General features: G+C 43.7%; 1 protein-coding gene and 2 long non-coding RNA genes across 3 annotated transcripts; 1 reads left to right on the forward strand and 2 right to left on the reverse strand.

The window, feature by feature from the left end:
* Positions 1-16,127: 16,127 nt before the first annotated feature.
* ZNF648 (zinc finger protein 648) lies at positions 16,128-22,293 on the reverse strand. Its single transcript, XM_038541767.1, has 2 exons — positions 22,037-22,293; positions 16,128-18,524 (listed from the first exon to the last, which is right to left on the reverse strand). The coding sequence occupies exon 2, from the start codon at positions 18,461-18,463 to the stop codon at positions 16,754-16,756; it is 1,710 nt and encodes a 569-aa protein (XP_038397695.1). The 5' UTR covers positions 18,464-18,524; positions 22,037-22,293; the 3' UTR covers positions 16,128-16,753.
* Positions 22,294-32,049: 9,756 nt separating this feature from the next.
* On the forward strand, positions 32,050-40,300 carry LOC111096873. The gene is made up of 3 exons (XR_005361981.1): positions 32,050-32,144; positions 38,003-38,255; positions 39,246-40,300. It is a non-coding gene; the product is annotated as an uncharacterized LOC111096873 (long non-coding RNA).
* A 415-nt stretch (positions 40,301-40,715) lies between these two features.
* Positions 40,716-51,355, reverse strand: LOC119872507. The gene is made up of 4 exons (XR_005361980.1): positions 50,942-51,355; positions 49,755-49,904; positions 44,949-45,039; positions 40,716-41,351 (listed from the first exon to the last, which is right to left on the reverse strand). It is a non-coding gene; the product is annotated as an uncharacterized LOC119872507 (long non-coding RNA).
* Between the last annotated feature and the right edge of the window lie 20,734 nt (positions 51,356-72,089).

Raw genomic sequence — 72,089 nt, forward strand, 5'->3', positions numbered from 1 at the left:
TCTTCCCCCAAATTATTTTGATTATCTGTGGGCCTTTATGATCCATAAACATTCATATTGGGGTTTGGAAGACCATTGACTTGGTGGATTAAATTACAAATAATGTAATTTTTATGATATTGGGTTCTTCCCACTATGAACATGAATCTGATCTGTCTTGTCTACGTCAAGTTCTACACTATGTTCTTTAAAACATTTTATAATTTTCTCCATGAACCCTGCTCATCTTTTACAGGGTTTTATTCTCAAATATCACAATGGTTTTATTGCTAATGTGCATATTACCTGTTTTTTGTTTTAAATTGATTATTAATGATATATAAAAATCTCCTGATTCCTATAGGTTAATCTTGTGTCTAGTTCCAAAGGTTTGTCAATTTCTAAGACTCTTTTTGTGGACAGATGTATCATCTACAAATTTTTAAAAAATGTATCTCTTTCTTTCAATTTTTTGTACTTATTTTTTGTTATTGATTTATAGGGTCAGATAGGTCTCACACACAGTATTAAATAGTAATACTCATAAGAAGAGGCTCCCGGGATGCCCAGGTGGTTTAGCAGTGAAGTGTCTGCCTTTGGGTCAGAGTGTGATCCTGGAGTTCCAGGATCAGGTCTCACATTGGGCTCCCTACATGAAGCCTACCTCTCCCTCTGCCTGTGTCTCTGCCTCTGTTTCACTATGTCTCTCATGAATAAATAAATAAAATCTTAAAAAAAAAATAAGAAGAGGCTTCCTTGTCTTGTTCCTGTCTTTAAAGAGTTTCACCATTGTGCTGTTGGTTGTAGACTTTTGTTAGGTAACTGTAGCAGACATTTTTGGTACTTAACATCACATCTCTAATTTCATCTGTATCTATTGTGAACATTGTTGACTCATGCTAACAGCATCTCACTTCAAGTGTATGCAGGTGTCTCTGGTGATTTTTTTTCCCCAAAGGCCTCCTTTGCACTGGCAAGCTTTTTCAGAAACCACAGGAGCCCACTCAGTCCTTGTGGGAGGGTACATTCTAGAAGTGGTGGGTTAGGGATGTTAATTCTCCTGGAGCCACCTCTCAATCAATGGTGATTGGGAGCTCATGGATGAATGCCCCAGTTCCTAGTCTTTACTTTCTCTGATGGACAATTCCTCCCATGCTTCTAGGGGTCTCGGTGATGTAAATATTAAGACCTTGTTGCTTATAGAAGTAATCTTGATAGCAAACCCTTTTATTGGCTTACTTTCCTTGCTTGTTTCATTCTTCCTGAAATCTCACTGCTGCTTCTTGGGATCATCTCCCAAATAAAGTATTTAGTACTTTGGTCCTTGTCTTAAGCTATTCTCAAAGAATTCCAAAGAAGTATCTTTTTATTTCATAGTTTCTAAGAGTTTTTATCATGAATTTCTAGTGAATTTTATTTTTTATTTATTTCTGGTGAATATATTTTCTATCATATTTGTTGAGGTGATCCTACATTTCTTTTAGTTTAATCAGTTAATGTGGTAAATTATTTCAATAAAATTTCTTGATGTTGAAATATCTTTATGTTTATTTGGGGGATAGCTCTTCTTAGTCATAATGTAAGTTTTTTATTTGTTTTTTGTTTTTTTTCTACTTTGTTTTACTTATTCTTTAAGTATTTATTTTAATTTGTTAGTTAACATATGGTGCTATGTTAGTTTGGTGGACAAAATAGTGGTTCAACAATTCTATACAATTCTATACATCACTCTGTGCTCATTACAAGTATACGCATCATCAGGGAAATGCACACTGAAATTACAATAAGATATCATCTCACACCTGTCAGAATGGCTAAAATCAACAGTATAAGAAACAACAGGTAATGGTAAGGATGTGGGAAAAAAGGAACTGTCATGCACTGTTGCTGGGAATGCAAACTGGTGAAGCCACTGTGGAAACCGTATGGAAGTTCCTCAAAAAGTTAAAAATAGAACTTCCTTAGAATCCAACAATTGCTCTAGTGGGTATTTACTCAAATAATACAAAAACAATAGTTCAAAGGGACACATGCACCCCTATGTTTATAGCAGCATTATTTACAATAGCTAAGATATGGAAGCAACCTATGTCCATCAACTGATGAATGGATAAAGAGGATATGATGTATATATATCACAATATATATATTGGTCAGCCATAAAAAAGAATGAAATATTGCCGTTTGCAAGTCATGATGTGCTTTGTTTTGATTGTTCATTTGTTGGCTTTGTATTTACATTTTTCATGCTGGATTTGATATGCTAATATTTACTTAGGATTTTTTTTTTTGAGTTTTATTTTATTTTTTTTTTCCTTTTTTTTTTTATTGGTGTTCAATTTACTAACATACAGAATAACCCCCAGTGCCCGTCACCCATTCACTCCCACCCCCCCGCCCTCCTCCCCTTCCAACACCCCTAGTTCGTTTCCCAGAGTTAGCAGTCTTTACGTTCTGTCTCCCTTTCTGATATTTCCCACACATTTCTTCCCCCTTCCCTTATATTCCCTTTCACTATTATTTATATTCCCCAAATGAATGAGAACATATAATGTTTGTCCTTCTCCGACTGGCTTACTTCACTCAGCATGATACCCTCCAGTTCCATCCACGTTGAAGCAAATGGTGGGTATTTGTCATTTCTAATAGCTGAGTAATATTCCATTGTATACATAAACCACATCTTCTTTATCCATTCATCTTTCGTTGGACACCGAGGCTCCTTCCACAGTTTGGCTATCGTGGCCATTGCTGCTATAAACATCGGGGTGCAGGTGTCCCGGCATTTCACTGCATCTGTATCTTTGGGGTAAATCCCCAGCAGTGCAATTGCTGGGTCGTAGGGCAGGTCTATTTTTAACTCTTTGAGGAACCTCCACACAGTTTTCCAGAGTGGCTGCACCAGTTCACATTCCCACCAACAGTGTATGAGGGTTCCCTTTTCTCCACATCCTCTCCAACATTTGTTGTTTCCTGCCTTGTTAATTTTCCCCATTCTCACTGGTGTGAGGTGGTATCTCATTGTGGTTTTGATTTGTATTTCCCTGATGGCAAGTGATGCAGAGCATTTTCTCATGTGCATGTTGGCCATGTCTATGTCTTCCTCTGTGAGATTTCTGTTCATGTCTTTTGCCCATTTCATGATTGGATTGTTTGTTTCTTTGGTGTTGAGTTTAATAAGTTCTTTATAGATCTTGGAAACTAGCCCTTTATCTGATATGTCATTTGCAAATATCTTCTCCCATTCTGTAGGTTGTCTTTGAGTTTTGTTGACTGTATCCTCTGCTGTGCAAAAGCTTCTTATCTTGATTAAGTCCCAATAGTTCATTTTTGCTTTTGTTTCTTTTGCCTTCGTGGATGTATCTTGCAAGAAGTTACTATGGCCGAGTTCAAAAAGGGTGTTGCCTGTGTTCTTCTCTAGGATTTTGATGGAATCTTGTCTCACATTTAGATCTTTTATCCATTTTGAGTTTATCTTTGTGTATGGTGAAAGAGAGTGGTCTAGTTTCATTCTTCTGCATGTGGATGTCCAATTTTCCCAGCACCATTTATTGAAGAGACTGTCTTTCTTCCAATGGATAGTCTTTCCTCCTTTATCGAATATTAGTTGCCCATAAAGTTCAGGGTCCACTTCTGGATTCTCTATTCTGTTCCACTGATCTATGTGTCTGTTTTTGTGCCATTACCACACTGTCTTGATGACCACAGCTTTGTAGTACAACCTGAAATTCGGTAGCGTGGCAGGATACAAAATCAATGCCCAGAAGTCAGTGGCATTTCTATACACTAACAATGAGACTGAAGAAAGAGAAATTAAGGAGTCAATCCCATTTACAATTGCACCCAAAAGCATAAGATACCTAGGAATAAACCTAACCAAAGATGTAAAGGATCTATACCCTCAAAACTATAGAACACTTCTGAAAGAAATTGAAGAAGACACAAAGAGATGGAAAAATATTCCATGCTCATGGATTGGCAGAATTAATATTGTGAAAATGTCAATGTTACCCAGGGCAATATACACGTTTAATGCAATCCCTATCAAAATACCATGGACTTTCTTCAGAGAGTTAGAACAAATTATTTTAAGATTTGTGTGGAATCAGAAAAGACCCCGAATAGCCAGGGGAATTTTAAAAAAGAAAACCATATCTGGGGGCATCACAATACTTAGGATTTTTGTATTTTTATTTATAAATGAGATTTGGCCATGATTTTCTTTTTTCTTTTTCTTTTTTTGTCCTAATCCAGTCTTGATATAAAAGTTGCCTTCTCTTTTTTCTATTCTTCTCTAGGGTGGCTTACATTAGAAAAGAATAGTGTTCTTTGAAGATTTGGTGGAGTTAGTTTAAAAGCACATAAGCCCAAGTGTTTTTGTTTTTGTTTGGTGTTTGTTTAGGTTTAGGGAAATGAAGATTTTAAACAATGGATTATTTTTTAAGTTTATTGTTTATTTTTAAAATTTTATTTAAGTTTTTATCCTTTTGATGCCACTCGGATGATTTATAGTCTTGTGGAAAGTTTTCCATTTCATTTAAGTTTTTGTATTTGTGGGCATCAGGTTGTTTAATTTATTGAATTATTTATTCTGTCCCAGTTCTCAAGCTTTCTACTGTAAATATAATTTTGCCTTTTTAAAGATCTTATTTTTTTTAATTTTTATTTATTTATGATAGTCACAGAGAGAGAGAGAGAGGCAGAGACACAGGCAGAGGGAGAAGCAGGCTCCATGCACCGGGAGCCTGACGTGGGATTCGATCCAGGGTCTCCAGGATCGCGCCCTGGGCCAAAGGCAGGCGCCAAACCGCTGCGCCACCCAGGGATCCCTAATTTTGCCTTTTTAATTTCTAATATTTTTGTGGTCTCCTTTTCCCTTTTACAGTTTTACTGCTGTTTCTCTTTTTGATTAGTGCATTCAAAGGATCAGCTTTGATTGTGATCCTTTATTCCGCTGTTTTCTATAGTATCTTTTTCCACCAATTTTTAAAAATATTTTATTTATTTATTCATGAGAGAGACAGAGAGAGGCAGAGGAAGAAATAGGCTCCCTGCAGGAAGCCTGATGCAGGGCTCAATCCCAGGACCCCAGGATCATGACCTGAGCCAAAGGCAGATGCTCAACCACTGAGCCACCCAGGTACCCCTATTTCCAACAATCTTGATTGTATCCTGGTTAAGACACTGTATCTACTTCTACCTGCTATTCCAGGTGTGAAGCTTTACATAAGCCATCTCACAGACTGGGATCACATTTTCTTCCAGCCCAGCTCCACTATTTATTTCACTTACACATAATTTAAGAATTATATTCCCAGTCACATCCACCAATTCTCTGATCCAAAAACCAACAGATGTACATCTTTAGCCCCAATTACTATATTGTTTCCAATCAATTATGGTCCTTGAGGATTTTAATCTTGCTTCTGAGCACAGCTGTATTTTAAATTTTATCTCTTGTTCTATGTTATTTACCATTGCATTGCCATGAATTTTAGGAGTGAGGGTTAAATTGTAAACTCATAACACCATCCTGCTGAAATTCAGGCAATTCTTTGTAGAATTAGAAACTATTTAACTGTTTAGAAAAACAAATAATTTTGTAGTTCTAGAGTAAATTTTAACTAACTCTGTGAATAAAATTTATCTTTTCCCCCCTTAGACTTTTTAAAAGATAAAATGGAGCTATCTCAAATCTGTTTAGAAATTATGTAGGACCAAAGGACTGAACCTCAACAAAAAGCCAAGAACAATGACTAGTCCAGGGCCCAAGGAGGGCATGGAGGTAGCATGACAGTTAGGATATCCCCAGGATACAGAAAAGTCATCTTCAGGTGAATGCAGTCCAGCCTGGAGAAGATGCATCAGAAATCAAACCTCCATCTGGAACTTCAAGAAGAGTCTTTGCCACTGTCCAGGGCTGGCTGTCTCTCTGTGGATTCCTTAGGTCGGCAAGAGCTTCCGGTGGAACTCAATGTGAAATGAGGAAAATAATGAAACTACCACTTACAGAGTGAAATCTCTGCAGGAGTCCCTGTCACTTCTAGTTCCTTTGATTTATAGCATGAGGACTTAGAACTATAATCCTCTGGGAACCCAGAAGAACCTCAAAGATCCTGCAGAGGATGATGCAAATATTATTCTTTTTTAAAAGATTTTATTTATCTATTCATGAGAGACACACAGAGAGAGGCTGAAACATAGGCAGAGGGAGAAGCAGGCTCCCTGCAGGGTGCCTGATTCAGGGCTCAATCCCCGGGACCCCAACCTGAGCCAAAGGCAGACACTCAACCACTGAGCCACTCGGGCATCCTAAAAATATTATCCTTATTGACCCATTTGATGAAGACCTCAAGCCAATCTCTGGAAAAGATTGCTTTTATCAACATAAGAACCTCTTTTCAGAACTTGGGGAGCACGTGCAGAATCTTGTAGGAGAATGTTCTTACTACTGTTCCATCTTTAGCAAGGAATTCTTGTGGGCTGCCAACCTACACATGCACAAATCGATTCATTCTAGGGACCAGCCCATAAGTGCCCTGAATGTGATAAAGGTTTCATCTTCACAGCAGATGTGTGGAGGCACTGGTGTAACATACACAACATAGAGTATTCTAATATGGCTGCAGGAAACGGTGCTGTGAGAAATTCCTGCTACCCTATGCATCAGAACTATCACAGTTCAGATGACTGACACAGGAAAAGAGGACACCAAACTGTACGTTTGTCCTATTTGTTGCAAGATCTTGGAAAACAAACCTTCCATCTAAACATAAGGTGATTCATCAGCAGGTCAAGCCATACAAGTGCCAAGAATCTAGGCCTTTGTCCAGCTGGTAAAAAAATACCAAAAAAAAAACCACTCTGGAGAACACCCCCTGTGCTGTGATGACTGTGGAGGAACCTTCACCAAGTGGGCATCTCTACAGCCCCATCAGCGGATTCATACTGGAGAGAAACAATATTCCTGGGCTAACTGTGGTCATTCTTTTACTGAGTCAGTGCTCTGAGGAGGCAGGAACAGCTTCATAAAGGGGAGGAATCCTGGTGGCTGGAACTGTTAAATTTATCATCACCTTTTTTTTTTTTTAATCTCCATTAAGATCTATTAACTAAATCAAGCTTTCTATTGTGGTCACTAACTTAGTCCAGGTTTTTCCCTACTCTGCCCTGTCATGGATGGTTTAAAATAAATCTAAGAATGTGGTTTCTTTTCCCCTGAGAAATGCTATGGTCATTTCCAGCAAGAGTAAAGTAAGTATTTTCAGGTACAGATAATGATGTTATTAACAATTAAGTGAGTTTTTATAGTTGGCAGATTCCTTATCAAGAAGCCTGGCCTTTTTCATAGTTTAGTGTTCTGCTTGATCCTTTCAGGACTAGTCTTTATTGGATTTTTCTACTATAGTAATCCCTGTGCTGTTTTGCATGCAGTTCAGGATGCAAACGTAGCCTCTTCCCTCGAGTAATTTGGTAATTTTATTTATTTTTGTCATTAATTGTCGCATATTTCAAAAATAAAATATGTTTTAAAGCTGTTACAGTACTTATTTGGATGAACGTGTAACTTTTTCAAACTACATATACAAATTTTATATATTCCAGGAGTAGTCGTTACCTTTGTAAGAGAGAATAGGGCTAACTTCCCATATTATAGTGAATTCATTTTCATATTTTAAGAAATCTACTCACCCTTTTGGAGTATGAGTTGTCTTCATTATCTCCTGTTTGTTTTTTCCTTCTTAAAAATCATCCAAAAGAGCATCTTTGGTCGGCTTACTTTGTAAATCTGCTATAGTCCTTTCCAATTTTAACTGACTTAAGTTCTTGGGTTAGGGTGCTGGACACATATTTGAAGGGGAATCAATCTAACAGAGATTCTTAAGTTCAAGCCAGTTGATGGGCTTTAAAAAATCTGTGGATCCCTGAAATCCCAAAGGAAAACAGTGATATGGATTATTTTGATAGGAATCATAGCTTTTATTGGATTCTCAAAGAGGCTGTGATTCAAGAAAGGGTACAGGACAACTTTACAAAATTTGTGGAGTGACTTTGAGTCTTCCCTCTAATTTCATCATTGTCTGTAGCTCTTTATGGATTCTTTCAGAACTGACATATCATTACAAAAGCACCATCTTTAATTAATACCCCTAATAAATGCCTTCTTTTACATTTGTAATTACATTGGCATTAACCTCTTTTGCATGGTGTGTTTTAAGATTTTTTGAAATTTGAAGGAAGAAGAATTTGGAAAATTGCATGCTAAAATTGCAAACTTTTTTTTGCTTTCCATCTTTACCCAGGTAATAAGTGGTGATGGTAGAAAACAATCTGAAATAAGCAATATGCTGATGGAATAACTTGAAACCTTAAGTAGATCGTTTCATTGAGATGGAAATGCGAATGATGGATAGCTCTCAGAAGACAGAAATGGCTATAGACAGAGAATTGAAAATGTAATCCTAAAGCCATTTAATTAGTACAAAAATAAAATGTAAACACTTCCATCTAAATATCTGTTCTAAGTATCATTTAAATCTACCATAATTTTTGAAATTAACAGATCCCATTAAAGTTATGATCATTAGTAAATTTAAAGGATAGAAATCAAACCACATTAAAAGAAAAAAGAGGATCTAGTAGAATAGAAAGAGCTCTGTACTACCACTGGGAGCTGTGCAATTTGCAGCTTCTTCACTAATAAAATAGTGATCTCTAAAATCCACTGCAGTTCCAAAATTTATTTGCTTAAGTGACAGGACAAGTTATATTTCTACTGTCCTTTTAGCTACCTGAAGTGAAATAAGTGATGATCACTTAATGTTCATGGTTACAAGAAGGACCGGATACTATTTGTTTTACAGTAGCACAGCAAGCTGAACAGGAGCCACCTAAAGATAGTACTTAAAGATGCTAATCCTTGGAACCTGAAAATGTTACCTCTTTAAAAGGGGGCAGGAGGTTGACAGATGTGATAAAGGATTTTGAGATGGGGAGGTGTCCTGGGTTATGTGGGTGAACTCTAAATGCTATCATAGTGTCCTTATAAGAGAAAGGCAGACATATTTGACACAGACAGAAATGAAGATGGTATGACTATGGAGACAGAAACTGGAATAATGCAGTCACAAGACAAGGATGCTGGAATCTACCAGAAGCTGGAATAGAGAAGGAACAGATTCTCCCCTAGATCCTCTGGAGGTTGGGGGTGGGGAGCTTGGCACTGCCGACACCTTGATTTTAGGCCAGTGATACTGATTTCAGACTTCTGTCTTCCAGAATACCAAGGAGATAAATTTTGTTGGGAGCTACTTAGGTTGCAATACTTTGTTACATAGCCAGAGGAAACTATGCATATGCAAACATCCAGGCATTATGATTGTGGACCTAATTACACAGGGAAACACAAGATGTGCATTAACTACATCTCTGTGTTGTCTGTTAAGAGTTACACAAGTCCCAGGTTGACAAAGAATTATTAAATATATGTTTCCAGATATATGTCTTGTAGATTTCAGAAGTAGCAGGGAGGTGGCTCTCCCAAATATCTCCCTCCTTTGATGCCTAAAATCCCTCTTTTGCAGTCTCAAAATGGAAAAACTAGGTATCTATGTATTTTTTCCCACCACTTTCAGGAACGTGAATTGAGGGGTGAATTGAGAAGTATCAAAGAGGGGCTTCTGTTGCCTCACATCTGTGTCTGCATTACCCTCTTATTCAACAACTCTCCCTCATTAACCCTCTTAGTCCTTGAAGATGGGAATTCCAAGGTGAGGGTGAGAAGGAGGAATGAAAAAGGCTAACTGTGGTACTTACAGTTGAAGCTGAAGGCAGAGCAGTGGGAACAAATCAGGTTAGGAGAAGAGATAGTGTGTATAGCAGAAGGAACACTGACTGACTGCCCAGTGAGCCAAGGGAGAAGCCTGGGGCTTGGCCTCAGAGCCACACTCCTGCCCTCACTTTGTGATAGAAGCAGTACAGCTGCACAGATCTGAGCTGGTGGTCTGGTTCCATGCTTCCTAGCTAAGTGATCTTGGATGTGTTTCTTATGCTTTCCACAACTTTGTTTTCTTATCTGAAAAGCGGAGATAACACTACTTTCATAGGACTGTATTCTAGATTCTAGAGAATTAGAGATTTTTCCATTTTCTAGAGAAGACCATGCTTAGTTCACCTATCTCCATGGATAAGTGGAATTGCAGTTGGAATTTGGAATTGCAGTATTAAGAAAAAAAAAAGATAATCAAAAGGGTTTCATTCTTATCATCCCTTATCAAATGTAGTGCTGGTGTCCAGATGTTACCCACAGTGCTTCTGACCCCTTTCCAGAGGGTCTTTTTTACTGGATCCTACAGTTAGGATGGCTCACTTGGCAATGGTGCAGATGACACAAGGGTTTCCTGAACACCAGATGAGCCTCTGCCAGCCTTCACAGTAACCCTTGACTGGTGGTAGAGGGAAATGTGGTGACAGGAAGTGGAGATGTGTCCAACCTCTCTGTTAGCTTTCTTAGGGCTCATGGTGACATCTAATGATTCTTACTCATTAGGAGCAAATTATTCTCTATATTATGGCTTGTTAGCTATTGCTGCATTAACAAATTACCAACCAAAACTTTGCAGCTTAAAATAACAAGCATTTATTATTATACACAGTTTCCAAGGATCATGAATTCGGGAGCCACTTAGATAAATAGTTTTGGCTTTGGGTCTCTCATGAGGTTTCAATCAAGTAGTCAGCCAGGTCAGTAGTCATTTGAACTCTTGGCTGGAGCTAAAGGGTCCCCTACAAGCTCACTGATGTGGCTGTTAGCAGATTTCCTCACCACAAGGGCCTCTTTATAAGGCTGCTCATGACATGGTGACTGGCTTCCCTCAGAACAAGTAATGGGGGGGAGGCAGGAAAGAAAGAGAGGGAGAGAGAGAAAAAGAGCAAAAGAGAAAGCTATGGAAGCCACAATGCACTTTATGATCTAGACTGAAAAGTTGTATACCAACACTTCTATTTTATTTCATTCATTAGAACTGAGTCACTGAGTCCAGCCTACATAAAAAAGGAGAGAGATTAGGATCACTTCTTAAAGGAGGAATATCAAAGACTTTGTGAATATATTTTTTATTTTTATTTAATTTTTAAATTCTTTGTTTTTTTAAGAAATTTCAGCTTTATTGAGGTATTATTGACATATAAAACTGTAGATATTTAAAGTATACATTGTGGTGATTTGATACACATATATATTGTGAAAGGGCTCTCCCCATTTAGTTAACACATCCATCACCTCACATATTTATCTTTTTCTGTGTGTGTGTATGTATGAAAACACTTAACTTCTACTCTCTTAACATATTTCAGTTACACAATACAGTGTTATCAACTACAGTCAACTACAGTCACCATGTTTTACATTAGATCCTCAGGTCTCATTCATCTTATAGCTGAAAGTTTGTACCCTTTGACCAATATTCCCCAATTCCCCCCACCTCCAGCCTCTGGCAACCACTACTCTATCTGCTTCTGGAAGTTTGACTTTTTTAGATTGCACATATAATTGATATCATACAGCATTTGTCTTTCTCAGTCTTACTTACATCATTTAGCATCCATAATACCCTCAACATGTCTATCTGTGTTGTCACAAATGAGAGATTTCCTTCTTTCTCTGGCTAACTAATATTCCATTGTGTGTGTGTGCGTGTGTGTGTGTGTGTGTGTGCGCGCGTGCGTGTACCATAACTTCTTTATCCATTTATCCCTTGATGGACACTTATGTTGGTATATTTTTTAAACCACCACAACTGCAGAAAAAATAAAAATGCAAGCAAGCATGATTTCTAACCCAAAAGGTGGAGGATTTGCTGCATGTTCTCCTTGTGACAGATATGCAACCTATTTCTTAGAAAGAGCACACAGACCTTAGTGACCCTTGCTTAAGAATACTGATAGACAATAGCCAAGACCTATTACTCTTATATGCTCTCCTAGAAAAGAAAACAATTGCATATCCCATGTGGGAATATTTTTCAAGGGTCTCTCATAACAGATCATTGTAAGGGTTAGTTGGGATAATGGAGGTAGTGCCAAACCCCTAAAGCGCGTTCACTGAATGCTAGCCGTTATTATCCTGTCACCACACTTTATTGACTCCACCTCTGAAATCTTGGGCATCTCTTCATCTTATTTACTAACCTCATTTGTCCTTGACTTCATCTGAACTACCACAGAAGATCCTTGCTTTCCCTCCTTGTCCTCAGCCTCCTCTAGATCCTCTTTGCTTTACAGAAGGGGTCTATTTTACTTTAAATCTTAAGCATAGCTTAGGTTTTTATAGAAGTTCCATTTATTCATTGAACCAATCTACTGAGTGCCTGACACTCCTGAGACAGTGAAACTCTGAAGCCAATTTGACCGAGGGTATGGGAAATGGTTAAGGAGAAAACATGGAAAAATATTACCCAGTCATTGTGGAAAATTCTTAATTGTTCCGGCATGGTTTTATGCAGAATGGAGAGAGGGCAACTGATGTTAAAAATGAGCTTCCTTCTCAACTTTAAAAAGACACCATTTTCTAGCTTGCTGAAACATTGTCATTCTATCATTGGCAATATTTTCACAGGTCATTGAGTTTGTAATCCAAATCTAGTTCTGAGTCTAGCAATGACATCTGCTTGAGTATTCTATCAATTAAATTGATGATTTCCTTCCCTGTAAGAGTTGTTAAGGCCTAGTTGGAACTCCTGGGTGATCTTTTGGGTTCATATCAGAGGTAATATAGTTGTTTAATGGGCATGCATTTGGATGACAAAATTTTGTGTCAATGTTGAGTGTCAAGACTCATTGCTGGTGTATTTTTCTGTGTATGGCATAGACACAGAACGTTTCGTTAGTCAGTGAATAAGACATTGGTGGGCCTTTCAAGGAACAATGGCTCCTTTAACTCAAATCCCTTTCTCCTGGCTGGGTTGTTGACAGCTTCTCTAAGGATTAATGATTACTAGCTGCCAACCCAGGCTCTCCCAAATCCATTTTTAAGTAATCCATAGGTCTTTCTTCCTGGGTTATGCCATGAACACTGCTGTGCTGTGTTTCAACCTTTTTCTTCTCTTGAATTTATGGTCACCTACTTTAAAATGCATGTCACCAATAACTGCAGAGTGTTCTATGCCAAACAGAGGCAGTTGGCCCTGTGGTTAACAGCACAGTCTCTGGAGCCCTTAAATGGCTCCACTTGATGCCTAACTATCAAATCGTCATTATGCTACACCCTAGCTATGATATCTTGGGCAATATAACTTCTTCGTCTCTTGATCTCCTCATCTTAAAAATAAGGACAATAATCACCATAGGTTTTACCTTAATGTTTAAGTTGTTAATATATACGAAACACTTAAAACAGTCCCTGGGACACTAAATATTGTGTAAGTGCTAACTATTATCACTATCATCCAAAGGATGTGAATCATGATGATTGTGGACTCTGGTGAATATATCAAGGGAATGTTTATTAAGTGGAATCTTATAAATGATCATTTTTATTTGGTATATCCAAATTAATTTTGTCAAACTAAACAGAGGAAATAGCACTAGTCCAGAGAGAAGCTTTAAATGCTATCACAAAGGAGGTCCTGCTCTGATTTTTAATTACAGAACAGGGAAATAAGATTACCTGCTGTGATGTGAAGGTTTGTAGAAAACTAGAAAAGTACCTCACTATTATCTGTGGTAACCATTTGAGCCAGAATAACATTACTCAAACACTGATTCTTCTGAAAACAAAGGACTTACTGCTTCCACTTTGGATGGGAAGACATTACCGGGCAGAATTTGTGCCATGCGACTTTGTAGCTGTTTGGCTTCTCTTTTGAATCTGTTCCTCCACTCCATGTACTGTGGCCTTCCACTTGAGCACCACTGTCCAGAAGCCCAGTAACCTGTGGCTATAATAAGGGGACTGCATTCCCCTGCAATACCTATTCAACATGACTCTTGCAGTTGGTGTGAGAAAAGACTGGTTGTGAGAATTTTCCTTAAAATGTGACTTGGTTATGTGATGCCACTGAAGGATTAATGAACTTCTTTTCAGTCTATTCAGTCTATTATATTCCCTTATATTCCAGAAACACAGTATGTTGCGCCAAAGATACCCAGCAGGAGCTAATCTAATTTTTTCTGCCTATTAAGAAAAAGGACACCCATTCTCTCCCCAAAGGTGTGCCCATCTGGAAGCTGTACCTAAGTACTATGTCTCAACTACAGAAATGAGACTATGAGACGACATCAAAATCTGCTTGCTAGTTTGAGTCCACCATATCCAAGTCAGGAGGTATTCCAGCAGTTTGAGCCTATTTTTACTCTCATTCTATTATGACCTCATCCTGATTGCCCACCTATTTTCATTTTATCTGCTTATTAGATGATAAAATTTAATTATCACTAATAATTAATTATACCAGTGGGTCCCATCTTGGCTGTGCATCAGAACACACGGGAAGCTTAAAAAATTAGAATCCAAGATGCACTGAAGACCTGTTTCAATATTCAAAGCTAGGATTCAGCAAGTTATATGGTTAACAAACAGCTCAGGCAACATCTACGCAGCCCTTCTATGAACTGGTTTTGGGGGGAAAACTGCCTTAAAAATGTATAGAAGCAAATTAAATGTTTTAATTATTAAAACTGTATTAACAACCATCTTTTAAAAAAATATAAAGAAAAGAAATAATGACTCTAGTCTTCAAAGATTTCATTGGCTACCCAGGAAACATATACTAGTCTTTACTCTGTTCATAATCACTAGGCTATGGTTGATTTTTATGACTTCTCTACCAATGTAATACCTATGCTGTCAGTTAAATTTCCTTTCCTGGCAGGATAACTCCAACTTTTATTGCCCCATTATTATCATGCCTAATTAGCCTATACAGGTACAGAATCTGAAGCCAAGGTCACATCACTGGTAAATGATGGGGATGGACTCATAACGCAACCACTGGCCCTCATGCCAGACCCTGAACCAGATAATTCTGTTGGTCTGATGTGCCAACCACTTAAGTCTTAACTTGAGGGAGTTAAGACCCAAAACCTCCAGGCATGCAGTCAGAACTGTTTAACTAAGGTTACCTTTGTCAAAGTACAACATATATCACTTCTCTTTGGCCCCCATGTGTCAAGATGGAATTCAAGAGAAATTCAGATTTGGCACCCTTTGGTGGCAATTTTAGGAATCCACGAAAGATATCCATAAAAGGAGAGTACTATACTATATATGTTCTTATAGACTATCTTATTTAACTTTGGTAAGATTAGAAGTGCTGTTTGCCCCTGTGCATCAAGGGAACTCTGTGAAATCATGGAACGGATTCTTCACAGTTGGCATCCAGAGCTAAGAACTACTGACTTTAAACTATAGAAAATCAATACATTTTGAAGAATAGCTGTTGGTAATACACAGATTTCAAATAACCTCATTAAAGAGCATTTTTGAGTCATATGGGTTTCCAAATCTGTTTTTAAGACTTTGAAACAAAGACAAGCCAATTGGCACTTAGGCAAGAGGTATTTTATTTTGTTTACTTCAAATTGGAGCTAATGATCTGGAAAATTTAAATAAATCTAAGAGGTTTCTTGAATTATGGTCAAGCCCATTTGGAGAAATGTTATATATCTCTCCGTAAATGGGCATATTACTCTCTGTAAATTACATATGGTTTAAGTCCCCATATGTCGGAACAGGAAAAGGGGTGGCCAGACAGGAGGCACATGTAAATTTTGTGGGTGAGATTCAGATTAAATCCAGCTTACTAAATTTGGTTCTAAAGAGGAATGGACTTCTTTTTCAGAGGTTGTTCTGGACTTAAAGAATAACTGGTTTCAAAACTTAGGACATAAACTCCCCTCTCTTTTTGATAAAGGCCTTCTCTACTTCAAAGCCAAGACTCATTTCCCAAGGGTAAAGTGATTTTGGTAGGAAAGTGAAATGATGGGAAATATCAGAAAGGGAGACAGAACATGAAAGACTCCTAACTCTGGGAAAGGAAGTAGGGGTGGTGGAAGGGGAGGTGGGCGGGGGGTGTGGGTGACTGGGTGACGGTCACTGAGGTGGGCTCTTGACAGGATGAGCACTGGGTGCTATTCTGTATGTTGGCAAATTGAACACCAATAAGAAATAATTTTATAATAATAATAATAAAGAAATGATGTACTGTCTGGTTGGGTCTGGCTAACTTCAGGGAGGCTTTGCTGCTTTGGAAAAGTTGCTCACAGAGACCACTTCTGGGGATTCCTTTATTCATGTAAAAACTGAAAAGTACCCTTCTTCCCAAGAGGACTGGTCCTTGATGCCTTCTTAGTATTTGCATATGGCTTTGAGGGCAGGACAGGACAATCTTTTTCTTCATAGTATCCTTGTCGGCTTGCACAGTGCCCAAGATATAATCCCCAATCCACGGGGATCCCCCAACCAAGGAACTCAACTCTTGACCAGTCCTCACTACTTTTTCTTACCCTTTTCCAACTGAATATGACCTCTGAGATTCAGAAGAAAGACTGATAATGAAACCACACACGTGGGTGCCAGCCCTCCTGTTACTTTTTACACAAGAGATCAATAAATCAAACGGATCACCCCACGGCCGGTGACGCCCTGGGAGGAAAGGCTGGCTGACCGGTGGGGCGAGGACGATACCATGCGCATCGGCTTGTCCATGCAGGAGGGTTCCAGGCAATGAGGTCGCCAAGTGTCTTCACCTTCCCTGAGAGTTAGCTGCTGGAGCCCTCACTCATCAGAGGAGGAGGGGATGGGCTCCTTCTTGCAGGTACTGTGCTTGGCGCGGTGGCGCTGGAGGTGATTGGACCTGGTGAAGGCCTGGCCGCAGTCCTCACACTGGTAAGGCCTCTCCCCGTTGTGCACCCGAATGTGCTGGGCCAGCTCTGAGGCAATGCGGAAGGCCCTGCCACACTCGGCACAGAGGAAGCCCTTCTCCCCAGAGTGGATCTGCTGGTGCCGCTTCAGCGTGGACGAGCGGGCAAAGGCCTGGCCACACTGGGCGCAAGGAAAGGGCCTCTCGCCAGTGTGGATGCGCTGGTGGCGCACGAGGCGCGAGGGCTGCGCGAAGGCCACGCCGCAGTCGGCGCACTTGAAGGGCCTCTGGCCGGTGTGCAGCGTCTGGTGCTCGATCAGGTTGGAGGATTTGGTGAAGCACTTGCCGCAGGTGGGGCACGGGAAGGGCCGCTCGCCCGAGTGCACACGCTGGTGCTCCATCATCCGGCTGGCCACGGCGAACTCCCTGTCGCAAGCCGGGCAGCGGAAGGGCTTCTCGCCCAGGTGCGTGCGCTGGTGGCGCAACAGCGACAGCGGCTTGTTGAAGGTCAGACCGCACTCGGCACACGGGAAGGGCTTGTCGTTGCTGTGCATGTTGCGCTGGTGTTTGCGCAGGTCGGAGGAGCGCACGAAGGCCTTCCCGCAGTCAGGGCAGGGGTAGGGTTTCTCGCCCGTGTGGGTGCGGATGTGCTTGCGGTGGTCCGAGGACCAGGTGTAGGCCTTGTCGCAGAAGGGGCACTGGTAGGGCCGCTCGCCCGTGTGCAGGCGCCGGTGCTGCTGGAGCGTGCCCCGGTGGGAGTAGGCCTTCCCGCACAGCTCGCAGGTGTGAGGCTTGGTGCCCCGCGGCTGCGAGGGACTCAGCGGGCTGCTGGGCTTCCGGAAGGCTCTTCCTCCCCGCAGGCACTTATAGGGGTGCGCCTCCCCCTGCGCGCCCTGGCGCGCACCCTCCGGGTTCTGGCCCTTTCTGCCGATGCGCGCTTTGGCCCGCACCGCTGCTGCCAGGCCCGCTGGGGGCGCCGACCCCTGGGCCGGTGCACGAGTCTCCTGCGTGGGGAGGTCCCAGCTGCCCCCCGGCTTGGGGAAACACATCAGAGAGGAGTCCTCTGGGGACGTGTCTATGCCTCTCTGTGCGCAGAAATATCTTCCCGTCTCAGGGAAATTGGACGCGACCCCCAAGGCAGCGTCCAGGTTTGCCCTGGAGTCTCCATCATCTCCTCCAGGTAGCGAGTCCCTAAGCGGTTGCGTCCGGCCTAACAACTTACGTGAGAGGTCGCTGGGGAGGGTCCCGGGAGCTGCGCCTGGTCCAGGGGGGTCCTGGGTCTGCGTGATGTTGGACTTTTCTCTTCCCCAGCTGGCCTTCTTCTCAGGCATCACCATCGGTTCCTTCTCCATGGCCCCCGCACTGAAGGAGCTAGAGAATTTCTCTGACTCGCTGGGTGGATGATGCCATGGCAAGTCAGGATTGTCTTGAGTCACTTGGGAGCTGCTGCTTGGACAGGCCTGGTGATCAGGGTCCCCAGTGCTCCCTTTGTCTCCTGCCTCCCCACCATCTTCATCCTCTCTCTCTAAGCTCACACTCAGCATCCGGGGGTCATGAGCTTCCTCCGTCAAGTTGGACAGAGCAGATACCTTGCCCCACCTTTCCTGGGGGTCCACCTGTGTCATGATGTTCAGGCACTTCTATTCCTGCTCCTCCTAGGCACAACCTTTGCTGGGCTCAGGGTACCTGCAAAAAGGAAGGTATGGAGAGGAAATCACAAAGAATGTACTTAATCTCCTTCATGGCCATGGGGCCTGAGGTTCTCACCACAGATCTCTTTCCAGCTGGTAGCTGTGCCAGCCCCACTGTTGCGTCCCACTGGCGAAGGAGGAGCTGGGGCTTTCTGAAAAAACCCACACAGTTATCCTTAATCCCTTTAAAGGTCCACTTACTAGAAGCTCCAGGAGACAATGCTGTCAGGGATGGCAAGGGTGGGACATTTGCCCAGTGCCAGTTGGGCCCTGCCCTGTCCAGGGGGCTCAAACCCCAACTGCTGGCCAGGTGGTTTTTCTATGAGCATGGGGGAAGACTAGAGGAGAGGAGAGGAAGCAAGGTCTGGTCCTCGGGCTTCGGAAAGTGTCGGCCCACCTGGGACACTGGAAACCAGGCCGGGTCTTGACGTCCCTGTCAGGTGTGCAAGTCTGCCATCCCTGGGTGGTGTCAGCTGGGGCCACCTCCCAGGCTCTGCGTTGTGTGGCCGTGTCTGCCAAAGACAAGGAGCAGCCCCTGGGAGAATGGGGGCAGGTCAGGGAACACACCAGGATGTTCCCAAGAAGATACTGCTGAAGCAGGGCTTCTTGGGATTTTGCAATGAAGGGGAGAAGGTGAACATATGCATCCTGATGAGGGTGGGTGGGTCCTTATAGGAAGCTTGAACTATCTTTGAAAGGTCGTTTCATCTTAAGTATTCATGAGAATTTACATTCTATGTCATAGGTGGGGTTTTTTGTTTGTCTAATATATATCTTTTGTTCTTATGTATTCTCACAGAAACATTTCTTATTATTGAAGTATAGTGGGCCTACAATATTGTATTTACATATTTTTAATTTAGCTAAATCATACACACATGTATGTATATATGTATATACACATTTATCATGTATTTTTTTCTTTTCCACTAAGTACCCCCCCCCTTTTTTTTCACAAAGATAGTGTTTGGACTTACCTTCAGTTGAAACATTTAACTTTTCCTTATGTGTGCCATATTTATCCCACAGCCTCATGTATTTCTGGCAAACCCTACCTACCCCCAGGGGTGCAAGTATCCTGATTTGAGAGGCATAGACTTAGGGTTTTGACAGCAAGCCGTGAGACAAGGAAGCCATTGAGTTTTATTTTGTAAGTGATTTTATTTTAGCTTGAAGACACGGAGAAAGCCTGCGAGGGTTGGCTAATAGGGATTGTGTGTGTGAGCAATCCATCTTACAGGAGTGGCTGGAGTGAGAGACAGGCTCCTGCAGGCTGGGGGTGAGGGGCAGTTTCTGACCAGAGGGCTGCCGTTTGCTTTTGTCTGGAGGGAACCTTCTGGGAATATCAGAGTGGGTAATGCTAGTAGTTTTACTTTCTGAGCAGAGATCACAAGACAGGAAAATGCTGAGCACCTCACAAGCGCGACTTCATTTATTCTTCCCAGCAACCTTTACGAGATGTTGTTACTCTTTTATTATTCTCTCCATCTTACAGACCCTGATAGTGGGGTCTAGAGGTTTCCTACCAGCCCAAGGCCACTCTGCTCAGTGACAGCAGCCCCGAGGCATCTCTTTAACTCTGAGGCCACTGTGTTAGACCTAGAGCTGTACGTACTACCTCCCAGATGTGGCCTCCAGACTGAGGCCTGCCCTGGGGCTGGGCCTTGCCCAAGAGCAGCCACAGCATCCTGGGGGAGAGCCACTGCCTGCTGCAAGGCATCAAAGCCCCTTGTGTTTTCTGGGCCAAGGAGTCTTGGCTGCAGGGCCTCACCACGGGGCTCCTCCCTGCTCTCGTTGACCCAAACTGCCCTCCACAGAGAAAGAGGCCAGGACACAGGCTGTGGAGACTGTTGCCTGGGGTGGTCAAGAGTATTAGTCACTGAGTGTTTACTTTTGGAAAATCCTTCTTTCCTCCTCTGCCCACCTTCCACTTTCTCAGGCGGGATGAGGGGAGCAATGTCTGCACTTGGCGGCTCTGATGCACTCCCCATAAGGCAGGAGGTGTTCTATCACCCGTCCTCACAAGAGGTAGTCATTCATTCAAGGTCTGAGGCGTATCAGACACTCAAAATCCTATGCTTGTGCATCAACAAGTGTCTCAGAGCCTTGTTTTCTTCATTGGGAAGATGGAAGATAATACACCTACTGTGTAGTCTGGGGGAAGCTCTGGCACACGGCTGGCACTCAGTGACTAGTGCCTTGTCCCATATACTGGGAGTTCCTCTGCCCCTCAGCAGGACCTTGGGGAGGGAGCTAGATGGACACTCGCAGCAGTTTGGTGGCCAAGGTTCACATAATAAAGTCATATCCTAGCCCCGCCTCCTCAAACTGTCCTTCTCCCTGCTCTGGCCTGATCATAAATCCACTTAATGTGAATGTGTGTGTGTGTGTGTGTGTGTGTGTGTAGGAGGGGAGCAGTAGGGAGGAATCCTCACTCTGTACTTGGAAGCAGAAGCCACAGATGGAGGGAGGACACAATGCCATGGTGTCTGGGGTTCAGCATCTTTTGTCCCTTTGCGGCCTAAAAGCCCAGGGGCCACTCCCTCCCTCTGACCTCTTTCTCTCTATCCCCTTAACATGTCAGAGTGTGGCTGGCATATCCTTTGACAGGAAACCAGGCTTGATGTATTTTCAGCACACTGGTTCTTAGAAGAGTGGCTGTGTGCATGTGTGTATGTCTGGTTAACAAAGGGGACACAGCGCTGGCCAGCTTAGCGTGACTTACTCAGGCCAGCATGCCCGATCAGGGACTGTGGTCCACCAGCGGGTACAGCAAAGGGACGCTGGATGTGATTGAAACAGACTTCTTAGGCTTCTTTCTTTCTCTGGAACAGCCCTTCTGGTGTATTCAGATGGAACTGCTTGCAGACCACCTACATCATGCACCCCACCCCACCTCCGGCACACGGACCCTATTTTACAAATGTGTCTCATTCCCCGTCCTCTGGGCCACAGGTGGGCCTCCTCAGGGCAGCATGTGGTGCTCTGCTAGCTTACAGCAGATTGTCTTTTCCCATGGGAAATCCCTCCCCTGTCCAAATCCACAGTCCTAGGGAACAAATCCTGCTTTCCTCCTTCTGTAGCTGCCAGAGGTCCTCTCTTGACCACCGAGACCAAGAGGAAGTCAGGGGCTCAGGGTGGGATTTTCTGGCCAAGTCTACACAAATGTTCCTGGTCTGGAAGGAACACTGGTGCCACGGTGTGGCTGGCCCTTCTGCTCTCCAGATATGCTGACCCCAGAGGCTGTCAGAGCACAGCCCTTTCCTGGAACTTCCACCACCTTTGCCAGCCAGGACTGGCCCAAATGCAGCCTCCAGCTTACTTACCTCATACAGTGACACCTTGCAGAAGCCTGGCCTGAGGGTTTGTTCCAGTTCTGGCCCCAGCCCCTCTTCCTGCATTCCCTCCACAGATTGTTCTGGGGCCATCCCAGGGCAGTCACCTCCCGCCTTCTCTGCCTTTAGGCCTTGCTCTCTACCTTTGGCTCTGACACAAATAGTTGCTTACCTGGGAAATGCAGACAGCTGTGCGAGTCCCCCACGCTGGCTTCTGTCACATGTGGCCTCTCAGCACCTGGAACCAGACTTTGGTACAGATCAGCAGAGATGGTGTCTCTGTCCCTCACGCTTTTGTGTCCAGTCCAGCAGCTGCAGAGAGAGCTTCAGGAGGTGGGGCCAGTGTAATACACTCAACCTTCCTGCCTGCATCCCAGAGAGCAGCCTGGGAAATAGAGCGGGGCTGCCCTCTCTCACTGCCTGAACGATCCTGCCTTCCCTCTGCTCCCGCCTCCCCTCCTGCCAGAGCCTCCCTCTAGCCTCCCTCCTCCCTCAGAAAGGTTGCTCAGCCCTCCTGCAGGTGGCCCTTCCCTCCTGCTCACTCTCATTGCTTCTTCCCAGCAGAGGAAGCTGTCCCTCCTTCAGTCCTGCCCTGATCTGTCCACAGGCCAGTGTCACACACCAGCTTCCTGGGGAAGCATGCTTTTTCCCTCTCTGGGAGGCAGGATAGGGTGAACTATCTTCCTACCTCCCCTTTACTGGTGCCCACATTTTGTCGAGCTACAGTTTGGGCGGGGGTGTTCCCAGAATTTTCTGAAATAGTCATTGGGTTAGAGATGCCCATCATCATTTTGCTGGGTTAGGATGTGGGGAAATTGTTTTATCTCCTTAGTCAGATGAATGGTAGGCCTGTCTGGGACCTCTCTTCATCTTCAGTATTTGTTCCCATTCATTCATTTGGAGGAAAAAGCATGTCTCAGGAAATGAGATACACTGTGTCCAGAATTTATACCCACTCAAGTCTAATGTGGCTTCATTAGGGTGATAGCTCAGAACACTAAATTAAGAGAAGGGAGTATGGTACTTGTGATGTCCCTAGGTGGCCACTGGTTGACAGCAGGGGTCTGGGACTGGGTTTGAATCTTACCACTCACTAGCTGTGTGACTTTGAGTGAGTTACTTAACCACTCTGTGTCTTAGCTCCTCATCAGTAAAATGAGAATCCCCATTTTATGGCATTAAATGATGCCATCCCTATCTTGGAGGTCTTGGAAGGTCAAATATGAGAATGTATGTAAAGAGCTTAGCTCAGTGTCTGACACATAGTTATGCCCAGAAAAGTCAGCTGCTCTCACTGCTACTACTGATGCTGTTGGTGTTTCTAGGGAAGACATGGCTCATTGGGCTCCTTTTGTATCCCCATGGCCTTGTTAGGACTGTAACTCTGACAGCAATACTGACACCTAACACATTTTTCTGAACAGCGATTTTCAGAGTATGATCCAGAAAAGCAGGCCTATCTGTGCCTTGGAGTTGTATAGCTGTGGCTGCAGAGGCAGGAGACAGACAGCAGAGATCCCTCTAGGTCTTTGAGTCTGAAGTTTAGAACAGAATTTAATCCTCATGTCCATAGAACTGCTGAAGTAAAGTGCGGAATGCTACAGCTATGTGGATATGCACTATTTGGGCAATAAGATCCTTAGCAATCACATATTTCTCAAATGGGCCATGATCCAAGAAAGGTTGAGAACCATTGGTGTTAGTGGGAGCGGTGAAGGAGGGGAAAATAGGCCCTTAAAATAAAATATCTGCAGACACCTGGGTGGCTCAGTGGTTGAGCATCTGCCTTTGGCTCAGGTCGTGATCATGGGGTCCTGGGATTCGAGTCCCACGTCAGGCTTCCCACAAGGAACCTGCTTCTCCCTTTGCCTATGTCTCTGTCTCTCTGTCTGTATTTCTCATGAATAAATAAATAAAATCTTTAAAAAATAAAATAAAGCATCTCCCATAGCAACTTATCGGATGGTGTTGCCACAAACCCACATCTCAACATTGTTGCTCAAAATTTCCCAAGTGGCCATATTGTACAAGCTTGGACTTCAGACCCCCTTTGGTAAGGAAGCAGCTAAACTCCTCAGGAGGGGCATGTGGAGGTGAGAGCTGGGGCTTAGGTCAGCCTCCGTGCATCCCTCCCCATTTCCAGCTTCACTGTGATGATGTATGTTCACTAATCTTCACCACATTTTGATGGAGTAGCTTCTATCAACGTTATTCCCATTTACAGACAGGATAGTGAGGCACAGCTTGGTACATTATCTACATAGTGGAGCTGTGATTTGATTCTGACATTTCGGGGTCACACTCTTAACCACTACAGCACAAGTGGCCCATACAGGGTTCCCTTCTAAGCCTACATGTTGGTCCTCTACCTGGCTGCACCCTCATTTCCCTCTGAAAACTCTTAGTCCCTCCATCCCAAGGCTGTGTGACCTGTGTATGTGTGGTCACCACAGTCACTCCCCCAAAAGACCTCTTCCTACAGTACAGCTGCCCAAGGAGACTGTGGTTCCATTGAATGCCTACCTATTGGTGTCCAGCCTGAATAGCCTGTTTCTCATCAAGCTTTATTTCTAGAATCTGTAACAATTAATTACTATATGTCATGGGACTTCTAAATTAACTTGCCCATTTTGTTTCCTCCTTGATTTTCAAGGCACACGGGTATTACCATCTCTCTGGTACAGGCTAGGCCATCTAGCAATGAATGAGGAGTGGATGCTGCTACCTGCACTGAGAAATAATGTCTCCCTGAGTCACCTACCCTGAGATGTCCCCTTAGCCATCTTAGAAATCCTGCTTTGAGGTGTCGTGCGCCTTTTCTGTACATAAGACTTCACCATCCTGATGAGTTGTGCACAAGAGGCTGATCCAATGTCAGGACTGCATTGTGGGTCTTGTTCAGACCACTGGTCAACCTGCTGCTCAGACTCCTCTTGTTACCTGAATGCCTTCCACTTCTGACAGCATGAGTACAGTCACCGTCTCATTCGGTCTCTCCCACAGTCACTAGGAGGACCACCAGGCATTGGAATTAAAGGGCTTCCCCTTTCCCCTAGGACAGCATCTTGCTTCCCCTCCCACCGCCTTTTCAAAGAACTTTTGGAATTTATATCATTCTGCTTAATCCCTCAGGTGGGGAAACAAGGGACATTATTTTTACTTATTTCCTACTTGTAAATCTGCCTTCAAAATCTGGCATATTTTTCTAGAGCTGCCTTGACTGGCAGTAGTCATAAGGGTCCTCCTGCCTGCCCATCTGGGAAGGGAAGGAAACAGAGATGGAGAGAGGAGCTCAGGGCAGTGAGGAGAGGGGAAGGCACATGGCTTCCACTAGGCACCACGGAGGAGCCCAGCGGTGCCTGTGAACTACTTGGCTGGCTGAGGGGGTAATGAGCTACATGGGCAGAAAACAGGCCTGACCCTCCACCCTGGGGGATGCCTAGCACTTTGCTGGACATCTGGTCGGATAGTGATTCTGAGAGGACCTGAGATACTTCCCAAGTTCTCTACATGAGACTCTGGAGCTTGGGCCCACTCCCCTGAAGGCTTCTTGCTTCCATGACTTGCTGCCAACTATCTGCTTTCTTGCAGCAGCCCTGCACCCCCTTTGAGGGAGATTAATGGAGCCACTTAAGTGGACCAAGCACAATGGAGACTTTATTTATTTATTTAAAGATCTTATTTATTTATTTGGGAAAGAGAAAGCACACAGGGTGGGGAGGAGCAGAGGGAATGGGAAAGAGAGAATCTCAAGCAGGCTATGAGCTGAGCACAGAGCCTGATATGTGGCTTGATCCTGTCACCCATGATATCATGACCTGAGCCGAAACCAAGAGTTGGATGCCCAACCGACTGAGCCACCCAGGCACCCCAACAATAGAGATTTTCAATGTTGTTGTTTTTCTCTCAGCCATCAAACTTTGTTGAGCAAGGTATAATTCTGTTGAGAAACAGAATTAATAGGTGTGACAGGAACTGGGTACATGATTTTACTTTAGACACATATGGCTTTAAATCACAGTCCTATTTGTTGGATGACCTTGGTTAATTTCCTTAAATTCTCTGAGTCTCAGGCTGTCTTTCTGTAGAATGAGAATAAAAATACCTTCATTGACAGGCTTGTTGTGAAAATACCCTGAAATAATATTTTTAAGAATTTAGTAAAAGAAAAAAAGAATTTAGTCCAATGTTAGCCGTATAGTGTTTTTTCAACCACTATATTTATTATTATTATTATCCTAGAGCTAGTGGGAGCCTGATGATGTCTTTATCCCATCCCTGTTCCTCCAGAATTATTTTCCTTAATTACCTGCCAGCAGAAAGCCACTATTTTTCTGGCTGACTCTGGTCTCCTTATCCCAAGCATCACTACTGAGAGGCTAGTCAAGCAAGTTTTTTTGAGGCCAACGATATCCCCAGAACAATGATGTCATAAGCCTGGGCTCCTCATTGTTATACTCAACATATGTAATAAATGACAAGGGTGGGAGGTTCATGCTCCAGACAGGATGACAACACATGGTGATGACTCCAAATGCCAACACTTCCCAGCACCTCCTGCAGAAGAGCATCAGGCGGACACCACCACCCTTGGCTGACAACGCCCCTTGCCTCTGGTGAAGGCTACATGGTATAGTCAGCGAGCATGCAGGCTTTGGAATCTGGCTGCTTGGGTTAGTTAATCCTGCTTCTGCGACTTGCTGCATGACTGTGGGCAAGTTACTTAACCTTTCTTTGTCTCATCTCTTGATCTGTAAATTAAGATTTATGACAGTTATCTATCTTACAGAGTTATGGGGATTAAATGAGATGTTGACCTTGCAGAGTAAAAGCACTCAACCAGTATTAGATAACCATAACATAATTTAGGGAGAGGGAAACTAGCCTCCACTATAGTCCAACCATCAGAAAGAAGTAGAGGACCCGCCTCTGGTCTCCACCAGAACTCTCTTCTCCAGCTCTCCTGAGGCCTTACCCTATGGATGAGCTGTAAGAAGCAGAACCTCTTTGGCAACTCTCCAAAAAGACCAGCCCCCTCCTAGCTCCTCGAGGCCCACTTTGTGCTGCGGCGGCCTTCTCAGATGAGCCCCAAAGCCCCAGGCCCACAGGGTAGGAGGACAAAATACCAGCAGCAGGATGGGGATCCCTGAGGTTCCTGGAGCCCTACAGGTACCACACACTCACTCTATTGACATAGTAGCACATTTTCTTTGTCCTGGGGATAACACACCCTTCCAGGTCACAGAGGCTCCTCCACATACCACCTCAACCTTGGGACCATGTGGAGGACCAAGAAAGAACACCACAGACAGGACTTCCAGGAATCTCCTATGGTTAAGGTTTGGCTCCTGCCTTTGCTGGTCCTTCCAGGCTCCAGGGAGGGAAGCTGGGAAGCTGCATGTCTTTAGTTAATTAACGAACCGAACTAGAACCCTCTGCAATCTTATATCAGCGGGAATCATTTTGACTAAAGATCATCAGCCCTTGGGCATGATGAAGCTGCTGGAAATGGAAGAGAAGGCATCAGGCCTCAGGATTTTGAATGAAAAGATCATAGAAAGTATCAAATGCAGCCCCTCTGTTTTGCAGTTGCTAAGATACAAGCATTCCCTTAATTGTTCCATCTTTCATTTATTCATTCATCAAATAATGGTTTGAGCACCACTTTGTCTATGTTTTTCAAACTGTGGGACAAAACCTATGAATAGGAAAGAGTCACAACCAACATTCTTGTTTGAGTAGAATAGAGTAGAACAGAATGGAATAAAGTAGAACTTTTTTTTAATTTTAGTTTTATATCCATATATATGTACAGCAGGGTTGTAATGAAAACTGTGTTTCTTGCTCTGGTTTGCTTTGATTCCTGGTCAAAAACACTTGAAAGACTTGTACCAGTCTTGCTGTGCATCTGAATAACAGAGGGATCTGACTAGATATGATGATTCCAGGGCCACACTCCCAGAGATTGCTCGGGTCGGGAGGATCCTCTAGTGTGCATTGCGGTGAGCCCAGGCCCGATCTTGGGGCAGGGGTCCCAGCTACCCAGAAAATATCAGTGAGGGAGACAAAACATGAGAGACTCCTAACTCTGGGAAACAAACAGGGGTTGGCGCAGCGGTTTAGCGCCCGCCTGCAGCCCAGGGCGTGATCCTGGAGACCCTGGATCGAGTCCCACATCAGGCTCCCTGTATGGAGCCTGCTTCTCCCTCTGCCTGTGTCTCTGTCTCTCTCTCTCTCTCTGTCTCTATTAATAAATAAATAAAATCTTTAAAAAATAAATAAATGAACAAGGGGTAGTGGAGGGGAGGTGGGCAGGGGGTTTGGGTGACTGGGTGATGGGCACTGAATGGGGCACTTGGCGGAATGAGCACTGGGTGTTATGCTATATGTTGGCAAATTGAACTCCAATAAAAAAAAAATGAAGAAGGAGAAGTAGAAAGAAGAAGAAAGAAGAAAGAAGACAGAAGAAAGAAGAAGAAGAAGCATGGCTCTGAGCCAGGCGCTAGGTGTCGGGAAACCAGGCCAGGTCTCGCTTTGGGGGTTTCCCGCGGCCTCGCGGGGTGCTGGAGCCTCCACCGCGGACAGTTCTCCCGGGAGCCTGCGATGCTGCGGGTTTGCAAGGAGGAGGCGGGATTGGCTGTGCCTAGACTTCGGGGAAGTGTTTCTAGAAGAAATGTCTTTTGAGTTGGGCCTTGAAAGAGGAGTTTGAGTTTGCCAAGGGGAGAAGGGGACGGAAGGGGCCTCACTACGGCCAGGTATCCTGTGGGTCGCTCTCCTAGGGATGGGGGGCAGGGGGTGCGCGCAGCCCTGGGTCCGCGCCCCTGCGCCGGGGATGGGCCGCCCGGCTCTCTGGCTCCGCCTCGGGCTCCCCGGAGCATCGCCCCCGGGACGCCGGCCGGCGCTGCAGCTGCCGCGGAGCTCCCAGCTCCCCTGTGCTCCTAGGCCACCCCACCTCCAGTCGCTGGCCGAGGTACAAGGGGCCTTTTCTTTCCAAGGCCCCGCCAAGCACACAGGCTCTCCCTCGCAGCTGTCTAGCTCGGCTGCCTGAACACAGAGGTAATTCACAGGAGAGGCGTTTGAGGTTTCCATGAAAACATACCTCCCCTTTGCTTTCTTCAACTGCCGCCCTGAGCATACCGGGACAGAACCTCCCTTCTCAACGCTCTGGCCCGCGATTCTGGAAAGAAATGCTCTTTAGGGTCCTTGGAATGCAATGTGACTCCGACCGCGTGGATTCTCCTGGCCCGGAGCAAACTGAGGAGTGGTCCTGCCCGCACCCCCAGCGGTGGAAAGACCACGAAAACCTCTGGCAAATCTAATCGGAGGGTGCGGGTGGGGGATGGACACAGAAACACAAAATTATAAGCGACTATAAAAAGCATAAAGACACCCTTTGCCTAGTTTTATGCCATTACATTTGAAAATGAGGCAAATTATATCTTTATGTAAAATGAATAAAGTTAAAATCTTGTCTTCAGGGATCCCTGGGTGGCTCGGCGGTTTAGGGCCTGCCTTTGGACCCAGGGCCTGATACTGGAGACCTGGGATCGAGTCCCACATCGGGCTCCCTGCATGGAGCCTGCGTCTCCCTCTGCCTGTCCCTGCCTCTCTCTCTTTCTCTCTCTATCTCTCATTAATAGATAAATAAAATCTTTAAAAAAAATCTTGTATTCAGGGGCAAAATCTTGTATGCCGGGACCCCTCTCACTTCTGAGAGCTTTCTCTGTATCTTTACTTAATAAACTTCTATGGCTTTGCTTAAAATCAATCAATCAATCAATCTTGTATTCAGAATAAAAAGTATCAGCAATCTGCCAGTGGCTGTGCCTCATGAGGTGAAAGTGCCTCCAAGGACTCCAGTCCTCGGCTTTGCAGAAACAGATCCGATTTTGACAGGGCCCCCTAAGGTGATGGGGCCAGTGGGGGTCACAGCAGAGGCGTGATGATTCGAGACAGGGCTGCTGTGGAGATGAGAACCCACAGTGCCCTGATTCAGGCCTTCAGCCAAGTTCCTTCATCCAGGAGGAGCCAGAGGGGAAGGAAGGATGAGTGATAGCAGAAACCCTGCACAAAGGCATATATCATTCTTTTCCTGCAGAAACAGGGCAGAGGTGAGTATTCCAGGCAGAAGAACAATATATGCAAAGAGCCTGAGCTCAGAAACTTCCAGGCTTGTCCAGGGTCAGCAAAGAAGCCAGTGCTGCTGACAGTGGGACAGCAGGAACAGTCAGAGAAGTAGCAAGGGGCCAGAAGTGTAGGCTCTTGAGGCTTATGGAAGGACTTGGCATTCTTTGGAATAAAGCGGGAACTCTTCAGAGGGTTTTAGGTAGGCAGGAGGCATTAATTCATTAATTTGACAAATATTTAGTGACTACTATGCGCCAATTCCTGTATTTGGCTTTAGAGTTTTATCAGTGAACAAAACAGAAGCAAATTCAAGTCACAAGAAACTTATACTAACACAAAAGTTCTATATTATAAAAGAAGAAAGGTCTCCAATGATGACCTCAGGTTCCCCCTCAAGAAACTAAAAAAGATTAAAGTAAACCCAATGTAAGTAGAATAAAGAGAATTAGAAAGAGCAGAGCAGAAGTAAATAAGAGAGAGAATAAAAACAACAGAAAAAAAAAAAAACCTAGCGAAACCAAAAGCTGGCTCTTTGAGATTAGTAAGATTGATAATCCTCTAGACAGACTGATCAGATTTTAAAAAAGAGAAAATATCAAATAATATCAGGAATGGGAGCAATGGCATCTCTACAGAGTTTACAGATATGAAAAGAATAATAAAGGAATATTATAAATGGCCTTATCCCAATAAATTTGGCAGCAGAATAGAAAAATTCCTTGAAAGAAACTCACTATCAAAGTTTAGTCAAGAAGAAATAGATAATGGGAATAGCCCTGTATCTATTAAAGAAATTGAATTTGCAGGGGATCCCTGGGTGGCTCAGTGGTTTAGCACCTGCCTTTGGCCCAGGGCGTGATCCTGGAGTCCCGGGATCGAGTCCCACATTAGGCTCCCTGCGTGAAGCCTGCTTCTCCTTCTGCCTCTCTCGCTCTCTTTCTCTCTCCCTCTCTCTCTATGTGTATCTCATGATAAATAAAATCTTAAAAAAAAAGAAATTGAATTTGTAGCTAAAAATGAGCCCACAAATAAAGTTCCATGTCCAGAGCTGGGTCTTTCTACCTCCTCCTCACTCTGTTGCCAGGTACAGGAAGCTCTGGGAAGGGCATAGTCCTGGGCAGATATATTTAATGCTAAATTCTTTAAAAAGAGAGAGAGATTTTATTCATTTATTTGACAGCGAGCACAAGCAGGGGGAGCAACAGGCAGAGGGAGAGGGAGAAGCTGGCTCCCCACTGAGCAGAGAACTCAATGCAGGGCTCCATCCAGGGACCCCAGGATCGTGATTTGAGCCCAAGGCAGATGTTTAACTGACTGAGCCACTCAGGTGCCCCTTTAATGGTAAATTCTATAAGAATGGTTCACTGATGGGATGCTGTGAGGTGACACATACACAGTGTCTTGCTCTCCATATTTGTTGACATTCTCTTTGCAGATCTCTACCCCTATGACAGGTTGCAAATGTCTTCAGAGGAGGGAACATATATGATTCCTAGCCAGATCCCCAATGTCTGACCACAAAAGAGAAATAGTATCCTGAGCAAAGAGCCTGATGCCAAAATAGTATATCTTATCTAGCAACAAGTGAGGTCAGGATGCAGCTGTCTCATCTACATCCTACTTAACACAAATATGGGAACATGTTTACATTTGTACCTCATCTAGATTTTTTTTTAATCACTGTTACCCTTCCTCCATCACCCAGATGGAAAATCTGGGAGTCAATTGGACTTCCTCACAATCTACACATCTCATTAGTCACTGACTCCTGTATCATATTCCTTCCCCTTCCTCCATTTCCAACATATAAGGCTTCACCAATAGTAAAAGCTTCTAACTGACCCCACTCAAGTTTATTCATTTGTTCATTTAATAATTATCGACTGTTTTGTAATCATCTGATGTTGTCCATCAAAGATTTCCAGTTTCTCCCTTCTTAACGTTCAGTAGAATTTTATTCCCTGGCCCTTTGTGGTTAGTCAGGACCATGTGATTACTTCTTCTGGCCAATGAGATGTGGGTGTCTTTCAGACGGAGCATGTCTTTTTCTCACTGAGACTCCAAGTTCCCTCTTCTCCTCTCAGTTGGCAACCAGCAACGTCTGAGATGGTGATAGCTCATCATCAAGTAACCTGGATCCCTAAATGGCTCTGGTGAGTAGAGCCTCTGTGTGGACCCACAGAGAACATGTAGCATGGGAGAGAAATAAACTTTTTAATCTTAAGCCTCCAATCCCCCAAATAAACTTAATAAATAAGCTAATTAGAGTGCCTGCTAGATGTTGATAAGTGTGCTATGGGAAAAATCAAACAGTGTTAAGGGGCTTGGAAGTGAGGGGATGGGGACTCTGATTTGAATTGCATCGCTGAGCTAGATCTCATTAAGGAGATAACTTTTGTGCAAAATCTGGAAGGAGGCAAGATAGCAAAATGTACAGATGTCTCTGAGAAGGCAAGAGAGGGAAGAACCAGTGCAAAGCCCCTGTGGCAGGGACATGCCTAGAATGTAGGGGAAGAGGAGGCCTGGCTGGCTGGCAAGAGTGAGCCAAGTGTAAGGAAGAAGATGAGGTCGCAGCCAGATTGTATCGGGTCTTGTATGTCATTTTAAGCAGTTTGGCTTTTGCTGTGAGTAAGATGCTAACCAGAGCCGTCTGACTGCTGTTTTAAGAAAGCTGATGAGGGGATGCCTGGATGGCTCAGTGGTTGAACGTCTGCCTTCATCTTAGGGTGTGATCCAGGAGTCCCAGGATTGAGTCCCAGGATCGAGTCCCACATCAGGCTCCCTGCATGGAATCTGCTTTTCCCTCTGCTTATGTCTCTGCCTCCCTGTGTGTCTCTCATGAATAAATAAATAAAATCTTAAAAAAATATATATTTAAGAAAGCTGATAAGAATAACAGCAGACTCAGGAAGATCAGTTAGGAGGCTTTGCAGTGGTTGGGACTAAAATGGCCACCAATGGTGAGAACTGTTCAAATTCCAGATTGATTCTGAGGTTAGAACTAACATGATTTGGTTATAAATGGGATGTGAAAGCAAAAGACAGAGAGGCATCAAGGACAACCCTAAGATTTTGGACCCGAGCAACTGGAAGAGTGGTATTGCCCTTAACTGAGTTGGAGAAGACACTGGGGAATAGATTTCAGGAGAAAAGATCAAGGAGGTTAGGCTTGGACAGTGACTAGAGATATTTGATAGTTAATAGATAAGAGATCATTGAAATCAGTACTGGATTGGATATAGTCATCTGACTTCAAGACAGAGATATTGGTAGAATGTAAATTTAAAGAGTTATGACTGTATGGATTGCATTTAAAGCCGTGTGAGTATACAAGTCCCCAAAAGAGTATATTGTACATAGTGGAGGGAAGAGGTGCAAGGAACGACTCTGAGAAATGGGGAGATGAGAGGACCCAGCAAACAAGATGAATAGCAGAGAACACAGGGACTTGAAGAGACACCAGAAGGATGTAATGTTCTGGAGATTAAGGGAAGAAGTGATCCAAGGAGAAGGAAGTGATCCATTAGGTCAAGTGCTGCTGAGAGCTTATTTTAAATGAGGGCTATGAGTTTACCATTTGATTTAGCCACACAGGCCTCAGAAATTGATTGGAATGGAGGAGAGAGGAATTGTAGCCAATGAGTGTAGACAGTACATTCAAGGAGTTTCGCTGTAAGAGCTGAGAATGAGAACAGTAGGTTTTGAAATTACCCAGTGGAGAAGGAAACATTAGTGAGATGAGGCAGCAGTGGTGGGAATTGCTGGGGTGATGTCCTTCAAAAAGTGACAGACGAGGAGATCCAGGGCATGAGCGAAGGTTGGCCTCTGCACAGGCAGCTCATCCACAGGAGCAGGGGAAAAGTTAGATGACCGGGACACAGATGCAGGTGGGTGGAGAGATGTAGAGGCGGGAGCTTGAGGAAGGGCTCTTTCTTTTTTTTCTTTTTTTTTAATTTATTTTTTATTGGTGTTCAATTTACCAACATACAGAATAACCCCCAGTGCCCGTCACCCATTCACTCCCACCCCCCGCCCTCCTCCCCTTCTACCACCCCTAGTTCGTTTCCCAGAGTTAGCAGTCTTTACGTTACGTCTCCCTTTCTGATATTTCCCACACATTTCTTCTCCCTTCCCTTATATTCCCTTTCACTATTATTTATATTCCCCACATGAATGAGAACATATAATGTTCGTCCTTCTCCGACTGACTTACTTCACTCAGCCTAATACCCTCCAGTTCCATCCACGTTGAAGCAAATGGTGGGTATTTGTCATTTCTAAGAGCTGAGTAATATTCCATTGTATACATAAACCACATCTTCTTTATCCATTCATCTTTCGGTGGACACTGAGGCTCCTTCCACAGTGTGGCTATCGTGGACATTGCTGCTATAAACATCGGGGTGCAGGTGTCCCGGCGTTTCATTGCATCTGTATCTTTGGGGTAAATCCCCAACAGTGCAATTGCTGGGCCGTAGGGCAGGTCTATTTTTAACTCTTTGAGGAACCTCCACACAGTTTTCCAGAGTGGCTGCACCAGTTCACATTCCCACCAACAGTGTAAGAGGGCTCCCTTTTCTCCGCATCCTCTCCAACATTTGTTGTTTCCTGCCTTGTTAATTTGCCCCATTCTCGCTGGTGTGAGGTGGTATCTCATTGTGGTTTTGATTTGTATTTCCCTGATGGCAAGTGATGCAGAGCATTTTCTCATGTGCGTGTTGGCCATGTCTATGTCTTCCTCTGTGAGATTTCTGTTCATGTCTTTTGCCCATTTCATGATTGGATTGTTTGTTTCTTTGCTGTTGAGTTTGATAAGTTCTTCATAGATCTTGGAAACTAGCCCTTTATCTGATAGGTCATTTGCAAATATCTTCTCCCATTCTGTAGGTTGTCTTTTAGTTTTGTTGACTGTATCCTTTGCTGTGCAAAAGCTTCTTATCTTGATGAAGTCCCAATAGTTCATTTTTGCTTTTGTTTCTTTTGCCTTCGTGGATGTATCTTGCAAGAAGTTACTGTGGCCGAGTTCAAAAAGTGTGTTGCCTGTGTTCTTCTCTAGGATTTTGATGGAATCTTGTCTCACATTTAGATCTTTCATCCATTTTGAGTTTATCTTTGTGTATGGTGTAAGAGAATGGTCTAGTTTCATTCTTCTGCATGTGGATGTTCAATTTTCCCAGCACCATTTATTGAATAGACTGTCCTTTTCCCAGTGGATAGTCTTTCTTGCTTAGTCAAATATTAGTTGACCATCGAGTTGAGGGCCCATCTCTGGATTCTCTATTCTGTTCCATTGATCTATGTGTCTGTTTTTGTGCCAGTACCACACTGTCTTGATGACCACAGCTTTGTAGTACAACCTGAAATCTCTAGGGCTGCTTTTTCTCCATGCAATAGGAAGCAAGGTCTTGGCTGAGATGGCAGGTGGGGCAGGAGGTGTGGGGGCCAGCAGAGAAAGGATTCATCTAGGAGAGTGGGAGAGTGCATGGGTCCGTGATCGCCAGGCAGCAGTAGAGGCCCACCAGAGGGTAGCGGTCACGACCAGTCAGGAAGAGTACGTACTTTCCTGCTGCCATGGTCCACGCTGTGTGGTCACAGGCATGGAGTGGGCTCAGAAATGGAGTTTACCAGGGCAGAGCTTTGCCAAACAAAACAGTGAAGCAAAAAGGGGTATTGGGGATGAGAGCATATGAGAAAAGAAGTGATTAAAGTGGTAAACTGTGGAATTTGAGCCAAGGTTGGTGGGGAGAGAGAAAAGTAGGGTATGAGTTGAAGGTGAGAGAAGGGACCCTTCACTGAGAGGATTGCCGATGATGAGATTTCAGGAGCCCTAAGCTGTGAAGTTGGGAGGTGCTGGTCAGAGAGGGAGATGCACCGAATTGAGGTTCTGGAAAGGATGCAGTCACTGTTAATGTCAGGCACTTGAGTATTTGAGATAGGGCCGGGACAAGACCTCTGGGGAAGAGGCGCCCAGGGAACTGAGAAGCCAGCTATGTGCAAGAGTGATGACAGATGGTGCTGGTGAGAGTGACATCGAACCAGGTACCAAGAGCCCTACAAGAAATGAAGGGTAGTCATCTGGGGTTTGTGGGAGACTGGCCCAATGGGGGGCTGGTGGGCGCTGCAGACTGACGACTTGACCTTCAAAGCTGAGAAGTATAAAGGAAGAATGGCTTGAAACAGCAAGAAGGAAAGAGGAAGACACCTGCCCCACCCCGCGGTAGGAAGGATGTGACCGAGAAAAATAAGCACCACTGGAGAAGGCTGCAGGGAACTGTTCTCAGAAGAGAGACTGTGTTCGGTGAGAGCAAAAAAGAAAGAGAGGATGTGGTGGATATAGGATAACCCTTCTATCCAGCTCAACACATTTCAGTAACTTCCCACAACACCTAGAGCCTAATAGACCAAATTCCATGCCACCTGTTCACTCTCTCTCTCTATCCCAACCACAGTGTCCTTTGCATCTTTCATAACCTGCCACACTCTCCCCCAGCCCCAGGGCCTTTGCATTTGCTGCCATGCTTTCTCTTCATGAAACTGCACTCCAATCCTGTAGATCTCATTTCCTATAAGAAACCTTGCTGAATACCCCCTTTAATATCAGGGCACTGTGCTGGTGCCATAGAAGGAATTGTGATCCACACACTGTTCCGTTCTCAAGTAGTCCAAAGTGTGGCGAGACAAATGAAGAGGTGAGCAGGTGGTTTGAGAGTGTGCTCAAGGAGTTTGGGCTCCATCCTGGGAGCTCTGAGGGACCACTGAAGGGTATCTACTTTGGAAGGTATATATTTCTTTTGCTGAAGGTTTATGAGCAGAAGCAGAACATGAGCAAATTTGGTCTCTTTGTGAGTGGCCCCAGAGTGAGTGCAGAGGTGGATTTCAGGAGCCAGATGACCACAGCATTTTGGGGCACAAAATAAGGCCTAGTGCTTTCTGGGGGAAACCTTTGGCTAAGATCCTAGAACCACCAGAGCAACAGAATGTCCTGGACTGGCGGCCTCCCACCCACCACCCAGAGAGTTTAACTAGCTTTATAATAGGTACACCTTCTCCATTATATTCTGAGGCCATGTCCTGTCCTTCCTTGCACCTATGACCCGTATGAACTGCGGCACCCTCAGGTGTACCAGAACACTGAGTTCCTTTATTTTCTCATTGTGGTTCGAAATCTGTGTTTCTCTATTTCTGAGGCAATGTCAAGATTCCCCAAGTCCTTCATAGGGCTGAGGGTCTGGTGGTCGGGCATTTATCGACAGGGATTACCATGGAGACATCTGGGGCTCTTTCCGGATGGGGCTCATAGGTCCACTAGCTCTGGGATGCTTCTCCACTATTCTCAGAACCTGAAAGTTCTTTGCAAGGGTGCAAATGCAGCCACTTCCCTCCGGGCCTGGACACTTGTGTGGCCCGCCACAGGACCAGGTTGCAGTTGGTGACTTAGAGCCCTCTCCCCTCGCTGGCCAGGAGAACTCTCTAGAGGGGAGAAGGCTTCTCTGCCTCCTGCCTAGTAACACAGCTTCTTTCCTCAACCCTATACCTGTCTCTTGTATGGTCACAACAGACCTGGAGACCTCTAAAACCCCAAATCTAATTTTAACAGCTGAAAAAAAATCTTGTTTCCCTTTCTCCTAATCACTAAACCTGCCAGAAATTGATGGGAAATGTTTGCATTTCTATCATTTTGGGACATCAGAGAAGTGTATTAAAAATAAAACAATTGGGATCCCTGGGTGGCGCAGCGGTTTAGCGCCTGCCTTTGGCCCAGGGCGTGATCCTGGAGACCCGGGATCGAATCCCACGTCGGGCTCCCGGTGCATGGAGCCTGCTTCTCCCTCTGCCTGTGTCTCTGCCTCTCTCTCTCTCTCTCACTGTGTGCCTATCATAAATAAAAAATTTAAAAAAATTAAAAAATAAAATAAAATAAAACAATTGTGCTTTTAAAATATGCAAACAGCCAGAACATTCTATCTTGCTAATGTCTTTGCCTGCAATCTCCTTTCCCATTTTTCACCAGGCCAACTCCCACTTATCCTTGAGGACTCAGCTCAGACATCACCTCGGATAGGAATTATCCACATCCATGAAACACCACCTCTGCAAGAGGCCCTGCATCATTTTCTTCCATGTGGCCAACCCACCACACCTGGCTCGTATCAAGTGTGTGCTAAACTGAATGGAATTCAGGGCAAGGTATCGGAACTAACAGGATCTGCCTTGACTAGTGGCTGCCCAGGGAAGATGGGCTCAAATGAGAAACTGCAGACGAGGTACAAGATTGGGGGATACTGTAGTTCTCAGAGTAGGACGTTCAAAGGCAGAACAAGAGGGAAGCAGGGCCTTGCCACCTGGCTTCTCACCTCTGCTTACGCCAGGCATCTGGAGAATGGGAGATGTTTCTAGAACTGACCAGCAGGTGTCAGCATTGCCCCTTGGATGAGGGACTGCTTCCCACCGGATAAGCAAAAGGCTCTTTCTTGCTCTGGAAAGCACCACACAGGAGGCCAGTCTCAGAGTGATTTGAGGCACAGATGAGGTCAGGATGCCAGCTGCTCTACACGCTGTAGCCATCTATAACCAGTTGTGGGCCTAATTTTTTCTAATTCCAAGCCTTCTTAGAGGGGTATTGCATGCTTGTTAAAATAGATGAAAGAATGAATGAATGACTCAGAGGCTTCCCTAGAACCTCTGAATCAGAATCTCCCGGATAGTTACTGGGAATCCCCCAGTGGTTTTGATGGAGGTAGGCCAAATTCTCATCTGTGTGATTAGAGCCCATGGCTAGCCCTTCAGTTACGAAATTGACCTTAATCTATCAAGAAAACCTAGTACATCTGGGCCCACCACCCACCCCTCTGCCCCAGGACTGAACATCAACAGGGAGGGTGGAGCAGGGTGCCTCCAGGGGTCCAGCCTCTATGCTACCTATAGGTGCTCTCCTCTCTTGTTTTTCCCTAGCCTTGGCAGGGCTGCAACCCCAGCAGAGCCCACCCCTACTGTCCTCTGAGCTTTAACCCAGCCGCAGGGCTTGTTGACTAGCCTACAGAAGCAAACAGGGTGGCTGAGGAGTGCTTAGTGGCCAGCTCTATCACCTCTCAGGCAGGCCATATTTGCAGTGGTACCTCCTAAAGCTGAGGCCCATGAAGAGCATCCTGGTGTTGATCAGGTCCACAGGTTAGCAGGATTACCCACACATGCAAAATTGGGATGACTTTGGGTTTTAACAGTAGGTGACCACATTCTTCTACTTCTTCCTGCAGCCTCTCTGAGTCACTGCACGCTGATGGCCCTGGGCAGAAAGCTGCCAAAGTGGGTAAATCCTGGAAGAGTGAAGCCCAGGTGCTGACTGGGCCAATTTAAAGGAGCTAGCCTGGTTGGGACCCATCCCGGTGGTTCCCCAGCCATCATTTTTTGTCTTCATGCTTTTGTCCATTCTGGTCTTTTACCACGAAGTCTTCTCCTAGACTGACCCCTGCCATCCAAATCCTATATGTTTCAAAAAGTCACTTTTCAGAGGCCACCTGTGAGGTCTGTAACATTTGCTCTGAATCTCTGTCATGGAACCATGTGAGATGGTAGTTGAGATGTATATATATAATCTTCTTGACTGCGTTGGAAGCACTGGAAGCAACCCTGAAGGATGGGAGGGGGCACCATGTTATACCTGCCCCTTGGCCCCTAGTACAAAGTTTTATGTGGACATGACAAGAGGAGGCCCACAGGAAGTGATGAAAGAAGACAAAAGAGAGTTGTGACCGTTAAATAGTGTGAATCCAGAAGGTGAAGGGAGAAGATGGCGGCAAGGTGCGGTGGAAGGGAGGGTTTTGTCATGGAGTAGAAATTGATCTAGGCCCTGAAGGATGGTTCAGAAGATCAGATGAAAGGTCACCAGCATGTTCTCAGAGCTTTCTTAATTAAAGTCAGTGCTGACATTTCCTGGATAGGATAAAAGTGACTCATGGGTGGAGCAGGCCAATCATGATCAACTGTCAATCTTGCTGGTACTTTCAGTTTATCCCCAACAGAACTTTCTGGAGTGTGTGCACCAACCAGGGAGTGAGGAGTACATAGTCAGCAAGGCCTTGGCTTCTCTCCTAGACCCAGTTCACACCAAGAAAGGAACATCAAGCACAAAGCCAGGGAGGGAGTGAAAGGCAGAAATGCTGTCAGAGTGGGCCCAGCATCTCCTAACCCAGTTTTTCTGCTGGCTTGAAGCAGAGTTGTGATGAGGCCAATGCCTGACCAGTCTGGCAGTCACATCCTAAAATCAAAGAGGGAATAGCCCGACAGGTGGAATCCATGTCTTTCCCGCAAATCAGAGGTTCACCTTCTGGCCTGGAGCCTGAGGACTTTTGCACTTGCATGAACCTCCCTACCTTCTCCTCCTCTACCCCCAAGGTAAACGTGGTGAGACTTTGAGCTATGACAGCTTCTAGTCTTAAGTGAAAATTTAGGGTTTTGTTCAATGAGGGTCAAGGTGTTTGGAGGAGACAACAAGTAAGATGGAGAAAGCAGAGGTGCCCCCAGGGTGGATAAAAATCTTGTTTGTTGCTTTCTCGGCTCTGCTCTGGAGCGTTACCCACACTTACCAGGCTTCCTTCCAAGTTTGCTTAAGACAAGGAAAGGTTCCATGAGGGAAGGAGTCCCCTCTTAGCCACCCACTTGGCCCTGAGGTTGGGTGTGGATGTCATGGACAGGATGGAGAGCTGCTTGTTAGTGCCATGTCAGGACTCCACCCACCATGGCTTGTCTGGGAGACTCACCCGCGTTGGCTAGGCAAACGATATGACAGGGACAGAGTGTGCCTTGTGTCCTCCTGGGAGAATGAGCTCTCTACTATCTGATGGCACTCTGTTCAAAAAATGTGTATCTCCCTACCTCTACTCTTCCTCCTTGAGGGCCTCACTGTAATCTTTATCAAGCCACATTGCTGAGTTCTGAAAAACAGACAAATTATGTCCATGTGGGAACAAGCTCCTCCCTTGTGGCATCTCATGAGGTCTGACCACCCAGAGGAGCCCTGGCTTTGAGTGCTGGCCCTGGGCCCTGGCCCTCCTCCTCTGCCCTAGGCTGGCCTGCTGCCTCCCATGAGTCATTCAGGTAATCAGGAGGGCAATCACAGGAGAAAAACAACACTCTCATTGCCCCAGGTAGCAAGTCCCAGCCCAGGGAAGAGTACACTTGCTGGGGTATTACTTGCAGTTGACCAGAGTTAGGCCTGTCCCTGGGGCAGCAGGAAGAGGCTGTGGCAGAGATGCTGGGAGGGGCCGCAGGAGAAGCGTCCCGGAACCTGACGTGCGTCCTGAGTTGCCATGTTTAACGTCAGCACCTTCAGATGCCCTTTCATAGGGCAGGAACCAGGAAGGCTAGAGGTAATGAGATCAGGATGGTGCCAGGTGAATTCCATGGAAGACAGTGTTGAACCCCTCATGTTAACCAATGGCTTTTATAAATAGCCACACTTCCTTGCTAGCTCATCCCAAACACACCGTCCTTCCTCTACACCCTCTACACCCACATCGCATGAAATTAATGGATCATGGGTCTGACGGCCACTATAATGCTTACCACCTGCTAAGCACTGAATGGACATCTTTTGAGTTTGTGAATGAACACCTAGGCCCATGCAGCACCCCACTGTGCCAGAGTAGCTCTAATGACAGAGCAGCTGCTGATCTTGGGATGCTGATTTGAGTGGTCATGCAACCCCTTGGGCACTTCTCCAAAAGTAGGGTAGAGACATACTGTGCCAGAAGGTCAACATCCTCAGAGTTGCTAAGCTTATGAGAACAACAGGCACAGCCTCAGGGTACTCCTGCTTGATGGGTGGGTGAACCAGTCTGGTTATAGTTGCACATCTGGTTAATATTGCTTTCTCCCCTGGAGAAACAGCAAGTCTGGGTCTTATTTAGTTATGACTTCTAGCACAGAGCCTGGCTCATCCCAAGTACCCAGCAGGTACCTATGAGATGAAGTGTGCATGTACCTCCTTCATATCTGGGCTTCTATCCCGTTGCCAGCCACCATTCATGCAGCGATGCATGAAGTATAATGACCCACCACTGCCCTACACACCCCCAGGACAGGAGCCCCAGGGATGGATTCTCTTCCTCCCCCAACATCTGCCCCAGAGTTTAGAAGTGGTTCCCCAGGCTCTGCAGCCCTGGCAGGCCCTTTGTACACAGAGATGGTATTTGTGGGATGCTCTTTTGGATGAAAGAAAGGCACTACACATTCCATTTGACAGAGGCTTGAGGAATTCTCAGAAAAAAGAAAAAATATGAGCTGGTTCCTCAGACTGCTTAGAATATTGTATCCTCTCCTCCTCTCCCTTGGTTTCCTTTCCAACATCACAGAAGGCTCACTGTTGAACCCATCATGTTGATCAATTGCCTTCTGGTCACTGAAGGACCTAGAAGGACCAGCTCTGTCTTGGGTACATGTGAGAAAAATACATCTCCTCTGGTCCCCACCAGGAGCCCAAATCCCCTCAGAGAAACCTGCTGGCTCTTCAGATTCCAGATGCTGAACCTGGATCTTGTAATTGATACCCTGAGCCTAGTGGAAGCAAGCGGGAGCTACCTCTGACGGGAATGGACTTGTGTGAGGCAAAAAGGAATCTCCCAAGCCAGCCAGAGGAGACATTCGAGAGTTTTCGGCTCTATCTAGTCCTGGGTGTTTGCTTAAATGAGTACCAGCTGACAGAACCTTTGGCATCTGTCATGCCCCCTGCCCCCTCTAAGCCTTGAGATCTCAGCAGCACACAGCACCCTGAAGTACAAAGCAACCTAAATGTGATGTCTTGGCTGGGGGGAGGGGGGTGGCATGGGCCCAATGAGCATGAACCACATCAAGAGAGTAGAGACCCCAAGAACCATAACAGCCACTGGACAGACAGTGGCAGGAGTGGGGACAAAATCACCCATAGCATCAGACCGCAAGTGACATGGGAACATAGAATCCATGAAAAACCCTCTGTGGAGGCTCAAAGACCAGCTAGACTCCCATCTTGTCTGTCCCTGTCAGAAGCTCATTGTCCAGTCCCTTATCTCTGCAGCAAGTGGCAGCTGTAGCAATAATTACAAACAAAGAAAACCCTCATCAGCATCAGTTTTGAGGTCTGAATGTGGTGCGTGCTCAGAGGGGTTGAAGAAAGGCAGCTTTCTAGGTGGGAGTCAGTCATACAGTCACGATTACTCACTAACCCAGGGCTGTGCATTTGAGGCAGCCCATGCGTGCTCCCATCTACCTTCCTAGAAATGGCCTTCAAGGCTGGTTCTGCCCCCTATGGTTGAGCAGCAAGGGCCAGCTCTGCCCTCAAGTAGGATGTTTCCTCCTGGCTATCTACTATAATCTTGCCCCTCCAGGGTCAAGAGAAGGAAAGGTAAGGTAAAGTTGCTTAGGAAAGGTAAGAGCATTGGAGCAGATGGTAGCCCAGGCACGGTGGCTTCTGTGAACACCAGCCCTCTAAGCAGAGCCATGCAGTACAGCTCTTCCTCTTCAAAAGACCCCCCCCCACCGCCCGCCCCGCCTGTCCTACAGCATCCCATCTGCCCAGAGTTGAATCCTGGCTCAGATTTGCAGTCAACTGACTGATGTAAGTGCCACTAAATGCTGGGAAGAGTAATAGGCCCTTTCATGGTTAGGCCTCATAGCAGCCTTCCAAGGGGAGTATTTTCCTTTTAAAAATGCAGAAATTCAAACTCAGATTACCTAATGACTTGCCTAAAATCACAAAGCAAAGTGGAAGACACGGGGCTTCTGATTCCTAATTCAGCGTCCTGCCACTCTGCAAAAGCCACCTCCTTCTTTGAAACCCTGAATGGTGCCAGCTACCCTTTCTGAATCCCTCAGCATGGAACAAGGCAGGACGATGAAGAGCAAGGTGTGGTCAGTGCCTCCTGTCTGTCAGACGTGGTATAAACATTTTCCTCTGCAGAGCCCCCTTGGTGGCGGATAGAAGTCGGCCGTGTTCTGGGGGCCACACGTGGTGGTTAAGAGCATGGGCTCATACCAGATGGCTGGGCTTAAAACCCCCTGCACTGCTAGGCACTACCTGTGTCATATCAGACAAAATAGTTGCTTCTCTAGACCTCAGTTCCCTCACCTAGAAAATGGGATTATAATAGCACCAGCTCACAGAGTTTGTTTGGGCTTTGAGTTAATTTGTGCAAAGCACTTAAAACAGTCGTTAGCACTTAGTAAATGCTCTGTGTAAAAGCTCTACCAATAACAACAATTGATATTGTTGTTGTGAATACCAATTACGTTTGATATTTAATATTACATCCAAACAAGGCAAAATCATTGACATTCCTATTTTATGCCCGAAAAAAAAAGAAAATCTGAAGCCAAGCCACCAGGAACTGCTCTATCCTCAGGGTCTGGGGCCACATCACCTACGCAGAGTGCCCTCTCCTGGGAGGTACTGAGGTGTTGGGACTGGGCCTTCCAGGAACATGTTTCTCTGGCTGGGGAGTTGAGCCTGGTTTGGCCTTCTTCCTACTGCCAGGCTCTGCTCTCAAGCACCCATCTATCCTGGGAACACTCAGGCTGTCATTGTGGCATAAAGGCTGCACAAAGTACACAGCAAGCCACCCAGAGGCCTGGCCTGCCAGCAGCTACTTGCTGCCTCGCATGCGAGATGGACAAGGCCTGCTTCTTGGCCTGCATCTCAGCGCCAAAGAAAGGTTTCTGACGAGGCCTGGAGCTTGTTCCTGCCTCGCTGACAGGGAGGACACTGGCTTCCTTCCTGAGTCTTTCACTTTCTTCTTACTCTTCCCTCTCTTAGTAGGATCTGGGTGGGCCTTCACCCAAATCAGTTGTCTAAAGAGCTGCTTCTACTTTTCATTCTGCCGAGTCTTCTCTCCTGGTAGGCAGAAGCACGTGACGTGGATGTCACTGTGATGGAGCATATGGCATGTGTGATGGTGGCAGTGGGACTATTGAGAGAACACACCCACCTCCTGGTAAAGCTAGTGATGGTGGAGGACAGGAATCGTGTAAGGGCTCAGGGCATTTCCCAGACTATGGACAGCAGATTTCAGGAGGCTCCTGGAAAAGTGAACATATGATGTGTTCTAGTTATGTGCTTCCTAGCTCTTGTAGTATATGGATTCTCAAACCTCTGTGGTCTACCACAGTAGAAGTTTATTTCCTATGCCCTCAAGGGCTCACCCAGGAACCCAGGCCAGCAAAGGCACGGCCCCTTTAACATGCGGCTTCTAAAGACAGCTGGAGTGGAGACATCCAACCCACAGATGGGGCAGGGGGGCTGTGGAGAGGCAGGAAGGAAGATTTGGGGGGTGAGCCCTGTAATCGGGAACACGTCACTTCTGCCTGCATGCTGTCGGCCAGAACCCCACCACAAGTTTCCTCATCTTAAGTGAGCTGGAAACACAGTCTCTGCTGGAAAGTCCTTCCCAGCAACAATCCCACACCATGGCCTGGAAACATGACTGGTGCAATCAACCCAACGGGAATGCCCGCTGGAGGCATTCTAGAATGAAATTCTTCTAATGAGATCTCTGCTGCTCCTGAGGTAGAAGGAGAGTAGGAAGGATCTAAAAAGGACACCTTAATGAACATGAATGGTAAATAAATAGGCTAAAGCAGCTGCCCAGGAAACTCTGTTAAGCTGGGCTCAGTTACTTGCTGGCTGTGTGACCTTGGCGAAATTACCCAATCAGTCTATGTCTTAGTTTTTCCACCTGTTAAATGGGTAAAATAACAACAGCTGCCTCATAGGACTATTGAGGGGTTTAAATAAAATTCAATCTATTCTTGGTACTCGGCCTGACACCTATGAAATGTCTGATAACTGTTAGCTACTGCTCTTGCTGCTCCTACTAGTACATGGCTGATCTACCAATAGTCTATCAAGCATCATAGCAATCAGAGAAAAGTCTAGAAGACAAAACTAAACAAATATACCCCAGTTTTGAAAATCAAAGAAGTGAATTTTCTCAATGCTGTCCATGCCATGCAAAATTTCGAACTATGCGACTATTCAGCAAACATAATTATATACCCATCAGTGCCAGGCTCTGTTCTGGACCCTGGCTTAGGGGATGGGAGGTGAGGAGGGACTTCTTGGGGGATATTTTACATTCGAGATGCTTATTTGGCACCCAAGAAGAGACTGCGGCAGCTAGTTGGGTTCATGAATCTGGAGATAAGGAAGAACCCATGTTGGAGAGGTACGTGCCCAAGAATGCTGAAATTAGCAAGGGACTAAGGTAACGGGAAAAGAGAGGAAGTCCAAGGACAGCTGGAGTGGATCCCAATGTTGAGATGCGGAGAAGAGAAAGAGGAAGCAGCACAGGAAGACTAAAAGGGAATAGCCAGCGAGGTCAGAGGACAACCAGGATAAGGTCCCAGAGGCTAGTGAAGATGAGATTTCAAGCAAGAGGATGGGATTGACTGTGTCAACTCCAGCTGAAAGGTGTAGGAAGATAAAGACCAAGGGATGACCATTGGAACCATTGGTTTAAAGGATCATCACTTTCTTGGAAAGAAAGTGATAATGATTAGGATTCAAGATAGGTTTTGCCAGATGAAGCACATTCTTTTATTTATAAAATGTCCCTGGACAGTTCCATAGTTTGCCCAGATTTCAACATGGTGTTTGGGGAAAAAAAATTTTTTTTTAACACAATGGCAAAATAAAGGCTTATGACGCAGGTTTAAATTTATAACTGGCCTATTCTACTCTCTCCTTTTGGCCTGTTCAAAATGTTATCAAGGACTCGAATAAAAGCATTATTGCAATGGCGGCCTCATTTGCAGATGTTACAAAGCTCGGCAGGATAGAAATCTACTGAAGGAACCCAGAGGGTCCCACAGGCCTAGGTAAGTGGGTAGAGCAAACAAAATGGCATTTAACAGGAACGAATGGGAATTCCTGTGCTTTGGTAGCAAGAACTGGATATATAAATGTCAGATGGGGGAACCAGTGGTTAGCCACAGTAAATAAGAAAATGACCTCACACTTTATGATGATAATGAGTTCTGCGTGAACCAGCATAGTGATATGTTATGGAAAACTATTCTCATCCCAGGCAGCAATAACAGAAGAGTGGTATCCACAATAATTAATTATCTTATATGCTGGTTAATCCACACAGTAATTTATTCCATCTGGCATCATGTTTAAAGAAGGTAATTGACATAGTAGGGTGCATAGAAAGGAGAAGAGCAGGATCCATGAAAACCACCGGAATCTGCTGTTTTCCGGCATTCATGTCCTGCGTGCCCCAGTGGTTCTCCACACTGCTCCCACAGTGGTTTCCTTTCAAAATAAATAGGATCACATCACTCACTTATTTAAAGCCTTCAGTGCTCTTTTCTCCTATTGCCTAAGAAATGAAACTCAAGACTTTCCATATTCTAATTCTGTGTCTGTAGCAGCATTTTCCTCTACACTCCCAGTGGGCTCAATATTCTGGCCATACTGTTCCCTGAACTTACCAAGTTGATTCTTACTTAGTACTTTTGTTCATAGATATAGTGCCCTCCTGCGGGCTCTCAAAGCACCTCTTTTCGCCCTGTGTTTTTCTTGCCTTTCCGTACTATGTCTTAGTTACCACTTAAAGACTTAAGCAACCTGAGGTCAGAGCCAGTGTTGCTTGTTTCATTCTTATTTTCCTATTTAGGGTGGATCTTGCCACGAAACAGGTGCTCAGTAAATCCTGGTTAAATGAATGAATGAATGAATGAATGGAGGGGATAAATGAATCAGTGTTAGTTCCTCTGCATAGAATGCCCTTCCTTCCCATTTGTCCATGTGGCAAATTGCCTTCTTCCTCTAAAGCACCAGCTCAGGCATCAGGAATTCTGAGAGCCCTTCCTGCTGCTGCAGATCTTTCCCTTCTTTCCACTTCCTGCAGTGCTTGGCACTCAGGACACTGTGCTTATTTGCCCACCTGGTTATTCTGTTTTATTCATCTTGGTATGCCCAGGACAGTGACTGGTCACATACCTGCATCTGGTGTCATGTTCTTGTAAGGAATGACTAAGACAACCAAGAATGTATAGCCCAGAGAAAAGGGGAAATATGGTTCTTTTATCAAAAGAAAAAAGTAGATGGCCCTTTAGCTTGGTGTTGTGGTAACTCACATCAATGAGCAATGGGTATGGATAGCCTCTACAGTCTCTTCCAACCCTGAGACTTTGCACCTCTGAGCTCTAATATTCAACAGAATTGCTGTATTACTTAACTGATAGTCTTGCTTCCATACTAAGTAGCCCTGGGGAAGAGCTTGGAAGAGGTGTGGTCCCCTTTGTTACAGATGGATTGTGGATGAGAATAAGTAAGATGCTCATCCTCTGAAGCAACTTCTGAGGGGCAGTTTCTAATCTTCCCTGTGCCAGTGGGAAGAAGGCTTCCCTGGTGTATCAAATTCCACTGGGTTGGGGGTGAGGGGAGCCACTCTTCACACTCTGCCCCAGTGGGCTCTTGGCTTGGCTCTCTCCAAAGCCACTGTGACCCAGGGAGCCCTGGCCACCACTCCACAACTTCTGTCTCCTTGCATTTGGGATATAGAGATTCAATCTTGTGCCAATGCCACAATTCATTCTGTTCCAGAACAGGTCTGAAATCTTATAGCGGGTGATTAGTGTGGGTGGAGAAAAGTCAAGGCAAAAACTGGATATCCCTGTGGCCATCAGCTTTGTGGCCACTTTGGCCCTAGGGTATCAGTGGAAGACACAGTAGGAGGCCAGAGGGGATATATGCACAGAACCACTCTGCCAGTATTCTGTAGGCAAGAGAATAGCTTTCCAGGAAATATGTGGGTCAGCATAGCAAGAGCCTTCCCTCCTCTCAACTTTCAGGACATTCATATTCAGAGGACAAGCAGCTTGTCCTTGGGGGCCTGATTTCCTAGAAAATACTTGCAGACAATGGTTACATGAACCTGCTTCGGTCTACTCAGGTCTATAGGTCTAGACTCTTGGGTGTGGGGCAAGAACCAGACAGGCCATCAGAGAGCATTTCTAGGTTTGTTTCTTGAGAGTAGGCATGATAAGATAGCAGAACTCAGGTTTTCTGTTCCATTTATCTTATTAAAGAAACAGTTTGTAACTGCCATTCTCACCTTTACAACCACCTGAGAAGGTACTTGACAGTTTCAGAGTCACTCTGAAATGTTGGCCTTACTTGACTCTCCCTACCTGTTCTCCTAATATCCTGTCTCTCCTACTATGCTGTCTCTACTTAATCCCATGTCAGAATATCAGAAAACAGTTCAACTCTGGAACGCCTGGGGTGGCTCAGCGGTTGAGCATCTGCCTTCAGCTCAGGACATGATCCCAGGGCCCAGGGATGGAGTCCCGTATCACATTCCTTGCGGGGAGCCTGTTTCTCCCTCTGCCTGTGTCTCTGCCTCTCTCTGTGTCTCTCATGAATAAATAAATAACATCTTAAAAAGAAAAGGAAATAAAATAGTTCAACTCACAAGAAACTAGTAAAATTCTTAAACTAATTTCCCTTCTTTGTCTTTGGAGTGGAATTCGGGACTCTACTGGCCCATAAAACTTGTAGCAGTACTTGCTTCTGGCCTGTCCAGCTCAGCAACAAGGTCCTGGATCCCTTGGACAAGGATTGGTCCAATCCTGCCACAAACTGGACTGGCCCTGGTCCATGTGAAGGCAGGGAATAGTGCCCTCCTCTCTTACTTCCAGGTAGTAGCTATTTTAGGGAGAGATATTGATCTGATGGGCTATTTTTGAACAGCAGTTGACAACAGTGTGTAATACTAAGCACTTACCTGGAAGTTCCTTGGACTTTTAAAAACAACATGTGATTATTGTAGCATGGTCCTGTCACGCAGGATCCATTCAATAAACATAAGGCAGATACCTTTTGAAATTGTTCTGTCAACAAGAATTTAAGGAACACTGAGCACCAGTTCTAGACACTGAGGGAGAAAGAAAGAAGAAGAATGGTAAGTTTCTGTCCTCAACGTCCTGCAGTCTGGTGGTCAAAAGATTTATCTATTTGGAGAGTGACCCACCAAATGACAATCTGTGACTAGGACACATCTGTGTAGTACATCTTCTCAGGTCTGAGGGCTTAGAGATGTCCACTCTCCAAGTTGGCTAGGGTTCTACCCATGGTGTCCTTGGGCCATCTGCGGTAACTCTGCAGGGGCCATGACTTTATCTCACGTAAGGAGACAGCTGCGTCCATCCCTGGATGTTAAAGTCCAATTCTCTCTGCTCTAATTTGGCTGGAAAATGCTTTATAAATATTTGAGATGGTGTCATAGGGGAACATTACAGAGAATATGTTACGCTTTTTAATTTTGGCAGTGAGCATGATGAAGGTAATGGGGTGGGAATTGCTATAATGAGTGTTTTTGATGTTTTGCAAGTGAGGAAATCATTGAGGAAAGAAGCCTGCCAAGGGTCATGCAGAGGAATGCATTGCTGGATCTACACTAGAAAGCCCTCTCTTTCAGAGCTCTCTGCTGCCTCCACACTAGTCCATTCTGAAAATCATGGCATGACTAGACCAACAGACATGCCTCATCTCTTGGTGGATCTCTTAGCTGCCCCAGACAGATGGGGACATCAGACCTTCAACTTCCCATTCATGAGCGGACTGGCAGTGTGTGTGTGTGACCTTTTTAGCTGACCTCTGGGTGATCACCCTAGTGTCTGTCAATCATGCTTTATTTGCTCTTCCTTCTAGTTCTGGACTCCCTGGAAGAAGGTAGACAAGTATCTGTGATGTCACTCTGATTGTTTTGTTTTGTTTTGTTCGCTATTTTGCAAGATGCTATTGTTCTGGCCTTGAGTTAATCTCCCTGGTTCCTGGCACAATTTATGTATTTATGTAGATGACCAATCTTTCCAATCATATCTCTGGGTTCCCCTTTTCCCTGGTCCATCTTGACCACATACAGGTGGATACAAGCCATATGGGACAGCCTTCTTCCCCTCCTCTTCTCACCTTACCCTTCTTGCCAGATTTCTGTGGGATAGAAATGGAGGAATTCATGGTTGTTCTGGTCTGCAAATTCTCTGGTTGTCTTTCCTCTTTTTGAAGTTGTCCACCCCTCAATGCCCATGTATAAGTAGACATCTCTGACTCACTTGGAGACTGCTTTTGAGCTCTTCTGTCTTATACTCCATGGAGTAAGGGAAACAAGTCTCTCTGGTTGGCCATCCTAACTCCTGCACCTAGCTCAGCACAGGTAGGCTCCAGGCCCTCATAACTATTTACTGAGTTAAATGATAAGTAATCTTGCCCTCAGAGATTCCCACTTCTACCAAACCAGCAGAATACTGCTTGCCTATTCCACAAGTTCAAAAAAGTGAGGTCTAGATGCTCTCTCCTGACTCCCTTCCTCTGCCCCCCACATCCTTCCAGTCCAAAAGGAATTCTAGTCTGATCCCATTTGCAGAATAAATCTCTGCTATAGGTAGAATTTCCTTTGAGGTCATAAGGAAGAATTCTAACATCAGCTAAAAATAAGGTTTTCAAGGTCCTTTGTGATTTCAGTGTTTTGTCCTTTATACTTGTCTCTCATTTTTGGATCTGAAAATCTCATTCTTTCATCTCTTGCTAAGACTGGCATTTTTCAGATAAATTGATTGCAGGGGTGTATGGGGTTGGGATGAGGCTTGAGGGAAGGTAATTTTAAAATGGTCTCTGGCTCCTCCTTGATTTTTGAGTGTCTTTGATGTCTCATCTGATAGAGTTGGAGTGTTTTTCCCAAGTGTCATTAGTCTTTCCCCAGTTCTAAACATGTCAAATGGCAATAGGTAAAGAGCTGAGGAATGAAAGTGGGCGGGTGAATGTAGACACCCAGCCCAGCAGATGCAGGCTTAAGCATGCCTGCCGGAACAAGAGCAGGGGAGTGACAGCTCCCTGCAGCCCACAGCCCCACTGTGCCTGCCACCCAACCTCGTCTTTGTCCTCCCCAGCCATCCCGATGGCATAGAAGACAACGCCTCTACTGCCAGCCTCTTGCTTCTCTGATTCACTAAAGAATGTCTGGCTCGATAAATATTCACCCAGTGATTATAGGATTAACTACAACCCGCAGGAAGGTAAGCCTTTAAACAAAGGTTTTGCTTTGTTTTTTTTTTTTTTTTTTTGGAAGAAAATAAAATATAAAACAGACAGGCATATTATCCATTAATGGGAGCTTTAGGTTTAGAGCTCCATCAATTCAGTTATTAGCAAGGATTTCCTTGTTCCAGGAGGTAATCAAGTTCAAATGTCACACCCACATCCCTCCTCTTCACCAGGCTTCACCTTTGATTGCAGTTGCCATGGCAATGAGATTGTTGTGAGAAAGCTAGAAAATGGTGGTGCTTGTACTTGGAAAATGAGATGTTTATGAAAATTCACATTTTCCTTTCCCCCCTTTTCTCTCCATGGAAAGAAAGAAGGAATGGGAAGAAGAAAAATAATCACATGTTGTTTCCACATCTGTTCTCTGCCAGGCATGAGGCTGGATGCTTAACACATATACTGTGTTAAATGTGTGTGTGTGTGTGTGTGTGTGTGTGTAATGCCTTTTTTATCATTATGAACTGTAACTCTCCTACCAAAGAATGCACAAAACAAAAGTGGTCGGCTCCATGATTTCTTATAAAGCAAACATCCATGTAAAATCAAGAAATAGACACTGTCAGAACTCCAGAAGTAGCTCTTGCGACCCTCTCAATTCTTCCTCCTCCTCTTCAAAGAAAAAAACAACTATCATTACTTTTATAGAAGTTGCTTTTTTTTTAGTTTTACCACCTAAGCATTAATCTTTAAAAATTATAATTTTTTTAACTTCATATATAATATATGTTCTTTTTGTGTCTGACTTCTTTTGCTCAAGGTTCATAAGCTCCATTCATATTATTATTTGTGGCTGTAGTTGTGCATGTTCACATTTTTATGCTGCTTCATTGTATCAATGGAACCCAATTTATTTACCATTTTATTAATGGTGGACTTCTATGTTATTTCCACTTTGAGGTGGTTGTAAGTAATGCTATGATGAATGATGAATATTCTTATTCTGCCTTTTGGTGCACATCTTCTGTGGGTATTAACTTAGAAGCAGAACTCATAGGTCATAATGTACTTTGTGTAGATAATGCCAAACAATGGTCCTAAGTACCGTACCCCAGCAGCACTGTATGAATTTCTGTTTCTCCATATCCTCATCAATATTTAATATTCTCAGTCTTTTCAATTTTAGCCATTCTGGTGGATGTGTAGTGGTCAATCAATGATTGTCATTTGGATATTCTTTTTTATGATGTGATTGTTCAAATCCCACACTTCTATCAGGTTGTTTTTTCTTACTGATTTGTGATAGAGTGTCACATAATTCATATACAAATAGGTGGCCTGTTTTATGTATCGCAAATATACTGTGTGGCTTATCTTTCCACCCTCTTAATGTTGTCTTTTGGTGAAACAGATATTAATTTTAATATGGCCTAATTTATTAATGAATGCTTTCCTTGATAGTTACTGTTCTTTGTGTCCTGGTTAAGAAGTCTTTCCTTTATCCCAGCATCATAACAGTATTCTCCCATATGGTCTCTAGAGGGTTTGTTGTTTTATCTTTCATATTTAGATCTAATTTATATCAGAAATTAATTTTTTAAGATTTATTTTTTTATTTATCTATGATAGACACACACAGAGAGAGAGAGAGAGAGAGAGAGGCAGAGACACAGGCAGAGGGAGAAGCAGGCTCCATGCTGAGCAGACTCGATTCTGGGACTCCAGGATCGCTCCCTGGGCCAAAGGCAGGCGCGAAACCGCTGAGCCACCCAGGGATCCCCCAGAAATTAATTTTTATGATGGTGTTAGACAGGGGTTAAATTATTGTTGCTGTTGTTTATATGGACATGCAAAATGTCTTAGCACATTTAATGGAAAAACCAAATGTGCCTCAATGCTCCACAGGGTCATCTTCATAATAAATTAAGTGTCCATATAGGGGCATTTTTTTTTTCATTTTCATTGGTCTGTTTCACCATCTCTTTCCAGCTTTACCATGTACATTTCTGTACAAAGACTTGAAAGTCTTTATATCCAGGACAGCAAACCATCTCACTTTGCTCTTCTTCTTCAAGAATGTCTTGGTTGTTGTTAGCCCTTTGTATAACCATAAGAATATTAGAATTAGCTAGTCAGTTTCTGCAGAAGAAAAAAAAAGCTGTTATTTATTTATTTATTTATTTATTTATTTATTTATTTATTATTTTGGAAGTGGGGAGATTGTTTGAATCTATAGATCAATTTTCAGGGAAATGACATCTTTATAATGTTGTTTCTAATTGCCATCATGATTTTTTCTTTGATTTTTTAAACATATGAGTATTTTCTAGTTATCGCTTTACCGGAGAAACACCTTGAGTTACTTAAATTGGTCAAAATTTATTGAGACTTGCTTTAGGGAGCAAGGGGGAAGGAAGTGAGGAAGAAAAGAAAGAGGTTGAGAGGGAAAGAAGGAAGGAAAGAATGAAACAAAGACAGTAAGAATTACTGGGCCTGTTTAGAGGCCCAGAGAAATAAACTGGAAGATACAACTGCTTAACCTGGGAGCATTTAGTAATTTCTGACAGATTAGGGAGAAACTAGGAGCCTCAACTAAGGGAATGGATTGCAGTCTGGGGCTTCCCAAGGTGAAGAGGGCCAGTGGTGAATCCTCTCACTGTTGAGATGCTGAAGAAATAAGATGAATCAGACATAGACGAGCCAGCCACTTTAGCTTAACATCATCCCAACTGCCTGGTGGGAGCAAAGATATATCCTATCTAAAGGAAGAATACATTTCTATAAACGTTTTGCACGTATAATTATTGACACATAATAAAAAAACAGGCATGCTAAGCAAGACAATATAAACAAAACAGCAGAAACAAAGAAAAATAAATTCACATTTTTCTTTCAGTTTTGCTCTGTATATTTTGAGGCTATGTTAGCACAGCCTCATATAAAATTAGAGTTGTTGCATTTTCCTGGTGAATTCGACTTTATCATTATGCAGTAAGTGTCTCTTGATTGAAAATAGTGCCTTTGTCTTAAATTCTTCTTTGTGTAGTTGATATAGCTCTCTCAGTTTTCTTTTGGTTATTATTTGGTATATCTTTTCTACTCTATTACTTTCAATCTTTCTGTATCATTACGTTTTAGATGTGTGTCTATTATAAGAAGTATGTGATTACTATTTTTATAAATCCTATCTAGGAATCTTTTTTATTTTTATTTTTTTTATTGTTTTTAAGATTCTATTTATTTATTCATGAGAGACACAGAGAGAGAGAGGCAGAGACACAGGCAGAGGGAGAAGTAGGCTCCAGGCAAGGAGCCCGATGCGGGACTCGATCCCGGGTCTCCAAGATCACGCCCTGGGCAGAAGGCAGGTGCTAAACCACTGCGCTACCCAGGGATCCCCTCTTTTTTTTTTAATTGGGACACATTTACCTTTAGTATATGTTTGGGTTTAAATCTCCCATCTTAAAAAAATAAATAAATAAATAAATAAAAATAAATCTCCCATCTTAGCATTTTCTATATCTCTCATGTATTCTTTTTCACTTTTCTTTCCTTGTTTTGGCTTCCTTTATATTGATGAGTCTTTATTATTCCATTTTTCCCATTTACTTACTTGGAAATTAGATTTAAAAATAATTCTAATACATGTTAACTGCACTGATTCTCTTTCCTACAGAATATACCATTATTATCATATATTTTGATGATCTGTATTTTAAACCTTCCATACTTGATTATTGTTATTTAAATGGATGATATTTATTTATATTTAACCACATATTTATACTCTCATTGCTTTTCATTCTTTGATCTCTAGTTTTCCATCTGAAATCATATTCCTTTTGTCTGAAGAACACTCTTTAGTATTTCCTTCAAATGTGAATGTGCTGGTGACCATTCTTAGTTTTTCTTAATATGCATTTTGAGTCTTAAAAATTTTATTATTAATATTTTTTCCTTGGATATAACATTCTAGATGGGCAGTTATTTTCAAATTTCAGCCTTAAAAGTTTCATTCTACTACCTCCTGGCTTTGATTAGTTTGTTGGAAAGTCACAAGTTTTATTGCTGTCTTTCATCAAGTTTGGAAAATGCTCAGCTACTTTCTCTTTAGACACTGTTTATATCCTTTACCCCTTTTACTTTCCTTTTGGCACTCTACCTACAAGTATATTACATCTCCTCAATGAATCATCTGTATCTCTTACTATCTTTTGCATATTTCCTGCCATTTTCCTTTCCATACTCATTCTATCTATTGTTTTCTGACCCATCTTCCAACTCACAAATTCGCCTTCTGATTGGGTCTTATTAACCACTAAAGTCATTCAGTAACCTAATGCAAAATTAAATTTTTTGTCATTATGTATATTTTTAATTTTATAATTTATTTTTGTCTCTTTGGTATTGTTTCTAGGTCTCTGTATAAATCCTCAATCATTTCTCTTATTTCCTTGAGAAAATAATAGCATGTGTTATATATCTTCTGTTTGCCTCTCCAGCTATATCTTCATCCTACTCCAGCCTGCTGTACCCAGAAGCCTGATATGTATGGATTATATCAATGGATTTTCTTGTCCTTTGGCTTCTAGCTGTGTTTGGTTAATGGGAAGTACCAAAAGACCAGAGGGAAAAAGGAGAGGGACATTGGGTATTTTTACCTGGTCTCTCTCTGCAGGATCACTGTGGGCAGTACACACGCCCTGACCATAGACTCAGCTTCAAGATTCTGATAGCTCTTTTTTCCCAAGCCTAGAGGTGGTGAAGGCTTTTCCTTGTTTATACCCCCAGGGTGCTGGATCATCTCTATTATTGCCCCCACTTCTGTAAACTATTTCTTTCTGAAATTCTTTCCCAGATTATCATAATTTGTGACATCTGCTTCTGGTTGGAAACTTAACTGATACTAGATATCTATATCAGACATTGTTTTTAAAAACATTTTTGATTATTTGAATATTTAGATCCAACATGAATCCATTTCTAGTGTACTTTGTTTTTGCTGTTTTGTTGTTTATAGTATCTTGCTTAGCATGCCTGTTTTTTATTATGTGTCAATAATTATATGTGCAAAATGTTTATAGAAATGTATTCTTAAGAAACTTATAAGAAACTTCAGGGCACTCTAGTTAGTGGCAGTATTTACTAGGTCCTTAACAACCTCAATAGGTCCTCAGTTCTTCAGCTTGAAGAATTTACTTGAATAATATTCTTTAAGACTAATTAAAATCAGAATGCATATTGTCCAAGTATCTTGGTTATTACACTAGGTGATTTGTTATATTGCTTCTTGCACTTTATTTTGTGGCAATATTTAATACTATTAATAAGTATTAATATTATATTTTAAAATATCTGCTGTATTTCTACCTTATTAATCTCTACTTATTTTATTATTTAAAAACTTTATTTTTCATATAGCTCCCTGGGCATATTGACAGTGAGCTCTCACTTTCTCTTTTTAGAACCCTCACATATTTTTATTTTTTTTCATCCTCATTATGTTTCTTTGATGTACTCCATAGCATGGAGCTCCGTTTATTAATGTGTTACATTTCTTATTAGTGGAATTGGAACCTACATTTCTTTATATCTTCATTTATTCCACATTTTAACTAATTCCTCATATTCATGTCCTGGAATCATTCCTCTGATTCCTGAGAGTAAAACCCTTCTTTCAGCAAAAAGGAGAAGTTCTCTTGCTGATTATTCCAGATGCTGAAGCAATAGTTAGTCCTGTCCTCCCTGTCACCAATTCTGGGGGTCACTGTCAATCTTCTTGACTTGGTGTAAAAAATCCTTGCTTTTCTTAGTTTTCTGACTGACAATAATGGCAGTACCTATTTCAGTGCCTGTCACCAGTGGTTTGAAGAAGCAACAAGAACATGATGAGAGTGGATGATTTTTGCAACTTCTTTGCATCTATTTGGTTTCATTGCTTTATTTTCTTTTAACTTATAACCCTCAAGAGATAATAGAAAAGGTCATTAGCCCAGAATCTGACAGTTTAGAAACCAGTAACTCTGTAGATTGATGTCCATTCCATTGGTTTACTTCTTGTAGAAGATTGAACTTTCCAAAAATGACCCCAGCTATATTTCTTACCTTACATGCTATTTCAGCACCTTGCAAGTTTCCCATCAAGAAGTAAAATCTATCTTCTCCCCCCTCAACCCTGTGTGTGTCAGGTGACTACCTCCATGAGTAGACATGGTGGAAGTGACACTAACTTCTGAGGTTAGGTTATAGAAGACAACCCATAATCTGAAAACTCTGAGTTGACTTGTGAGAAGCCTACCTACCCTGAAAGTATATGCTGTAAAGGCCATGTGGAGATACCAGATGGAGATAGACATGCCCAAGGAACTCCAGCTCTTTCAGCCCCCAAAACACTTGTGGTTTTATCCCACCCAAGTAACAGATGTGTGAGTAAGTAAACCTTAAGAAGATCCAATTTCCATGGCACCTGCCTGGCTCAGTCAGTTGAGTGTCTGCCTTCTGCTCAGGTCATGATCTCAAGGTCCTGGGATCAAGCCCCACACTGGGATCCCTGCTCAGCAGGGAGTTTGCTTCTCCCTCTGCTTCTGCCCCTCCCCCTGCTTGTGCTCTCTCGTGTCTCTCAAATAAATAGAAATTAAAAAAAAAAAGAAAGATCCAATTTCCATCCTTTGAGCAGCCCTAGCTGGCACAGGGTGGATCAAAAGGTTTCCCCCATATCTTTCCCAAATTGGAGATAAATGAACAACAACAACAACAAAAATGTTATCGTTCTAAGTCACTAGGTTTTGAAGGGGTTTGTCTTGTCATAGGAATATATAGGCAGAACATTTCTCATCACCAAAGTTCAGACACAGAGCTCTGATTTCATGCCTTTTTTTAATCAAAAGGTAGAAATTTGAGATTCTAGATGTGCCCTTGGATGGCAGAATGGAATGGAAAGTAAGAAAGTTTTAAACTCTTTGTGTTGAGGCTTCTGTGTGAGAATAACACAGGAGATGCTTTTCTAGAGCCTTTTGGAGGCTGGAGAAAGAAAGAGAATTAAAGTAGACCAGAAGTAAGAGAAGCATGTGACAGACTATTCCTAATTCCTCCAAACCAGATAGCAAGAGATTACCATTCTTTTCTTGTGTTGTATTATCACAGTCCCAATTCACCAATAAAGTGTTCACTGATGTAGAGAAAAACAGAGGACTTTACTTTTCCTGGTGCATGATTCTTCCCATTGAGAAAGAAGACCTATCCCTCTTTTCTCATTTGCCACTTCCTAACCTAGGGCATCAGGCCTCAGTAATCAGAAAAGTGAGTGACTGTCCATGGTGCTGGCCTAGGGATTGCTGTGTCTTTTATTTATTTATTTATTTTTCATCCTTAGTTTATTTTTATTAATTTTTTGTATATTTTTTTATTGGAGGTCAATTTCCCAACATATAGTATAACACCCAGTGCTCATCCCATTAAGTGCCCGCTCAGTGCCTGTCACCCAGTCACCCCATCCCCCTGTCCACCTCCCCTTCCACTACCCCTTGTCTTTTAAATGCCTCCTGCTCTTGAAAAGCTTTGTACCTTCACAGAGACTCACATCTAGGATTCCCCATTTACAGTGACAAAGGCATCCTAGGTCTTTAGACGATCTAGGATTTGTCACTAAATTTCATATATTTATTATAGGATGTGACATAAAGAACAATCAAAAATAAAAACCACCATTTTTTCATGTCTTTATTTTAATACCATAGAGATGTGTGTGTGTGTGTGTGTGTGTGTGTGTGTGTGTGTTTTGTATGCGTGTTTATTCTTCTCAAAAGCAAAGACTAAAAAAGGCCTCTGAGAAGGTTTGAGGAATTTTACTCATTGACGAGGTAACATTCTTTATCCTGAACTCTCAAGTATGCTTAACAGAATTTTCTTCTGTGTGTTCCTTTGAATATCTTTGTTCACTGTTACTGGATGTGGGCATAGGTATCCCATGTGCCACTGTCCTGGAAAAGGAAGGCTGGGAACTCTTGGATTAGGGAGTAGGACCAGAGTCTGAGGCATACAGTTGGAGGGTCAGTTGGTCTATTTTGTTCTTACCTCCCTTATATCTTCTTTTCCTCTTATATCCTCTCTTTCCATGTCCTTTTATTGCTTTTCAAGACCATGTCCTGCCATGGAAGTGGAGGTAAGAAGATAATGTCAACTATAAGGTCCTGAGAGGGCAGGAGGGTGAAGTTATACCTCCCATTATGCTCGACAGTTGCCCAGGTGACAGCTGTGGTGAGGTTGCGAGTGAAAGTACTGTGTCTGATGCCATACCTGGGTTCAAATCTAGCCTCCAATGTTTGATTGCTGTATAACCCTAAACAAGTCATAGAGTCACTTTTTTTCTCATATGTAGAAAGGTAACATGTGGAGCACTGTTGTGAGGATTAAATGAGATGTTGTATTAAAAAGAATTTTACAAACTATGAACACTCTACTAATGAAAGGTTACCCTTTCTTGGCAGGGCCCCAAGGAGACATAAAAGGTGGTGAAGGGGAGAATCTAGGGGCTCCTGAAGTCTTCAGCAATAAGGGGACAGATGAGAAGAGAGAAATCTCCAGAGGCAAAGGTGCCTGGACCAGAGTTCCTGTCAGCTGGGTCTCATGGAGGGAGAGGAAAGGCTTATCTGGAGGTGTGCATATGTGTAAACTGAGGCAGCACACACTGCTAAGAGCCGAGAGGAGAGAGCAGTTGAATTATAGTAGCCATATGCCTAGCACTGGCTAAATTGTCAGGCACTGTGCTGAGGCTTTACACCCTCATTATTTCCCACCTAAGCCAAGTGCTGCTATTATCTTCATTTTAAAGAGAGGAGAATGAAGCTCTGATAGGTATAAGAAATTTGTAAAAGTCTTATGGCCAGCCATTGACAGAATATGGATTCAAATCTAGGTTTTTCAGACTCCAAAGCACTAACCAGCAAGGTTGAGATAAGGTTTTGTTTTTGTTTTAATGGATTTTTATAATAAGAAAGAGAGTTGGAAAACCTACTATGAAGAAGTCACCAAAGCAAAGGGTTTGAAGAACAAGGGTGAGCAAACCAGAATGGATGGAGAGACAAGTCAGAAGGTCTGGGTGAGCAGAGGCATATACCACCTCTCGGTGCAATGGCCCAGGGTGGGGGCTGGATGAATTCAAAGGGCTGTGGACAGAGCAACCTCTTGCAGCTTGTTCTTATGTGAGGACCAAAAAGACTTCATCTTGGGTCCAACTGTGGCTCTTGTTCTTTTCTTTTCCTTGTTATTAACAGAAAAAGTGAATGGTATGGACAGCACTCACCAATGTATATTCCATAGAACATGACCTCTGTAAGACGTTATTGGATATGACTCAGAAAGAAGGGTCAATTAAATTCACTTCAATATAATGCATTTATTGAACACCCACTACAAGGCTGTGAACTACAAATTCAACCATGAGCAATGCAGGCCGAGTCTCTCAGAGCTTAGAGACTGACAGTCAAGTAATTTTGGGAAATATCACACTGAAGTGCTGTAGGGTTCTTTACTGCAAACATTTCAGCACTTTATTTTGCTAACAGGCTTTGTGACTTTCTGAGAGTGGGTTGAAAATACAAGGATCCCCCAAAATATATGGCCACAGAATCATACTTCATTTGCAATAAGGTCTCTTCTTGCTGCCATGGGGCTGCTATTCTGCAACACAAGCTTGGGGGAGATATGGGAGAAGATAGAAAATGCCAAGCACCACTTCCATTCATTTCACCACAGTGTTAGTAGTGTGCCCAAAGGGAGGGTGGGTAACATTTAAGCCCCAAACATGGCATCCAGGTCATGCGAGTATGTGGGAGAGTTGCCCCATTCATGGATACCAGAAATGGCGGCTGTCTCTCTACACTGAACTCTGATGAAGTCAGGGCTACCCAGAAATTGCTGTGGTTGAGTCCAAGAGGGCGAGCAATTCTCCAAACAGAATTGAGAGGCTCCCTGGGCTACTGATGTGGCAGGAGAGGGAAGCTTAGGATATGGTGACTGGGGAGGAGAAAGTCCTTTCCTCCTAGGCCATAAGGGAGAGGGGTTAGGATTTCTTGTCAGTCTTGTGGCAGGACCTAGGTGGCAGCTGTACCAACGTGGGTGGGAGGGTACGGCATGTCCAGCTTTGTGGATATAAACAGAAGTGTTTGCTTGAGCCAGCCATGGGGTTTTGTATGCCAGCATCAAAGTTTATCACTCAGGCAAACAAGCTAGAGGAAAAGAGCTGACAAATGGCTAGCATTTTGTTTTTCCTTCTCCAGGAAGACATTTTGGTCTTGGTTACCCTCTGGGTTTTTCCTCTCTCTCTCTGATCTCTCGCTCTCACGCAATGTTCCCTGCATAGGCATTACATAACAGCCGGGACTGCAGGGAACACCTATACAAGAGGGCATGACAGTTAGACAATGGGCAGGCAGAGGCTGCCCTGAGAAAATGGAGTCATTCATGAGCTGTGTGAGAGGCGGCTCTGTTCCCAGCTTGGCTCACTGGTAAATGAAGTGTGCTGGAGACAAAGAGGGGAACTTTACACTTGTCCAATTTTCCCACAGTGGCAGGCTCACAGGAAAACAAGGCACTAGTTGGCTTAGAGGAGAAAAGGCAACCATATCCATAGACTTTGCTTTCTCTCCCAGATCGCCGGCCTGTGCCAAAACCACAGAAAAATCTCCCAGTGAGGGAACAGCGAGGCTAACTGGGGGTGAGCCTAACCGCCAGAAGCCAGAGAGTACATATGGATCCACCTTCTGCTTCTTTCTGTTTTCCTCACTGCTTTATGAGGTTTTCATTCCTGAATCAGCTTATATTTTACTTCTGTAGTTGCTTGCTCTAAGACAGAAATGATAAGGTCTTCTCTAAGTGTAGGGTGCGAAGCAGAATCAGGGCGCTTGTTCCTCCACAGAGGCACCCGCTCACCTGTTCCTAGATGCTCTTTAGCCTGAGAACAGAATGGTCGTTGTTCCAGCAGGAAAGTACTTACCTGCTGGTCCAAGGGCTCTTCACATGGGAATGTGTACTGCAACTGGATGTATATTGTTGTCTTGACTTATAAACCACAAATGCTGAAAAAAAACTTTTTTAAGATTTTATTAATTTATTCATGAGAGACACAGACAGGGAGGCAAAGACATAGGCAGAGGGAGAGTAGCAGGATCCATGTGGAGAGCCTGGTGCAGGACTCAATCCCAGACCCCTGGGATCAATGACCTGAACCAAAGGCAGATACTCAACAACTGAGTCACCCAGTTGCCCCCACAAATGCTGAAGTTTAACCAAAAAGTTACGAGTGTCCTGTCTTGTTTTATATAAGACTACATTTCATGCCAAGAAGCTACCTGTATTGTAACAAACAACTTTATATATTTTTAATGTCCAAACACCAGAAAAGACTTACTTATCTTGGTACAAAGTTCTTATCCAACTTATCTATTTAAAGAGAGTTTGGGGACACCTGGGTGGCACAGTTGGTTAAGTGTCTGACTCTTGGTTTTGGCTCAGGTCATGATCTCAGAGTAGTGAGATTGAGCCCCACATTGGGCTCTACTTTTAGTAGGCAGTCTGGATGAGATTCTCTCTCCCTCTGCCCCACCCACTCATGCTCTCTCTTTCTCTCTCTAAAATAAATAAATATTTTTTAAAAAGGAAAAAGAATAAAGAGGTTTTGGAGTCCATTGTAGAATGATTTGACCCATGGCACAATAGCTACCACTAGCAATTCTATCATAATCATCAGGTACAGAGTAGATCCTGCTGTGAAATAAGTTTTAATACTGTAAGGTATAAGGATCCCTCTTCATCTACCCTGGAATGCTGTCTTCATACCCAGTAGTAGAGGATTCCAATGGAAAAAGAAGAGAAGAGAGTCAAGAGATGAAAAATACTTCCTGAATGATAAGAGGGTATTGATGTGATCCAGTCTGGGATAAGTGTGCAGGTAAAACAGATCTGGGTGTGTCAGCTCAGCCTCATACATGAAGGCTCTATCCTTCTGAATACCAAGACTGTGATTGGAGCAGCTGGCAGCTGAAGAAGAAATCAAGGGTTAAATGCTCTGGAATCAGACAGATGAGCCAGGATCCTAATTTCAAAATGCTATAGCTGTGTGACCTTGAAGAAGTTACTTTACTTTTGTTTCCTCAACTGAATTAATCACAATGGCCACCATTTGTAGGAAAATGGGCAGAGACAGACAGGCTGCAGGCTGTAGGATATCCCCTCTCTGAGGCCATTCTTGGCAGAAGAGGTCCTGCTTACAGTCCTGAGCACCCTCATAAGACAGGTGACAATTTTTTGAAAAAACTCCTCACTGACCTGGGTAAATGTCATACAGACCAACATTGTTTTATACTGTGGAGCCTGAAAACCAATGCACAATCAATATGTTGTGGTTTGATATTCCACTGGCTTTAATTATATTCTTTAAAGAGAAACATTTAACATCTTCTCATTTATGCCTCAAGTATAAAAATATGACTTCCACCAAATCCATGTGCTTCTACTTCAGTTTGAGAGGACCAAAAGTCTATCACTTGCAGATGGTCTGAGAATAGGTACTAGCCAATGTTTTTTGAGCATTTATTGTGTCCCAGGTGCCATGCTAGACTTGAGTTACCCATGGTACTTGCAACGGAGTGAGGGACAGAGAGATAAAGTGGGTTTAGTGCCTCCTCTTTGAGAATGAAGCCTGGGAGTCTAGGGGAGCATGCCTACTCAGAACAGCAGTGGCTGGGGAAGAGTTTCCAGAGGAGATGATACTTAAGTTGAAAGTTGAAGAATATGTTAGGCTGGTGAAGGATGGAGTACACCCAGGCAGAAGGAGTAGAGCACGCAGAAAGAGCATGGAAGGCAAGAGAGCCTGCATGTTTGATAAATTGCAATAGCTCCCCATGGTTGGGGTGTTGGAAGAGTTGATGAGATGGGATGTGGTGAGTAGAAACCAAGATGCAGAAAGGGGCCAGATCTGTACAATATTCATAATTAGCCCCGAGATGTCATTTTCCCCTTAACTATGCTTTCAATAGAGATATTTACTGTTCCAAACATTTACTGATATTTTAATCCTCCAGACAGAATGATAAAGCAGAGAAAGCCAATGGATGGTTCCCTATATGTTTTCACATCAGCAGTCCCTACAATTACCTTTTTCTTTCCAGTTGAAAAAGAGTCTTCAGGCAATGAAGTTTATGCTTCTGTAACTATATTCTCCCTACTGACCTCTGAAACTCATCTTTGTTAAAAAAAAAAAAAAAAAAAAAAAAGCTACTTTTCATCAAGTTGATCTAGATTATTCATCTACTAGTCTCTTGACCACAGGTACTTTTCAGAAAGACTCACCTTAAAAAAAAAAAAAAAAGAAAGACTCACCTTTTAAGCTTAATGATAGCTGCCATTGTTGGACTATTATTAAATGCCTGGCACTGTGCTAAGTGCTTTTGAACTATTCGTATTCAATCCTCACGGCAAATCAATGAGGAAGGTAGTTTTATTATTTCTATCTTATGAGTAAGAAAAACAAGACTTCATAAAGTAACAGCTTATAGGGCAACCCGGGTGGCTCAGCTGTTTAGCGCCGCCTTCAGCCCAGGGCCTGATCCTGGGGACCCGGGATCGAGTCCCACGTCGGGCTCCCTGCATGGAGCCTACTTCTCCCTCTGCCTGTGTCTCTGCCTCTCTCTCTCTCTCTCTCTCTTTCTCTCTCTCTTTCTGGGTGTGTGTGTGTCTCATGAATAAATAAATAAAATCTTTAAAAAAAAAAAGTAACAGCTTATAAATGGCAGAACTGGAATCCAGTCTGTTTGATCCAACATCTCTACTCACCAGTTCACTCTACTGCTATTTTAAGATACTTTTGAGAACAACTTAAAACAAGATATGTGGGAGTTGTTTCTCAGTGGGTAGCCACATTTTTAAGTCAGAAAAGAAATTTTTCTTTTCAGAAAGAAGGCAGCAAAGCAGTGGACAACCAGTGAATGTTCCAAGAAGTGATAGGGAAGGTCTGAGATCAGCAAAGAACCTCTCTCCACCGAGTGAAAGCCTGAGTTAAGATACCTCTGAGAAATTTTAATGCCAATTTTCCATAAAACCCCCATTCTCTAAAGTATGGATGTTAGTTAATAATAGTGTATCAATATTGTTTATTAATTATAACAATGTACTACACTCTTCTAAGATGTTATCAAAAGGGAAACTGAATGAGATGTACATGGGAACTCTGCACTATATTTTCAATATTTCTACAAATCCAAAACTGTTGTAAAAAATAAAGTTTATTTTTAAAGAAGCAAAACAACTTGTCCTGCAAAGCCACATACATATTCCAGAAGACTTCTTATTCTTAGAAACTTTCAGAAGTAAGTGATATACTACACATAAGATTATGGCCCAGATCTGACCGAGCAGTAATTATTAATGATCAAAGTTTAGTGCAGAAATTCTAAATTTGTACATTTAGTATTTCTAAATCTTATAAAATATATGTTAGTGATTCCTGATGCTTTTTGAAAAAATTTATAGACAATTCATGATTAACAAAAATCGTGTCACATACTGCCTAATTTTCTTTTTAAAAAAATATTTTATTTGAGAGAGAGAGAGAGAGTGAGAGAGTGTGAGCAGGGGAGAGGGGTAGAAAGAGAGAGAGAGAAGTAGACTCCCTGCTGAGCAGGGAGTCCAATGCGGGGCTCCATCCCAGGACCCTGAGATTTTGACTTGAGCCAAAGGCAGACATGTAACTGGCTGAGCCACCCAGGTGCCCCTACTTTTTAATTTTTTTTTATCCGTACATACATCGTTGGGAAATGGACTACATGTTGCTTCCCTAACCTCCTCTGTCTATTCCATAAGAGCTGTTGAATTCCAGTCGTGATGCCTGGGGTTTCCAAAGGGCTGATCTCATGAATACAAGCTGGCTGATCTTTTTACTCCATTAGTTCGTAGATGCATGAAAGTGTTTTCTGGTATAAAACATCCTACCTGGGGAATGATTTGTGAAGCCTCCATGCTTTCACTGGGTAATCTGCCTTGCCCTAACCAGATTAAGGAAAGCATGTTTTATGAAGAAACCAGTTCCCTTGGTCAAGATTATCCAACTTCATAATACTCTCATTCCCACTCTCTAGGTGGATATCAGAAGGATCCAAGGAAGGAGGTTTATTGTCCAAGGTTGTACCGTCAGGCAGGAGGGCAGTAGTAGCTGGGCAGAGGGAGAGAGATGCTGGAAGAGGCTTACTTCCCAGGGCTCCATCCCAACCACACCACTACTCTCTTTTTTTAGATAGCAACATAACAAAGCACAGCAACATGAGTTTAATTATTATCCAGAAAACCAGCAGGGGTGGATGAACTCACTCACAGAGGCCACTGGATTTCAGGAACAGGGATTTCTATTGGGCCATGTGAAGGGAACCAAGCAGAAATCAACTGATTTCAGACACACATTTCATTTCCTAGCCAAAGGTCATCCTGAATCAAAGTGAGAAGTAAAGCTTCCCTGAAGGAGAGGGTTAAGACCTCAGGTTGGTTCAATGCAAAGACAATTTATTACTTTTACAGTGTGGTTACAATGCAATGCTTAGTAAAAGTAGTTCTCAGGATATTGAGCTTTTCTATCTCACCACCACAGTGCTTACTTATGGGGTAACCCCATAAATTCCTTCTCTTACCAAGATTCAGAGATCTCTTGACTAGTCGTTCTATGCATTGGGATTTAGAAAAGGCAATTCCTTCTTTGGTTTGAGCTTTATCAGAATATCTATGCAAGAAATATATAGCAGGAGTTTGCTATTTGTCTTCCTGGAAGAAGATATATATCAATAAAATCAGGTACCTAAGTCATCAAGAGGGAGGAAAAATTAAACAGCCACCCAGACCCTTGGGCCTGTGAAGGGCTCCCTCCAGGATTAACAAGGAAGGAGAGTAGTGAGGGGAAGGGACTAAGCCCAAGATTCCAGTTCAACCCCTACAGCAATCTCACCAACCAATGAAGGGTTCTGCATGGTGGACCCACTCACTCACCCTCTCCATGGTAGAACCGGTGGGAGGTGACCATGGTCAGCTGTTCTCCAAGGCCAGAATCGGCCCCCTGGGAAACCATGTGCTTTTCTAAAATGATAGGAAAAAAAAACAAACAAACAAAGGGAAGCCAGTAGACTCACGGGACTTAATAAGGTTTAGGCTACAGCTTAGGACAAGCTTCTGAATGACCAAGCTGTATCTCCAACAGTTTTATCTGACTCCAAAGTCCAGCCTTCTACTTGAGAAATTGAGCCTGACTGAGGTATGGTCAGTTAAGGCTGCAAAAGGGAGAGGAAGGGAAGTGTGGAATAGATGGGAAGGTATAAATTCCTAAACATAGTGGATGCTAAATAGCTGGGACCTCATTTCAGATACAATGATAACCAGTCCAGAAGGTCAGGATTTACACTTAAAAGCTCTAGTGTACTTGCCTTAGGAGCCATTGAGTATTCCTGACCCTTTAGTCCAGAAAGAGCTCTGAGAATCCAACTTATTTACCCGAGTCACTGACACATCAAAGTAATACTCCTATAAGTCCATTTAGGTGGGTTAGAGCTGAAGGACTTAATAGAAATAAGTATTGGTCATGAGAACAGTGTGGTCAGGCCATCTCTGGCCACAGGGTCAGCTCGGGCTCCAGGAATTACTCGTTCTGCTCTGGTATCTAAACAGCCAAAGTGAATTATTCACTTTGGAGGGTGAAACACACCCACCTCCCCCAGATCATCAAATGGAGTTTTCCAGTATAAAATGTCTTAGTCACTTGGAATTGGGCCAGAGTAAACTCCTAGTGTTGACCCACCCTTCTGAACTGGCTGGGAAGGGAAAGAGGGAAATCCCGAAACAAATGTAGAAGCAACTCCTCAGCTTGAGCGGCAGCCCTTCCCTCCACAGGGTGAGGCTGCCCCAGGTGAGACAGGACCTGAGAAAAGCTGTGGGCAAGGAGCTGGGCCGACAGTCTCTCAATAGCATCTCTGTTGGGTCCCAGGCCTGAGTAGAGCGGTGGTGGCTTACATAAGAGTTTGGCAGGGGATGCAGCCAGGCGGAAGCAGCAGTGTATAATCATCTTTGATTTCTCTGTTTGTTCAGCAGCTTTTATGTGGTGGGGAAGGCAGTGGTACAGGAGGAGGAGCAGGATTCTGATACACTGCAATCTTCTGTTTCCTTCTGTAGAACAAACAGCCCTAAACAGATCCCCATGGCCAGGGAATTAGCAACGGCCAAACAGGTCCTCTCTGGGGGAGGAGCTGTACTAGCCCTGGGCCTGGCCTCAGAAGGCCAGAGACTGATCTCAGGCCAGGCCTTCACCAGGTGCACATGAGTCCAATGGCTGCCATTGGTCACTGGCAGTGCCAGACATCGTTTGCCCTCTTGACTGTGAGGGCGATGGTGCCCTGCTCTGATTATGCAGGTCACTCTGTCCCATGCCATGTCTAACCAAAAAGGCAAGTTTTCAGACCCTGTGCCTTGCTAACCAAAGTCTCTCTCTCTCTCTCATTCTCTGTAGGTACCAGACTGATCATGCTAGAATCTTGGCATGCGGGAGCAACCAATGTAGATAGTGACATTTCACTTAATAAAAACACAAATTTCCAGCATCTATTGATCCTTATTTGCCTGGAATTGGGTAGCAACTATCCCCTTTAGAATGAGCACATCTTCTCTACTGTTTGTGGTCCCCAGTAGTCCCTATTGTCTTTCACTCAAAGGTCTCTTCATTTACTTATTTGACTTTTTGAGTTCGTGCAGACATTTTTTTTTGGATAAATTCCCTGCTTTATCTGAACTGTCATCATGTGATACTATAATCATCACTTGCCTCTCTGCTTCTCGCAGTAGACTGTGAGCTCCTTGGGCAGGGGCCCAAATTGATCATTCATTTATTCGCTCACCAACTGTCTATGGAGTGCTCACTTTGGGCACAGTGCCAAGTGCTAGTCATTTTTGTTAGGAGTATAGTATTCATTATGGGGCTCCCAGTGCCCAGCACCTAGCACACGCTTTGTATATCTGTTTATATTAAATGAATGCATGACTAATTTTTCCTTGTGTAGCCTGTTGATCTTGGCAGTGTGGTTCTGTTACCAAATATGCCCATGCTTTTAACCTTACGAGAAGGTTAACTGATAGGATGCACCTTGTTTTGCAAGTGATTTGCATGAACTTGTGTAATGTGCTCAGATAGTTCCTTGTGTTCAGATATATTCTAATCCCCAGCTTGCAACTCTGCCTCTTTTTTTTTGCCACTCCCTGCCCCAGCCAGCCATGCTGAATGGTTTGCATCATGACTCTGATACAAGGGACTCATCCCACTCCTGAGACCTCCTCATACCCTTGCACCCACTGTCCCCTCAGTCTGGAATGCCCTTTACAATGTCCTTGACTTTGCCCTATTAGCATTTCTCCTGGCCAGCTCCCAGTCAGCTCCTAAAACAGCTCAGATATCACCCTCCCTTGAAGCCTCCCTTGAGCCCTCCAGGCTGGGGTAGGAGCTTCTCCTTGCTGTTCTCATCTTCTGGGTGGATCTTTGATGAGTTCATCTCCATCACCATGCTGACAGCCCCTTGAGGACAGGGGCTAGTTCTTTTCAACCTGAATTCTCAGGGTCAAGTATATAATAAGAACTTTAGAAACAGAGAGAGAACAATTCAGTCATGTTTGTAAAGGAGACTATTGTCTGGCTCAGTGATTGTTTTAACAGCACATCCATACACATACGCCCTCAACTTTGACATTTCCCTGCAGAGTCCACATTCCTGGCCAAGGATCCAGTGATATTCTTGCTTTGTACAGAGCCTAGCTCTCTGTTGACACGTCATGTTCTTTCCCCATTGTAATTACTACCCATGCTCTGTGTGTTTTCTCAAGCTTTCAGTGTTTGAGTACATGAAATTCTTTTTCTCTTCATATGAAAACAATGCCATCTGTTCACTAGATGGAAATTCTGGAAAGCTTCAGGAAAGCAGCTAGGTATTTGCTATAAAACAGCCCCAGAATACTTCAGCGGGATCCTGGATGAGAGGCCGATAAGATCATGACTGGAGAAACTGAGTTCTTAGGTCTGTGTGATTTTTTTCCCAATGTTATTCCATCTTGAACTTCAGGTCTTTTCTCCCAAATCTGTTTCATTGGAACCTATACCCCAGTGACAATTAACATCCTCCTTAACTCTATCTAGCAGACTCCAGGGTGACAATAGTCCCTAGGAACTGAGGATTAGTCCTATGTATTAAACATCCAGAAAGCACCTGTGCCTACTGTTTACATACCTCCTGACAAGCGTGACAAGATATTCGCAAGGCTTACTTGGCAGATGGGATAGAGAGGAGGTAACGTGCAAACCACAGTGGCAAGAGACAAATTGAAACAAGTGGTGTGATAAAGGTCAAGCCAATTGCTGTGGAAAAGCAGAAGTCAGGTAATTCTGATGTCACCTGCTGCTTTAAGACCATTCATGGATTCTCCATTGTTTTCAAAGGGAAGTCTAGATGCCTTTATAAGACAAGCAAGGCCTTCTGTGATCCAGATAGTGGCTACCCCCTAACCGCTTTCATCCCTTGGTGCTTCTCCTGACCCACACTCTCACTCAGTGCTCCAGCTTCTGGGATTCTCATCCCTGTATTAAGCATGGGGGTTTTGTTGTTGTTGTTGTTGTTGTTGTTGTTGTTTTGTTGTTGGTTTTTTTGTTTGTTGTTTTTTGTTTGTTTGTTTGTTTTCTTCTCTTGACATTAGCAATTTTCTTTGCCTGGAATGTCCTCATCTTATTCCACCCCAACTATTAGATTCAACTGAAGCGCCCAGTCTGGGAAAGGCCTCTCAGACTGTAGTACCTACATTTCTTCTCTACAGCCCTGGAGCATCCTCCCCTTTCTCCATTATAGCTCTCTTTCCACCAGACAGTGAGCTACCAAGGGACAAGGACTGATTTCTATCTGTAGCCTCAGAAAATAATAAGATATAAGAAATTTAATAGATATGCACTGAGTATCTGCTAAACATTAAACTTGTTGAATGAATATTGTGGCAATCAGGGGAAGTCTTTATGTGGCAAAAT

The sequence above is a fragment of the Canis lupus genome, chromosome 7 (assembly GCF_011100685.1).
Source record: "Canis lupus familiaris isolate Mischka breed German Shepherd chromosome 7, alternate assembly UU_Cfam_GSD_1.0, whole genome shotgun sequence".
Lineage (NCBI taxonomy): Eukaryota > Metazoa > Chordata > Mammalia > Carnivora > Canidae > Canis > Canis lupus.

Coding starts and splice junctions, on each gene's coding strand:
- ZNF648 (XM_038541767.1), bottom strand. CDS start 18,463: ATGACACAGGTGGACCCCCAGGAAAGGTGGGGCAAGGTATCTGCTCTG.